Below are 72089 nucleotides of genomic sequence, written 5' to 3' on the forward strand. Positions count from 1 at the left end.
GTTCTTGTCGAGGGAGGATAGGGGAGTTGATTGGTGGTTGTAGGTGGCGGTGAAGGTGGCGTTAGGTGGTGGTTATGGGCGTGTTTTATGGGGATGTCAGGTGGGTGTTGTTGGTGTCGTGGGGATTAGGGCGTGCGTGTTTGGGTATTTGGTGGTGGTGGAGCTGGAGGTTGGTGGTTGTCGGGGTCCAGGTCAGGTGCCGCATTTCTTTGGTGTCGGGCTTGGGTGGTGGTGTGGTGGTTTGTGGTGTCGGGTTTGGTTGGTTTTATGAGGGGTGTCGGTCACGGGTTCTAAACCATGTAGTGGGTAGTGTTTGTTTTTGTGACGGGTTTTTAATTAATTATTTTTGGGAGATTCGGGTTATAATTGAATCGGGTTTTTAGTTATCATAAATCTTTAATAATTATAATAAATAATTAATTTGAATAATTAAATAAAAGGGGTAAATAAATAAATAAATAAAGTTAGTAATTACAATTGTTGTGATTGTTATTATTATATAGGTGACGGAAATTGTGAAGAATTATAGACGGATTGGATTTACTTTATTTATTTGGATTGCGTAATTGGAGTGCTTGCTTTCCAGGTAGGATAATCTACTCAACTATATCTGTTTCCGTGTTTAATACATGAATGTTATTGGAAGGATGATTGGTTTACGATTGCTTGTTTAATTAAGTCAATGGAGTGATTGATATTGTTAGTTATTGGAGTTGTGTATATTTTATACGATTATATTGTGGAATGGTTTATGAGAATTGGACTGCCCCAGGCTTAGTCTCTGGTGGATAATGTGAGTGGTAATTGGACTGCCCCAGGCCTAGTCTCTGGTGGATAACGTGTGTGAATAATTGGAAGGCCCCAGGCTTAGTCTCTGGTGGATAACGTGTGTGAGTATTTGGACTGCCCCAGGCTTAGTCTCTGGTGGATAACGTGGACAGTTGATGTCGAGATATGAGATGTGAACAGTTGAGGTTGGAATTTGGCATGTTGTCAGTTGTGAGATTATTATAGATTGGTTGTCTTAATATATTTTATCCTACTCAACCATTGGTTGACGTGTTTGCTTCTGTGTCAAAATAAAATTGATGCCTGCTTTAATTGATGGCATCCTGTGATGAACCATTTAATATTTCTGGTTAAATGGGGAGCGATTTAAATAGCGAGGTTTTGAGTTAGGCGACATGGGAGCATTGGGAAGAGAGCTCGACTTGGACCATAGTTGAAGTCTAGATCACATAGAACAATTTATATCACTTTATTTATTTCCGCTGCGAGTTGTAAATATTTTATATTAAGTTTTAGTTGATTAAATTTGTAATAAACATGTAATCGTTAAAGTTTTAATTTAAAGTACTTTGGTTTGTTGTACTTTGTTATTCACTACCTCGGGAAACCGAGATGGTAACGCTCTCATTTACTTGGGAATGTCTAGCTAAAGGCTCCCGAATAAATTGGGGTGTTACACTACAACATGAAGATGATCAACATAGTGCAGACCACCAGTCGTTCTACCAGCGCTAAGAACCAGGAGCTGAAGGAAACGGTTGCAGATCTGGCACAGCAGCGAGTTGATCTGAAGGAGCGTGTGGTGGAGTGAAGATCGAGCTTCTTTGTCACCAAGAAGAAGTTGAAGGAGGAGAGCGATCGGTGGCTCGAACCCAAGCGGTGTGCGGCAGACTTTTTCGACTCTCGAAGCGATCGAGGAGAATATCGAGCCGATCTCCCGGCCACCAACGTTGTTGCATATGCCACCGGGCGGGAAAGATCGCGGAATGCGTCGCACTCGAGGAGGCTCCTACCAAAGGCCATAGAGGAAGAGGAGAAGCGGTGGAGATGCTTTACCCCACCCAACCCGATTTGAGCGTGCGATGCCCGAGGTTGGTGAGGTGAATTCTCTGCGTTGGCCGAGCGAGCAGGCTTGGGGTGATCTTTGGAATGTCCTAGGATCTTTGACTTGTGAAGCTCGGCAAGCTATGGCGGCCGAGGATATGCAAGTCGGTGCGAGACACGAAATGAGTGGTTAGCGAGGCGGAGGAGGTACGAGAGGTGGAGGTCATTAATGTGACCGACAATTAAGTTTTATGTTTTGATAAACTTTTTGGCGGCCCGGCCCGGAGGTGGCAGACTTTGTAAGTTTTTAAACTTGTTTTTGTGCTTGCTCGCCTTGGTGGCGGTTTAAACTTGGGGCGTATTTTGGCCATATTTTGAAATGCCCCTTGTCATAGTTTGGCAAGGTTTTAGTTTACATATCGTGTGTTTGTTGTTTATTCTCCCTGTTTTTAGGAAGTTCATGTCTTTGTCGGTGATCCTTGTGATTTAGGCGAGTCTTGTCACCCGAGAAGGCTAACATTCGACTCATTAGGCTGTCGTGTCACCGATAGGCGATTTAGGCGTATGCCGCAATGTAAGGAGGAGTGGCGTGTCAACCTGTGGGCCGATGACCACCTGCCAGCACTGAAAAGACCGATCCAGACAAGCTAGTTGTCGTGTCACCCTTTGGTTGATTTAGGTGTATGCCGCAGATTTGTGGACTACTTAACCTTGTTCATGACGCAAGGTGTGTTCGTCTCGTTTTATGCCGGCAGTGGCGTCATTGAGGCAAATTTATCGTCATTCTAGGACCAAATGGAGACGACTGCAGGATTCTCGGTAGCGCGAGATATCCCTACGTTCCATGTTCGTTTTTGCATGCATCTTTGGGGCCCCGATTAAGTGCGATTAGTGCGAGCTACGTCCAGGGGGTGGTATCGGGGGTAGCCGGATAAGCGTATTCAAATTTGTCACCAGGCTCCCTTTCGTATGTTCCACGATCACTTTGGTGAGGGTGCTCCTTGTGGAGAAAGTAGGTTAGGCATGTTGGAGTGCCATGTGCCTTGTCACCCGCGTTGGCGGTTGGGATCTGCTAGACATCCTTTCAAAGTACCATAGATACCAGAATTCAAAGTGATGTACTTAGAGAAGCCTAAAAATAGAAAAATCTATCAGAATGGTGTGAAGTACCTGTCGCCATCTCATGGGGTACCAGAGCAATTGTGGTCCCAGGACGCTGCCAGACCACACCATCCAATAGTAATTTAAAGTTAAAAAAAACAACTAAAGACACCAGAAATAAGAGTGAAACTGGCAGTATGCCTACTACCGAATTTTTTTTTATTTATTTTATCTTTAAAAATGATTTGGCTTCTCATAGTACACTATTCTGAAAACTAGAGTCTACTTATTATTAAAAGTAATATCTCTTCAGGTGAAGTATGTTCCATGGGCGTTGAATGATTTGACCCTCCATAGTCATCAGTCTGTATGCACCATGGCCAGCAACTCTTTCTACCTGGTATGGTCCTTCTTATTTGTAAGCGAATTTGCCTACTTTTCGATTCTTGGTGTTCTGGAACACCTCTCGGAGAACCAGGTCTCCTACCTCCAGGAGCCTGATTTTTACGTTCTTGTTATAACTCCGGCCACTTTTTGTTTGTAGGCGACGGATGGATTTTTGCGCTTGCTCGCAACTCGTCAAGTGTGGCCAGGCTTGGTCATCTCTCGCATTGTTCGGCTCCCTCGTCATATTTTCATACCCGTGAGTGGGAACTAGAACTTCTGATGGAATGACCGCTTCCGCGCCAAACACCAGGCTGAAGGGTGTTTGACTGTTGCTATCTTTGGTGTTGTTTCTCGACCGACCACAATAGTAGTGGCAATTCATCCGCCCACTTTCCTCCTAACTCCTATAACCTCCTTCTCGATTGTCCATAATGATTTTATTCTTTGGATTGACTTGTCCATTGGACTTTGGAGTCCTTGGTGCCGACTTTTTAAGGTGATGTTCCACCCGGCACAAAGTATCCTTCGAGATCGTTTGAGATGAATTGTGAGCCATTGTCACATATGATTTCGGATGGGATACCAAATTTGCGAGATGATGTTTCGTTTTATGAATGAGATGACTGTTTGTCCTTTACTTCCGTGAATGCTTCGCTCTATCCACTTGGAGAAGTAATCTGTCATTGCTAGCATCCAGGTTCTGTTTCCAGTGGCCCGTGGTAGAGGGCCTACTATGTCCATGCCCCATGCCATGAATGGCCAGGGAGAAATAATAGGTGCGAGGTTCTCTGGCCGGTGAATCATTGGTCGAGCGCCGGCAAAGCGTCACATTTTTCTGCGTACCTGCTGCATCCGCCTTCATTGTAGGCCAATAGTATCCCCTGTCTCGAGGGCTTTATTTGCGGACTCTGCTCCCGCATGGTTTCCACATTCGCCACTTTGTGGAGAGCATGCAACACGATCTCGCTTCTTCCTTGTCCAGTGCACCGTAGGTAGGGACCGCTAGCGATTTTCGTATAGTGTATCATCAATGAGTATGAACCCGGAAGCCTTTATTTTAAAAGCTCTCACTTCCTTCTTATCGTCTGGTAGCTTGTTATGGCGCGGCCGATCTAGGTAAGGTGTGCGCGATCGTCTTTGGGTCGGCTACTTGGTCGCGGCGCCACTGTTTGGCCGAGAGCTCTCACCTTCCTCTCAGAATCGCTGGATTTTCTTTTTGCTTTGTGGATCCTCTAGTTCACCTCTGTCTATTTCTTCGCCTTCGGATAGAAGGTTCCAAAGATATGTGCTATTGGAATCCGGATAGCTCGTTGGTCCGAATGTTGCCCCCAAGGTTGCTAGGGCGTCCGCTTCCACGTTCGGGTCTCGGGAACTGTTTAAGCTTGCAAGTTTCGAATTTTTGTTTTAATTCCTTTGTTACTTTCAGGTATGCAATCATCTTGAATCTCGGCTATAAACTCATCATTCACGTGGTTGACTATTAACAAAGAGTCACTGGATATGAGCAGTGTCGACCCTAGCTCCGAGAGATAGCTTAATTACCAATATCAAGGCTTCGTATTCCGTTTCATTGTTGGTTGCCTTGAATTCACATCTTACGACTTGTGTTATCGGATCTCCCCATGGTGATCGCAGAATTAATCCTACACACCGCCCCCTTTGGTTGGAGGCTCGTCGATATGCATCCGCGGCACCTCTGTCCGCTTACTTCCTTCTAAAGTGAGGATCTCGGTATCTGCGGATTCGGATGGTGGATCAAGTCCGACACGAAGTCGGCCGATGTCTGTGATTTAATTCTTTTTCTAGGGTCGTATTGGATGTCGTATCCATTGAGGTGTCTTGACCATTTAGACATTCTTCCCGATAGTTCGAGCTTCCTCATGAAAGCTTTTAGCGGGTAGTTTGTCACAACATGTATGATGTGTGACTCAAAATAGGGACGCAATTTGCGAGATGCCACTACCAATGCTAGTACTAACTTTTCAAGGGATGTGTACCTGGTCTCTGCCCAAAAAGTAGAGACTTGCTCACGTAGTATCGGCTTTTGTTCCTTTTCTTGCTCTCGACCAGACAAAGACTCACTCGCTACTTCGTGACGGCTAGGTATAGGAATAATGGTTCTCCCGGCTTTGGTTTTTGACGGTGGAAATTTCTTTGAGATAGTGCTTCGTGTCTCGAAGGCTTGCTCGTGTTCAGCGGTCCACTCAAACTTCCGGCTTTTCCTTAGCACGTCGTAAAATAGCCTCGCATTTGTCCGAAGATCTTGAAATGAACTGTTCAGGGTCGCTACCTTTCCAGCTAATCTCTCGAACATCTTTAGGCTTCTCGGGTGATTCGGTGTAAGATAGCTTTGATCCGCTCGATTTGGCTTCTATTCCTCTTTGAGTCACAATATAGCCCAAGAACTTGCCAGAAGATACCCCGAAGGTGCATTTAGATGGGTTTAGTTTCATCTTGTATTCCCGAGGGTGTCTTTGAATGTTTCGCTAGATGCCGCATATGATCTTTGGCTTTTTCTCGACTTCACCACCATGTCATCAATGTACACCTCCATGGTTCTTCCTATTTTCTCTTTGAACATGCGGTTAACTTGACCTTTGATACGTGGAGCTGCGTTCTTTAGGCCGAATGGCATGACGTTGTAGCAATATATTCCTCTCTCGGACATAAATGATGTCTTCTCCTAATCTGCAGGATCCATCTTGATCTGATTGTATCCACTCCATACGTCCAGAAATGTTAGCATCTCGTGTCCAGCTGTTGCGTCTACCATTGCATCAATATGAGGCAGCGGGAATGGATCTTTGGGACACGCTTTGTTGAGATCAGTGAAGTCCACACATACTCTCCACTTTCCATTCTTTTTAGGCACCACCACTACATTAGACAACCATTCTGGGTATTTCACTTCTCTTATCTTCTTTCTTTGCAGTCGATGTCTACTTCCTGGTTGATTACCTTATTTCTCTCTGCTGCAAACTTTCTCCTTCTCTGCTGGATGGGTTTACACTTTGGGTCCACGCTAAGCTTGTGTGTTATGATGGATGGATCTATGCCTACCATATCATCGTGTGACCATGCAAAGCAATCCATGTTATCTTGTAAGAATTTGACTAGTCAGCCGTCGTAAGCTCCTCGTACATCCCGCTCCAATGAGCACGGTTCTCTCTGGGTGCAACTTATCCAGTTAACTGGTCCGGCTCTTCTTTGGGGGCTCGATGTATTCGTCCGGATAGGCCGCTTCGTAATTGCTATGCGGGGGGGGCAGTGCCCTTGAGTGCCTTCATGTAGCAACCTCTAGCTTCCTCATGGTCTCCTCTTATCGTTTCTACTCCCCATGGGGTGGGAAACTTTACGCACTGGTGATATGTTGAAGGGACTGCTTTCATCTGGTGCAGCCATGGTCTTCCTAGGATGACGTTGTAAGTGGAGGGGCCATCTATAACCAGGTACCTGACTTGCTTGTTGACTCCTCCCACATAGGTTTGGATGACTATCTCACCTAGCGAGTTGGTTGTTTCCCCGCTGAAGCCTACTAGCGGAATAGTCTTCTTCTGTAAATCCCATGTTTTCTATGGTTTTCAGTATGATTAAGTTGACCGAGCTTCCTGTATCTACCAAGACCTTTCTTACTGTGCAGTTGGCCATTGACAAGGTAATAATAAGTGCATCATGGTGTTCTCTTTCATCGTATGTATCTCCCTCATCGAAGCTGACTGTTGGCAGATCACTGTGAGATATTCTGCAAGAATTGGCTGGTCTGTCTCCTTTGGTCTCGGTGGCATGCCTTTTAGCTGCTGAGTATGTCAGGCCGCTTAAGTTTGAGCCGCATGTTATCACGTTTATAATTTTAGTGCATGTGGGTGGGTCTGTCGGCTTGGCGGAGCCTACCTGATCCTGCTGCTTGCCCCCACGTGGTAACAGGTGGCTCAGCTTTCCTTGTTCGTACAGGCGCTTGATCTCTCTTCTCAATGTATAGCAGTCCTCAGTATTGTGCCCAATATCACGGTGAAATTCGCACTTCTTCTTGCTATCCTTTCTCCAGGCTTGCTCTCCTACTGGTGGGTTAGGCCACCTGACTCCGTCTCCCATCTCTCTAAGTGCCTTCAAGATTCCTCCGATACCTGTAGTGAACCCATATTCTGCCAAGGTGGGGAGTAGTTGGTTTTCCTCGATTCTGTTGACTCCCCTCCCATATGGCCTGTATCTCTCGTCCTTCTTGTTGGTGGTTTGCTTTCTTCCTGATTTCTCCACGGCTGAAGTAGTAGAAATACTTGGCGTGCTCTGAGTGGCTCGGCTAGGATATCTTCCTCCGATCGATCGCGGCTTTCTTCTCCGCATCGCTTCGAAACTATGGCAAGGATGCATAGTCACCGCTTGTATAGATCGAGTCATGGTGGAGGCCTCTTCTCAAGGCTTCTACCGCTTTGTTGAGATATCACACTCGTCATCGCTACCTTCTCATTGTTAAACCGGTATTGTATTCTCCAATGCTCTATCCCGCCCCCGGACGATTTCGTACGGGTCCCCGCGTGCTTCGTGGCTTTTTCGCCGCTTGCGAATGTTGAGTAAATGCGTTTACCAATTCAAAGCAAATGTGGATATCGACATTTTGGCAAAGTGCTTACAAACCATCGAAGTCTTTGGTCTGTTAGGGTGGACCGAATCCTTTGCACATGCAGGCTTTCTTAACTTGTCCTATGGTCATTTACCGTCATCATTTTTTGTCTATACTTGGCTGATATGATCAAAGGGGTCTCTTTGTCTTGTCGAAGAGAGGCATATTTGGGTTTGTGAACCCCTTTGGCATGGCTGTGACGGATATGGTGTCCACGAATGGCGAGTCGGCATAACTGTCTAGAGCTGCTTTCTCGAGTGGGGGTGGTAGCCCTGGAATCCTACTTAGCATCTCCTTTAGTTCCAAGTACTGCTGATGATGTGTGCATTTTACATAGTCTTTATAGGCCATTTATGCACACATTTCTATGCTATTTTAGTAGTAATTTGCTACGAATATGCCCCGAATAGTCTACTTTGGGTTCTCTTGTCATATTTGCGGTATGAGCGTAGAAAGGAGTAAATCAAGCCTAAAACATGTCCCTAGGCATGCATTTAGGAGATGAGTTGAATTGGAGCTTGGGAACTATTGATTTGAGATGCGCGCGGAAGTAAAGAAGCTAGGCGAGCAAAACAAGAACTCCAAATTACGAGTGCTTAATTCAAAGAGTCATATCTCGAGTTCTACAACTGATATTCAGGTGATTCGAATTGGAGATGAAAGCTTATCCTCTTAGCTTTCCAACGCCATAAAAATCGCTTTATTCGGACAAGTAACGAAGAAATGGCAGCCGTTTGAAGTTCAGTGCGCGAAGCAGGAATTACGCGCTGAGAAGTCCTCGATCGAGAGGAATTGTTCTCGATCGAGAGGAATGCTAAGAAATATCACTCGATCGAGAGCCTTAAATGCTCGATCGAGCAACAATCTTTGACGGGCTTGGCCTGTTTTGTTATTTAGGTTTAGCAAGTCATTATTTTGTTATAAAATAGGCTTGCACGCCAAACACATGAGATACATCAGACGGGACTGGAGCTCTTCTCCAGTTTCGGCACCTCTTCCTTATTTTGTTCCGGATCTTAAATTCTGCTTTTATTCTTAATCTTTAATCGGTAATTCTATTCCTTTAATTCTTCCCTTAAGCTTTATTCATTAATTATGCATTGCTAATTCTCTTGCTAGGATATTAGGGGAACCGTAATTATGTTAGATTAGTAATCGATCTATTATGATAATGCTCATATGATCCATGTTGTTTTTGTTACAATTATTTGTTATAGTCTTTCTGAGTCGACGCAATTAGATTATAAATCGTAATAACCCTCGACCTAGATCGAAAGATTGGAAAGGGTGAGACTCGTAGCGATACATTAGGGCGTGGTAGTGAGGGCGAAAGCTAAGCTAATTGTGCTTTAGGGCGAATTAAGGACCAAAAGGTGACGTTCGTTACCCCTTAGATCTATTTGCTTGACCTTAAACTTAGATTACTAGACTAATTAATCGCGGTGAACCGATTGTCCTAGCTATCCGTTTCCCTTGCTTTTCTCTCATCCCTTACCTTGCTGTAGTTTAGACTTTAAAATCGAATCAACTCAATTTGTGACATTAATAAACGAACTGTTAAAACAGATATCTTGCCTCCCTGAGGATCGACTCTTATTACTACCTTTTAGTAATTTGGTTTTATAAATATTATTTTTTATACTAAAACGACGGTATCAAATTTTGGCGCCGTTGCCGGGGAGGCAATTGCCCTATTTGTTTTTTTTGTTTCGTTTATTTCCCCTCCGTCTCAGGGAATTTTATTTCCTGAGACAGTTCTTATCTTCCTTGCTAGTGTTGTTTGATAGGTCCTACAGGTCCTATGGCGATGCTTCAGGAGGTATTTTGTGAGAGATGCGGTACTGTGGGACACGATGCAGTTCACTGCCTTGCAGATCGTGACCAAGTTTATGCTTATCGACAGTATAAACAAAGTCACTATGTTTCGTCCCCACCTCGCAGTTATGCACCACCGCATCCGTACTATCAACAAGGCTTCCGAGAGCCCTCCTATTCTTTTTCACCACCGCAACAACCAACCCCTCCTGCTGTCAACAACGAAGAGTTTGACGAGTTGAAATCGCTATTAGCGTCACTCACTCTTCAATCGCAACAAATGGAACAATCGAGGAATGCCTCAATTGAAAGTCTTACGCACCAGGTCGCTCAGGTAACAGTCGAGACGGATTTTGATGTGTACAACTCGGACTTCGAGGACGATTACTTTATTGCGACATTTGACAAGGAAATCCCAGCAGAAAATTTGGTCGATCGAGCTGTTACCATTGCTCGATCGAGTGGATTTGGTGAAGAATAGTCTCGATCGAGTGATTTAGTTGCTCGATCGAGCACAATAGCTACAGGCACCATTGAGTTAGCATCCGACTCTGTCCAAATTGGCGATGAGAAGGTGAACGAAGACCATACCGCTTCAATGAAAGGTAGTATCACTCCTTTTGTTGACATTAGTACGACTACTTTTCATCCTTCCGTCAATTCATATCGCCTTTGAATTGACGCTCCGCCCCGACTCGGGAGCAATTTGGAAGAAAATCGCTATATTTCTTCTTATGCAGGTCTAACGAGTTGTGACCCGGGAAAGGGATCGAAAGATTCTATCCCGCCTAGGAAGAAAGCACGACAAAGAGCTGATAGAGTCGTGATGGATGCTATGATAGGCCGCTGCCTTGCTGCTGCTATACTATGGAGGACGGTAGTGAAGCTGTCGATGGCTGAAATAACTGCTTTCAGTCAAAAGCCACGAGGAGGGGCGATGTATTTCGTTATTCGTTAAGCCGGGTTTGCAACCCCGTGCAATTTGTAATAAATTATATACTTAAAACCATTTCTGTTTTTGTTAGGCATTTCTAAGACAATGTTTTGCATGAAACATTTATTTGGTATTTGGATATATTTTTGTGTTTAGTTTTGCAGGTGGCTGATAAAGGATTTGGTCGAGTAGTTTACTACTCGATCGAGGGGAAATTGGAAAGTCAAAGCCTCGATCGAAAGGCCATTCTGGTCGATCGAGGAAGCAGACCTTAGTGAAGGCTCGATCGAGTAACTTTGTTACTCGATCGAGAGGATTATGGAGAAAGAACATCTCGATCGAGAAGATAGGGGAGTTTTCAACTTTTCTTATTTCTTTTCACCTTATTTCCTCCTCTTGTTACTTCCCAATTTCGTGCACCCCTCCCCCTTAATTTTCTATCTGTTTATATTAGCCCAGAAAATACCAAATAGGACTACGGACCTGTTTGTTGCCGTAGCCACCTCTTCTTTGTGCTTTTGTCTCATGCACGCATCGAGTAGTACACGGCTACTCGTCCCCTTAGTTTGATCTTTGGTTTGGGGAAGCCGTCCCGTGAGTACCGCCTTCCCTTGTTTTTCCATCTCATTTTATGTATTTTAGGAACATGTATTAGGTTTGCGTACCCATATCCCTTTTTTGTCTTGTTGGTTGGTTTGTGAAGACAATGAGGACATTGTCTGTTTTGGTTTGGGGAGGGTATATGCATCCTTTTGAGTCTGCATTTGCATTCGTTTTGCATTCATATTTCTTGCATTTCCGTATGCATTGCACTTAATTTCGAAAAATTATTTAACCCATAAAAACTTAAAAATTTCACATAAATTCAAAAAAAAATCACGTTTAATTTTGCATTTAGGTTGAGTCGGAATGGAACATTTCTATGTTGGAATTGCTTTAGCTTAAGCCTTGCAAATTTCTCACGTCTTTTAGTAATTTTCAAAGCATCTTCTCGAATTTCGTTTCAAAATATGTTGAACAATTAGACTCGACTTGAAATTTTGGCAAGCTACTTATAATTTCTGAGATATAGAGCCTATAACTGGTGGCATTCATGACCGGTTAATTTAGGAATGAGAGTAGTACTCCCATCATTTCATGTTTTGCATGTGTATGAGTTTTGATTGCTTTTTGCCTATACGCATTGGTTTGTGGTCGGTATTGCATGTTTTGAGAACTATTGCATCTCCCCTTTCTCGTTTTGCCCCATTAACTCCACATTAAGCCATATCGCGATTTGCCCTTAACTACATCCCATACTTAGCCTACCATTGTGCCGAGCTAGGTAGTAGTAGAGGAAATTGTTGTATTTGTACCGTTTATGGCTCGTTTTGTTTTGTTGGAGTGAGTATTAATGAGAAATGTTGAGAGTCAAGTTGAAGTTGGTGCTCGATCGAGAGCTTATATGGTCGATCGAGCCATTGATGGTCCTAAAAGTCCTCGATCGACAAGTCCATGTGGTCGATCGAGTGGATTGGAGTTGGAACCTCTCGATTGAGTGGCATCATTCCTCGATCGAGAGGGTTCGTCCTGTGTCAGCCACCAAAAAGGAAAAAAAATGAATGAAAAAAAAAAGAATGAATGAAAAAGAAAAAAAAGAGAGTTAATAAAAATTACTTTTTATCTAATAATTTGGCTGAGATGATATACACCTCATATGCTTATTGTTATGATTTGGAGGTGTCCATTTTGGATTATGTGTTGGGATTTGCCTAAATATTAGAGGCAATGATTTATTTTTCGAGTTAGAAGAACGGGATGCAGTTTCTAATGGTTTGTTAGGTACTAGCTTGGCTTTTTACCCCACATTTCCATACTTGTTTTGCCCCTTCTTTCCCACTTAGCCTCACATATCCATATCTTGCAATAGTTCGGCATGTAATAGTCCTTGATGGTGGTTATGCGTATGTACGGTAGCTAGAATCATTATTCATGCTAGTTAAGCATACATGAACATGTTGGTCGTAGTCTAGGTGAGCGGCTATATTTTCTTTCTCTCTTACATATAATGCTTGCCTTGTGCTTAATTGAGAGAGAGTGACCCGGGAGAGTCCAATTTTGAAAGTCTTGTAAGGTCAAAAGTTCAACTATTTATGAGATATGTATAAATTCGTTTGCTTTGTTATTGCGCTATTAGTAGTTGACTCTTTTGCATTAAATCGGTTTGAGTAAACGGTTTCAGCTTGTCCTAGTTTTTGTTCCTTTCCATTTAGCTCATTAGTTAGTTGCATTTAGCTTGCTTGAGGACAAGCAAATGTTTGGTTTGGGGAAGTTTGATGTGTGCATTTTACATAGTCTTTATAGGCCATTTATGCACATATTTCTATGCTATTTTAGTAGTAATTTGCTACGAATATGCCCCGAATAGTCTACTTTGGGTTCTCTTGTCATATTTGCAGGTATGAGCCAGAAAGGAGTAAATCAAGCCTAAAACATGTCCCTAGGCATGCATTTAGGAGATGAGTTGAATTGGAGCTTGGGAACTATTGATTTGAGATGCGCGCGGAAGTAAAGAAGCTAGGCGAGCAAAACAAGAACTCCAAATTACGAGTGCTTAATTCAAAGAGCCATATCTCGAGTTCTACAACTGATATTCAGGTGATTCGAATTGGAGATGAAAGCTTATCCTCTTAGCTTTCCAACGCCATAAAAATCGCTTGATTCGGACAAGTAACGAAGAAATGGCAGCCGTTTGAAGTTCAGTGCGCGAAGCAGGAATTACGCGCTGAGAAGTCCTCGATCGAGATGAATTGTTCTCGATCGAGAGGAATGCTAAGGAATATCACTCGATCGAGAGCCTTAAGTTCTCGATCGAGCAACAATCTTTGACGGGCTTGGCCTGTTTTGTTATTTAGGTTTAGCAAGTCATTATTTTGTTATAAAATAGGCTTGCACGCCAAACACATGAGATACATCAGACGGGACTGGAGCTCTTCTCTAGTTTCGGCACCTCTTCCTTATTTTGTTCCGGATCTTAAATTCTGCTTCTATTCTTAATCTTTAATCGGTAATTCTATTCCTTTAATTCTTCCCTTATGCTTTATTCATTAATTATGCATTGCTAATTCTCTTGCTAGGATATTAGGGGAACCTTAATTATGTTAGATTAGTAATCGATCTATTATGATAATGCTCATATGATCCATGTTGTTTTCGTTACAATTAATTGTTATAGTCTTTCTAAGTCGACGCAATTAGATTATAAATCGTAGTAAACCTCGACCTAGATCGAAAGATTGGAAAGGGTGAGACTCGTAGCGATACATTAGGGCGTGGTAGTGAGGGCGAAAGCTAAGCTATTTGTGCTTTAGGGCGAATTAAGGACCGAAAGGTGACGTTCGTTACCCCTTAGATCTATTTGCTTGACCTTAAACTTATATTACTAGACTAATTAATCGCGGTGAACCGATTGTCCTAGCTATCCCTTTCCCTTGCTTTTCTCTCATCCCTTACCTTGCTGTAGTTTAGACTTTAAAATCGAATCAACCCAATTTGTGACATTAATAAACGAACTGTTAAAACAGATATCTTGCCTCCCTGCGGATCGACCCTTATTACTACCTTTTAGTAATTTGGTTTTATAAATATTATTTTTGATACTAAAACGACGGTATCAGCTGATTAGTTATATTGGCTAAATCTGGGGTCCTCCTGTCAGCTGTCTGCATATTTCCTCCTAATCCGGTTTCTTGAAGGTTATGATAAGCTCCGACAGCCAGGGGGTTGCGGTAACAATTGTCCCCTGCTGCCAGTTCACTTGCTGGTTTGACTCGGATCCGCTACGTGTGTCGATCGATTCTTTGCAGAATCGCGCTAACGGGGAGGCCACCTATTTGTATCCCTACGCAGCTGGCTGGCTGCCAGCTATCTGGCGTGAGGTATCCTAACCCTCGTGGGGTTATCCTTCCATCTGATGGTGTCTTAGCCAAATCCAATCTTGTAATTATTTCAGCTGGTATCTGCCTGCCGCCTGCCACTCCTTGCGTCAGATCTACCAAAGGAAATCTTCCTTCACCTGTCTTGTTTGCCGGAGTCTTTGGATCGCCGTCAGGAGATCAATTTGTGCCTGAGCTCTGTCTCTCCTTCTTACCTCAAAGATCTCGCTCTCCTTTGATCTTCTCTCATGTTTTCCATAGCTTTGAATATTTTCCACGCCGGCGAGCAGAATCTGCGTGGGGATCAAGGCGGCGGAGTGACGCCTAAGCTTGATGTTCCTTTGTCCGATGCGGTCTGGCCGAGACAACAGGGGTCCCGGGAGGAAGAGAGGCTTTTGTTGTCGGTATGATTCTTGGGGTATGTCCGGAGCTGCGTGGCCACCGTCGATGTTGGACTTTGGGTAGACGATGGTGGTGGCGATGGTCGCCGCTCCCGACATGGCTTCGTATACTTGCTTTTCCATTGTATATTCAGAATATCAACGATTGACGACCACAATGCCCCACGGTGGGCGCCAAACTGTTTAGGTCTTTTTTTTACCTAAGTCGATTTAGGGTCAATGTAGTCTATATTCGTTGGTTGATTGTATGATGATTTACATGTCAATAAGTAAACGGGAAATAAAGTGCGCAATGTAAATTGACACGTAAGATTTTGGTGACGCGGAAAACCCAATGTGGGAACAACCGCGGGAGGGACGGTACCCTGCCAAGCATTGCACTATATGAATAGGAGGATGATTACAATGATAACGTTTATACTAATCTTGCGGGCGTTAGGTATCAGGCCTGCAAGATCTCGTATGGAGTATATTTGTGAATGGTATGCCATGATGTGGATGTCTTGAATATAATCTTGAATGAATATATGGATGAGTGAATGAATACCCTTCTTGATTTCCTTCCTTTGCTATTTATAGGGTGAGAACCCTAGATATGTCCTACCTTGAATATGGAAATGGAATATTACTTCTATAAGGACTTCTTTCCAAATCCGAATTCCCTTACCAATTCTCCCCGATCTCCCTAACTTCTCCCTGACTTCTCCCTAACTTCTCCCTGACACCCTTTTCCTTAACGCGGGCACCTCCCACGGTGGGCTCTTGATCCTTCTCAAGCCCATCTCCCCTTTTCCTGACCGCGGGCTCCCATCCTCCTTCCTTCTTCTTTATAATCTTTACTTTACTAAGTGGGCTTTCTTTATTACGCTATTTTTAGCCCAAACACAAAGCATATTTAATATCCTAATCTATAAGTGATATATACGAGAGGATAAGTGTTTAGAAAAAATTATTGGATTTTTGTGCAATGAGTTACACAAAAATTATATTCTAAACACATACGGATGGTTGGAGAACCATCTTGGCTATAATTTTTGAGGAGTAAATCTGAGTAATATACAACGGAAATTATATTGTCAACTGATCATCATTTATCAGTAACGATTGGCTCACTAGAGTTTGACGTTACTGTCGTTTGACGGTGGTGATTGGTTGATCCCTTGAGTACACTTGCAACTATGAGATATACAAGAAGGATGAATCCCACACACTATGAGAATAGTGGTAGCTATCCTAAGGCTAGATAGCCTATGTCTAGATTGGATCTAGACACAAACTCAAAAGGTTTTATAATACAAGATTATAGATAACGAAGGGAAATAGTATATAATGAGGTTAAGTAAGGTGCAAGATGTTGCTAAGACTTGTTAACCAAGGCCTTCTCATAGGCATAATATGATAAGTAATGCCATTTCAATTGAATTGAAATATACATTTATTTACAAAATTAAATATGGATTATAGATTATATAGTAATTGATATTGTATTAATTTTACATATGTGATAATACATTCATCGTTTGAGTTTTATTTTAACCTCTTTTATTACTTTGTTATATCCAAATAGGCTGTGAACACAACGTTGAACCCTATTAAAGTGAACTGGATTAACATAGTATTGGCCCCTAGTCACTTATATGTGGTGACGTCTCCAAGTGACTAGAGTGTGAGTCGATTGATGGCAAGTTCAAGTGCCATAAGGTCATAAGAGATGACTAGTCGATCGCATAGGCAGACTGTATGGGACACTCTGTTGGGCAGTGACCGCTTATAGAGTTCTTGTAATTCATATAGCCTGGTCGTGGCGAGAGCTGCTATAGTATTCTTTTTTAGTCGATTCTTTGACTAGAGACTGTTCGCCCAAGCTGGCACAATTTCTTATTTTACTTTGATTTTTGCTCTACGGCTCCCAAATATGGAGTGCAAATGGGCATCTTTTGGGTCATGATGAGCCGTGGTATTCAAAGGGAACAATGCGATATGAATTGTCCACCCTCTGGTCAGGGTTATCTATATCTCAGGGCCACTCAAGGAGTAGTGAACTGGAATTGCGTCGCCACGCTCGGAAGGTATCTACGACAGATAATTTTGGTCAAACAGTTACTCTCTAGATCGAGGAAACCACTCTAGATATGATCAAATGCATGTACGACCTACAAGACCCCTTGCATTGAGTGGGAGATAAAATAGGACAAGAGTATTGGTGACGCACACTTGCCTCGGACAAGTGGGAGATTGTTGGAGTATGTGTCCTCAACAATAGTACGATCACATATTATATCTCATAATAAGAATACAAAAGGGATGATTCAATTTATTTTCAAATGATCAACATTAATCGGTAACGATTGGCTGACTAGAGTTTGTCGTTACTGTCGTTTGACGGTGGTGATCAGTTGATCCCTTAAGGTCACACCTATAGGACAATTTCCTTAATCGGTAAGTTAATTAATTGTATGTCGATACAGATTAATTAAATCCTTAAATTAACTAAATGTGACCCATTTTATATACATGTAATTGTGAATTACTTGTTAATTTATTAAATGTATTTTTATTTGATATATAATGATATTTAATTTGCTAAATATGCATTAATATGTCTAATGACATGTTACTTGTCACATGTCATACCAAATTACAATTGACAAATGACAAAGATAATATGGATGTCCATTTTAAGGGTAAGACTGGTTTTTAAGTGTGATTAGTGGGGATTAATTTTGTTCTTATTTTATGCTTATGGACATAATGATGACACTAATAGCATGCTTAACCCTAGGGTCCTACTCTAGTATTTTGGGTAAGACAAAAAGCAAAAAGGAAAAGCATTTTTCCCTCCCCGTGCTTCTCAAAAACCGGTCACCACCTCCCATATGAGGATATGTGATGTTCTCATTTTTATTCTTATCTTATCTTTATCTCTCACTCTTCCTCTCTCATAAAAATAGTTTTTATGTTCAAATTTTGTTCTAGAAATATAATAAAACTCAAGATTACTATTGTAGTAATAATATAAGTATTTTATTTGATATTTAAAGTAACTCGTAATATTATCTAGTTAATGATATTATTAGTGTTATGAGATAGTCTTGGATGCAACTAAGAGGAGAGTTCAAGAACAAGATTAGGAAGGTGTCCTACCTTGTGCCCAAAAATTCGGTCCACCAATTATAAGAGTAAAACTATTTTTTCCCTTATTTCATTTATTTGCATATTGCATGTAACTAGATCTATTATTCTAAATTAGTGAGTAATTTAGAAACTAAGTAGAGGAGTCTAATTAGGGGTTTATGAACCTAACAATTGCTCTGATACCAATTATTAGGTTCATAAACCCTCTTATTTGACATTTCTAATAAAGATCTAATTTACTTATTAATTAGATGTTGTGGATCTAGTTACATGCAAACATATGAAAGAAAAAGTTAAAGGAGAAAACGATTTTTCCTTACATTATAATGAAACGGAAATGGGCACAAGGTTGAACTCCTTCCAACCTTGTTGAGCTATGAGTAATAGGATGATCCACCAAAGTTTCAAAGTAGAAACTCTCCTATCAATTGCACCCAAGATTTTACCCAAATAATTTCTAGTAATATTAACTAGATATTACAAGAAATATTAATCCCTTAATATCAATTTTATTACTACTTTAGTAATTAGGAAATAATATTAATGTGGTTGTGTGTTTTAGAGAGAGAGACATGCAAAATTAGAACAAGAAAAAGGAGCTATAAATTGCTCTTTTAAGAGCCCCAAAACTAGCACCCTAGAGGCGATAGTGGGCTATTACTTTTTCTTATTTTATTTGCATGCAAAGTGTAGGTATGATTACATTAGGGTAGGTTGTGTCATAAGCATGCAATTAGGAAAATGATTACATGCAACAAGTTGATTAAATAAAAGACAAAAATAAAATATTGTCCAACAACATTGTAACTTTGGCCAAAATAAGATAAAATGGACCATTTTGATTTTTTAATATTTGTCACACAAACATAAGAATCATTTAATTGTTTATCTTACATAAATATACATTAGTTTGATCATATAACAATTAAATAAACTAATAATTAATATACACTTAACTCTTAAGTGATAATTATGTCATTATATGAAAATATAATGAGTATTATAATATCCAATTTAATTAATTTACAACCCTTGTAAAATATAATCAACAAATAACCTCTACCTCTAAAAATACAATACCTCGATTAATTTAATGAATTAACGCTTAATCATTAAATTAAATCTTATTTAATCACATTACAATATGATATAAAATTTCATTAGTCAATCATCCCATAATTGAATAATAAACTTGCGTTGACTCGAGTTCTAAACTCGACCTCAACAAACTCCCACAAATAAATAAATAAATAAATAAATAAATATATAAAAATATATATATATATATATATATATATATATATATATATATATATATATATATATATATCAAATATACATCTATAAATAAAAGGGATTGATCAACCCGTATCAAATACATTTGATCAGAAATAATTTGGGTTCCATCCTATAGGTGTGACCTAAAGGGATCAACTGATCACCACCGTCAAACGACAGTAACGTCAAACTCTAGTCAGCCAATCGTTACTGATAAATGTTGATCAGTTGACTATATAATGTATCATCCCTTACGTATTCTTATCATGAGATTTAAATACGTGATCGCACTATTGTTGAGGACACATACTCCAACAATCTCGCACTTGTCCGAGACAAGTGTGCGTCACCATTTCTCTTGTCCTATTACTATCTCCCACTCAATGCAAGGTGTCTCGCAGGTTGTACTTGCATGTGATCATATCTAGAGTGGTTTCCTTGATCTGGAGAGTAACTGTTTGACCTGAATTATCTGTCGTAGATACCTTCCGAGCGTGGCCACGCATTTCCAGTTCACTACTCCTCGAGTGTCCCTAAGATTTAAATAACCCTGACAAGGGGGTGGACAATTCATATCGCATTATTCCCTTCGAATAGCCACAGCTCATCATGACCCAAAAGATGCCCATATGCACTCCATATTCGGAAGTCGTGGAGCAAAAATCAAAGTCAATCAGAAACTGTGCCACCTTGGAAGAATAGTCTCTAGTTAAAGAATCGACTCAAAAAGAATACTATAGTAGCTCCCGCCATGACCAGGCTAAATAAAAATTACCAGAACTCTATAAGCGGTCACTGCCCGACAGAGTGTCCCATACAGTCTGCCTATGTGATCGACTAGTCATCTCTTATGACCCTATGGCACTTGAACTTACCATAAATCCACTCACACTCTAGTCACTAGGAGACGTCACCTCATATAAGTGACTAGGGGCTAATACTATGTTATTCCAGTTCACTTTAATAGGGTTCAATGTTGTCCTTACAACCTATTTGGATATAACAAAGTATTAAAAGAGTTTAAAATAAAACTCAAACGACAAATGCGATTATCACATATGAACAATCAATACAATATTATTGTTCTATATCTTATAATCTTAAGAATATAAAATCCCTGTTACTTCATGGTAGTTTGATCAAACCTGCAATAAAAGCTTGGTTAGAGGATATACAATATAATCCACTCATCCCAACTTCATAAATTCAAATTTTCTTCTTTCGATGTAACTTCTTAATTACATGAATTTTCTAAGTACATGTCTAGACTTAAATCTAGGCTTGGTCTCCTTTGCTTGAAGGATGCTCCCACTATTATCAAATAACATGTGATGTGATCCATGTTCCGATACATTCCATCTTATGGTTACCACAAAGTACTCAGACTTTGTTTGTCGATTTCATAATGACTGGCTTTTCAAGGTTGTTCTCGCTATTCACACATCTGACAATTGACAACAAGATCAGCCTAAGAAACTCGAGATTTTGTAACCCTCTATACAAAACTCCATGATCAATCATAAGAACGAATCCGTATTCTATCTAAAGAATTCAAGGATGTATCTAGCGGCTATCCATTGACTCTCACATGGATTGACTTGTCTTGCTTAATACATACAATTTATCAGTGCTTACGCATATCTTAGGACATTAGGTCAATCCAATGGCGTAAACATTGGGAATCGATTTCATTCGTTCAACAATTTCAGATTCAGTGGCCAACTGTAAATCGTTCAAAGTAATCCCACAACCCATTGGAATAGAATCCCTCTTGGATTTATCCATGCTGAAATGACGAAGGATCTTATCAACATAAGACGAAAAATCTTTTCACCACAAGACTTTTGACTTAATGCCAATATCCCTTTTAGGACTATCTCCATAGATCCGGACATCAAATATGCGATGTGCCTCACATAAATATTTCATCTGGAAATAATTTCCCAACGTTACGGAGGTAAACATCGGTACATCATTCCCAATGAGTAATATGTGAAGACAGTTTTTGCTCTCACTCAACTTCATGTATAGACATGGTTTTTCGACAAATCGAGTGAAACCATTCTCTATTATCACATGAACTCAAAATAAGCTCCCACTAAACTTCATGTATAATTATGGTTCTTTTGAAAAATTCAAATGCAACCATTTTCAATTATCACATGAACGGGAAGGATGATTTTTACAATCTCTTAATGCTAAACTTAAAACCACATATGGATCCCTTAAGCTTACTTAGAATGTTAGAATTCACAGACTTAAAGCTAAGATCAGTGTCACACACTCATCCTCTTCCAAATATCTATTCAGAAGAGCGGTTTAATATCACTTGCCATGTTTTATCAAAAATGAAATGCGGCAATTACTAACATGATTTGATTCGATTAACATCACCATGTTAATCAATGCTATTCTATACTTGAAGGCTTTACTTCAAAGAGACCAATATCTTAAATTAATTATCCTTAGCTTTGCGTATGGATTCTATCACGGATTGTAAAACCATGAGTTCTTTGCAACAAATTACGATTCGGTTCACTAGCAACAATTCACTCAATGGATAATAGTTCTATTACTTTCAAAAATCAACTCTATTTATAACATGTGTATGACATTTAGAACATTTTCTTATGTCATTATACTACAAAACAAGTTTGTAGCGAATTTTCTCCCACTCTATCTTTTTAGAAATACACTTATTTTCCAAGAAGATAGCTTTAAGAACTATAAACAATTTGTTCTTTTTAATACAAAAGAGCATTAGTCACATGTTATCCTTGAGATATCTATTAAGATATGTTGCCATTTTAGAGACTAATCCCTTCCATGTGTTGTATGGAGTCTCGTTTGTGATTCATATTGCGCGTTTTCACTTTAAACAGTTACTAACATGGAGTAACATCCCAAATATGAGTTTAAATAACTCATTTCAACTTTCAATCGATCGATCTTACATTACATAAGAAATGTCATGTTGCCATGAATCTTTTAATTGGGAATCAAATTCACAACTTAGGTCTTTACCATATTGAATAAATCATCATCTTTCAATACTATCGATTGAGTTGAGTTGATTTATGTTATAGATATTAATAGAGAAAGAGGAAACATGTCTTAGAACTTAAAATGCCATAAACCGAAATGACTTGGGTTGAAAGCCAAGTCATTTAAAACCAAATACAATACTTGTTCGGAGATGTAAAATAAAGAAATTTCCATGTCTAACATGGAAACAAAATAAAGTTCTTAGACAATGTCTAAACATAAGACTATTATGAAGACATATTCAAAATGAAATGCCAAGCCAAGTCCATAGGTCTCCATCTATGCGGCGGCTACTCTAGCTCCCTTTAGAGATCCTCCTCATGCTTTCTTAGCTTTTCCTTTCTTCTCATGCCATAAATTCAATAAGAAGGGTGAGAAACACAACTAGTATCTTAATACAAAGTTGAGTTGGAAAATTAATATCAATATGATAAACTTTTGGAAGAAATATTACCTACTAGAGTCACATGTCCAGCTTTAATGTCTTCCAAATATTTGGGATAATTGCTCTTCCAATGGTCTATGCCATTACAATAATGGCACTTGTCATAAGGTTTGACTCCCCTTTTGGGTTTGGAAGAGCTATTCTCAATAGCTTTCTCCTTACCTTTGTAGGAAGTGGGCTTCTTACCCTTGTTAGCACTTTCCCTAAACTTTCCCTTACTCTTTGCCTTGATGTTGAGCACATCCTTGCTAGTGCTTGCATCAAGCCCTATGTCCCTTTCGGCTTGCACAAGCATTTTGGCAACTCATGGAGATCAGTTTTCAAGTTTTGCATGTTGTAGTTTACTCTAAACTGAACATAACCCTTGATTCGACTTAAGGAGTGAAGCACTCGGTCAATCACGAGTTGCTCGGGGATCTCAACCCCTTGCAACTTGAGGGTCTCAACATACTCAATCATTTTAAGCACATGAGGACTCACTTTTTGTCCTTCTTTGATATTGAGGTCAAAGAATTGGGAAGTCGCTTCATATTGAATAATCCTAGGAGCTCGTGAAAACATGGTCACAAGTCTAGTATATATCTCATAGGCGGTGCTCATCTTTATGGCACTCATTTGAAGATCAGGTTCCATGGAGAAAATCAAGACATTCTTGACCGCGGCGGATTCTTTTTGGCAGGTCTCATTGGCCTCCCTAACCGGGGGTGTTGACCTAGCAATAGGAGTAGCGGGAGAAGCCTCGGTAAGGTATTTGAGCTTGTCATCACCTTTCGTGGCTAAGCGAAGTTGCGCATCCCAATCGGCGAAATTCGAACTATTCTTTTCGAGTTTACAACGATCCATAAAGGATCGAAGCCATGAACGGTGGTGCGGATGAGCTAGTAGATGCCATTGTGATATTTCAATTGACTACAAAATATGAGATGAAGGAAAAATTAACATTTATCGTAAATTAGGCTTGTTAATATTTTAGACAAGTTTTAGCATTTATATAATGACCTCCACCCAATTTTATAAACGATTCCAAGACCGAAATTCATACTAGCTCAATTGTGGGACAACGGTCCCTCTACAACCTTTACAAATACAATTTGGTGGGTTAACTCATTTAACCGATTCTACACTTAGAACTCTTGGTCGATGAATTTACACTAAGTTCGTGTTTAGTCCGAACCTATTGAGACAACAGTCCCTCTAATACTTTCGTTGAGAACAACCAAATTTCAAAGTGTAATAACATCTTATTACCCCACTTACCCAGCGTTAAAAGACAGCACCCCGGTATAATATTTCAACACCGTATTGTACCCCTAATGAAATTGGGATTCATGAGTTCCTACTATTTGGTAAGGCTAAGTCTCAATTTTTATAAAATGTGAATTGTTAATTTATTATCTATCTCTTTTAAGTGAATTAAATTAGTGATCTATCGATAATTATAATTGACAAGGCCGATTATTCGATATAAAAGATATGCATGTGATGTTATGGCGATTTGGCATGCATGCAAACATATAAGGAAAGAAAATGTAAAGAAAAACAATTTCCTAGTATGGCCTTCCTAAAATAGAAAATCTAATAATTTATTACATATTCGGAAACCAACTCCTTTGGTCCCTTGAACTTCATGTGACACGTCTCCCAAGGAAACACCGTCTTGATCGTAACTCCTTTCTGAATGGCTCCGTCTTTAGGAAACTCGGGAATATTCAAATTATCGATTTGGCATGGACTAGCTATGTGAGCAATTTTTATTGAATTCCTACTATTTGGTAAGGCTAAGTCTCAATTTTATAAAATGTAAAGGTCTTGTCAATTTATTATCTATCTCTTTTAAGTGAACTAAATTAGTGATCTATCGATAATTATAGTTGACAAGGTCGATAAAACGATATAAAAAGATATGCATGTGATGTTATGGTGATTTGGCATGCCTGCAAACATATAAACCAATTGATGGCATATTTTTATATAAGTCACCTCATATACGTAAAATGATTTGTGAGCAATTTTTATTGAATTTTTGTGATCTTGGTCATATTCCAGAATATACAAAATTTTGATTTCGAATTTTTCCAAATTTTTATGATTTATTGGGAATTATTTCTTAATTATTTTTTTTTGGTGAAGAATTATTTCTTAATTGTTAAGTCTAATAAAATTATAATGAGCAATAATGTTATACAAAGTTAGATTATTGTCAAATCTTAGTGTGGACAAATATTTGAGTCCTAAGACAGTTAAGGTAATGAACTTGGGCTTAAATTTGATTTAAGTATTATTTGTGATTTTAATAAGTTAAAAGTCACGCATTTCCATAAAACCAAAACGACATACGATATAATCTAGTAAGGTGATTTGGCACATTCATTTTTCCATGTTGAATACATATATAATGCTGCATTTTTTTAATAGATGTATGTCATTTAATTTTTGTGATTTTGAATCATGTAATTTGTCTTAGTATGGCCTTAGTTTTTAATTGGTATTACCCGTAATGTAAGGGAATATCGATTTGGTTGTAATTTTATTATGATCTCGCATCACCGTTTTGTAATTTAATAGATTATTTTTTGTAGTTCCGGAGTTTTCTAAAGACGGAGCCATTCAGAAAGGAGTTCCGATCAAGACAGTGTTTCGTTGGGAGGCGTGTCAAATGAAGTTCAAGGGACCAAAGGAGTTGGTTTCCAAATATGTAACAGATTATTAGATTTTCTATTTTAGGAAGGGTCATACTAGGAAATTGCTTTTCTTTACATGTTCTATTTTATATGTTTGCATGCATGCCAAATCGCCATAACATCACATGCATATCTTTTTATATCGAGTTCTCGGCCTTGTCAATTATAATTATCAATAGATCACTAATTTAGTTCACTTAAAAGAGATAGATAATATATTGACAAGACCTTCACATTTCTAAAAATTGAGACTTAGCCTTACCAAATAGTAGGAACTCATGAATCCCAATTTCATTAGGGGTACAATACGGTATTGAAATATTATACCGGGGTGCTTTCTTTTAACGTTGGGTAAGTGGGGTAATAAGATGTTATTACATTTCGAAATTTGATTGATCTCAACGAAAGTATTAGAGAGACCGTTGTACCAATAGGTTCGGGCTAAAGATGAACTTAATGTAATTTCATCGACTGAGAGTTCTAAGTGAAGAATTGGTTAAACGAGTTAACCCACCAAATTGTATTAGTGAAGGTTGTAGAGGGACCGTTGTCCCACCATCGAGCTAGTATGAATTTGGGTCTTGGAATCGTTTATATAATTGGATGGAGGTCATTATATAAATGCTAAAACCATCTAAAAGTTTTCATATATTACGAGGAATGTTAGTTTTCCCACTATTTCGTTGTTTAAATTTGTTCTTTATCTTGGCTTCTAGACACATACGATGTCATTTCGATTTTAACTTATGTCTCCATTAAACCACTATAGCCAAAGACAAAAAGAATCTCCTTTCTAAAAAGCCTCAATTGAAACATTTAAATAGGGCATGGACTAGCTCCATAGGAATCGTTCTATTCCATAGAACTCCATAGGAGTTGTCCTATGTCATATAAGATTAGCATATTAAATTCCTAACATACCTATGTATGATTTCTTGTGAAGAAGTATGAATAGAAGTAATGATTAGTCAAAATAGGTTTTGATAATATCTTCTATGCATCCACGGTTCAAAAGTCTTATTGCTCAACCTGAACACTTGTCATCAAGCACTTAAGTTGTTAAGAACATGACAATGTTAAATTGGTAAATTAATTTTTTAGAAATTTTAATTAACCAAATACCACAATAGAGTTAACCCTTGTGAAGGATTAACTAGGAATTTAAATGAAGATAAGTCTTCATCAAGTAGAAATTCTTGAAGTCAGTGGGAGCAATAAGAAGTAAGTACCTATCTTAATTGTTAAGGATAGAACTAGGCTCGAAAGAGAAAGTGTTAAGACACTAAAATAGAGACAAACCCCAACTAAGTAAATATGAAGGAAGTTAGTCGTGTGACTCCAACATATTCCTTCCTAAATATCTATGACATTGACATTGAATTCTTGCTAATTACCACATCATGAGTATTTGATACAAATTTGTGGATTTCATCATAATATTTGGCATTATCGTGTGACGACTAGCAAGAATATTGTAGTGTACTCATTTTAGTTTTGTGTTTAGAAATGTACCTCAATAATTGTTATGATGTACAATAAGTCTAAATAAGAATATAATTCAAGTTTTTGTATAAAACGCAAAGGGTTTCTCTATTGTGCATTTAAAACAAGCGTTGTGCCCTTACATACCACGATTAAGTTTATGGTGAGACCATGCAAATCAAGGTAATTATATTCAAACTAGAAATAAATATCACATATACAAGACTCAAGTTGGTGACCCCAATCATTTCTCAATTCTCGATTGAAAATCGCATTTAGAAAGTAATTTTGACTAGTCTCCCAAACCATTTGATTGGGAATCTTTTAGTGTGTGCGAATCTTGTATTCAAAGAAAGATAATTCATGACTTTTTTTCCTTGAAAAGATTATGAATAGAGCAAGATATTCGCCCTACTTACACTTTGAAGTGTATGGTCGAATACAATTTCAATCAGAAAAGGTTATTACATCTTCATCTCTTTTACCAACGAACTAGGTAGATACTTGATATCCACTTAATGAGGTAAGAAGAGATATTCTTTGAATAAGTTCAATGAATGTTTAAAAAGTATCAAAACCTAGAGATTATAAAACCAAAGTATTAGTACTTTGTTAAAATAGGGAACAATAAAGTAAAGACTTTTATCTGCACCAAAAAGAGTGTGATATGGTATCACAGTTCACTTTCATTACGATATGATTGAATCTTTACAATATAGTTCTAGGTAGTTTCTGTTATAAAATTTGTCTGGCATTTAAATTTTCCACTAAAACATAACATGGTTAAAGTAATCATCTACTTTTCATATGAGATATGGTTAGACATGGTACCTAAATTGTAGCTTGTTTCGATATTAAACATGTGCTCTCTCTTCCTACATGATCACGAAAACAAAGGGTTTGTGGCTCGTGATGTTGTCTATTAAAGAAAACAAGATTATTTATTAAAGACAGAGTGGGAGAAAATGTTCAAAGCCACAAACTGATCATAAGACGTAGGAAAATGTTCTTTCTTGGTCAAAATAAGTAAATATTTCTTCGAAACCTAAGTGTACAGTTGTCATGTTATTTTTGAAAGTAACAAACCTGTAACTTATTAAGATGCTTTATCTAGTTTAAACTCCACAAAAGTCCGAACAGAACATAAACATTAAGATGTTTCCATGACTTGGTTGATTTGTGGTACGAGGTTTACACCAATTGCAACGCTTCGTTAAATTCGGATTTTATATATTATTTGACTGTTGGATTTTAAAATCATCTTGCATGAGTTTTTTAAATCACAACTATCCTAAGGTAGGATACGAACTTAAGAAGATATCTTAAGTAGAAGTCAAGGAGTTGAATGGTATGTTTCAGTCATGTAATAAACCTTTCGATTTGTTGAGTAGTTTTGTTTATACACGAAGTTTAGTGGGAGTAGGGTGGTATTATTAGTCTTATATGTGAATGACATATTGATCACTGTGAGTGATGAAAGACTTAGGAGAAGAATAATACATCTCTAAGATATCCAGTTCGATGGATATTAGCATAAAGTTAATATTCTTATGTTAATAAGAATCTTGACAAGTTCAAAAGTATTAAACATGTAGAAATTGAATCCATTTTCTTCCGCTGCAGGATTAATTTATTACACTAAGATGTATCACTATTCTTATAATTCGTATACTTAGAGTATGACGAGAAATTTGAAATCGAATCTTTGTGAAAGTCAATATATAGCCATATAGTGTATCCATTAGTAATTCGTATACATATTATTCATTGAGAATGATGGACCAATGCTCTCCTCCGTGAAGTAGGGATTTGGAGACTAGGAAGAGATGCAAAGCATCTTTAATATCCGTATCTATAAGTGATATATACGAGAGGATAAGTGTTTAGAAATAATTATTGGATTTATGTGCAATGAGTTGCACAAAAACCATATACTAAACACATAAGGATGGTTTGGCTATAATTTTTGAGGAGTAAATCTGAGTAATATACAATTGAAATTATATTGTCAACTGACCATCATTTATCAGTAACGATTGGCTCACTAGAGTTTGACGTTATTGTCGTTTGATGGTGGTGATCGATTCATCCCTTGAGTACACTTGCAACTATGAGATATGCGAGAATGAAGAATCCCACACACTGTGAGGATAGTGGGAGCTATCCTAAGGCAAGATAGGCTATGTCTAGATTGGATCTAGACACGTACTCAAAGAGTTTTATAATACAAGATTATAGATAATGAAGGGAAATAGTATATAATGAGGTTAAGTAAGGTGCAAGATGTTGCTAAGACTTGTTAACCAAGGCCTTCTCATAGGCTTAACATGATAAGTCATACCATTTCAATTGAATGGAAATGTACGATTATATACAAAATTAAATTTGTATTATAGATTATGTAGTAATTGATATTGTATTAATTTTACATATGTGATAATACATTCATCGTTTGAGTTTTATTTCCGTTCACCATGGTAGTCTATCGACTCAGCTACAAATAGCCTATACAATCTACTGTGAGAAGGATACAGGAAAGGTCCTTCCGGTCCACTTTTTATCCTAGATTTCCGCTAACTTAACTTCCGTCCTCATTAGGGTAGTCTATTGTTCATAGCAGGTTTGTTCATTCCAATCTTCCGATCCAGGAACGAAATTAACCAGATTAATGTAATTTAGAAGCATGCATTCGACTAAATTGGTGATACAATTATATTGCTATGGGGATAGATTCTCACAAGTAAACCGTCTAGTCTATTCGCTACATAGTCACAATCCTACCATAGATCCCCTAATCCCGACATGAAAGAGTTTAGTTACTCATATTACTAATGTTGTCAATATTAATAACAATGAATGCACTAGTAATAGAAAGCATGATGAAATAATAATGATTAAGCATAAAACAAATTAGGGCAGAAATTAATTAAGAGAAGAACAAGTAATTAAAGTAACAAATAATGAGATTAAGATTAAAAGGAGAAGAGGGATTACAATCTCAAGCAATTCCGGCGTAGAGAACAAACCAAAATCCAAGCAAGAGATCAAGAGAGAAAAGTTACAGTGAAGAGAGATTAAGAGAGAAAAGTTGATTAAGAGAAGTATTAAAAGGTAAAAGAAGAAGTCCCTATTAACCTAGTTACGACTCCCTTATATAGGGAAGTGAAAATTAACAAAACTAAACCTATCATAGGATAAAAATCTTGAGTATAATAGCTAAATACTCGATCGAGGATTTTTATATCACTCGATCGAGTAAATCCAAGCTAAAACGTCTCGATCGAGTACTTTAGGTACTCGATCGAACACTTATTAAATAGGCACTACTCGATCGAGTAGAAAAAGGAGTCGATCGAACACAATTGTACTCGATCGACTACTTTCCAGCGCACAATTCCTGCTTCGCGCACTGAACTTCAGACGGCTGCCATTTCTTCGTTACTTGGGAAAACAGGGCGTTTCCAAGGGCGTTGGAAAGCTAAGAGGACAAACTTTAATATCCAGTTGAAATAACCTGAAAATATGTTGTATAACTCGAGATATGTCATTTCAAATTAGGCACTAGTAATTTGAAGTTCTTCCTTTGCTCGCCTAGCTAACTTACTTCTTTGCACATCTCAAAATAGTAGTCTTAAGGCTCTGACTCAACTAATCTCCTAAACGCATGCATAAGGACAGGTATTAAGCTTGATTATGCTCCTATTTGGTTCATTCATGCAAATAAGACAAGAGAAATCAAAGTAGACAATTCGGGGGACATTTGTAGCTAAACACTACACAAAATGCATAGAAATGCGTGCAAATGAAGTACGAAATACCTATATAAAATGCACGCATCAAATATCCCCAAACCAAACCTTTGCTTGGCCCTAAGCAAATTAAATGCAAACTTATAGAACGGAAAAGAAAACTCAAAGGTAGCTACAAATTGTCCACTTAAACCAATTTAATGCAACAAACTAACACTTATAGCAAAAATGTCAAATGCAAACGAGTTGTAGGATGTTTATAATAAAGCTGAACTATAGACCTTGCAAGACCATCAAAATCGGACTCTCACGGGTCACTATTCTCTCATGAAGCAAAGGATGAAAGTATATGTGTAAGAGAAGAAGAGAAAAACAGTCACTCACCTAAACTGCGACCTACATAACATGCATGCAACAAAAATGATAGATGATTCTAGTACCATACATACATTCCAACCAACAATGTCTGTCACAGCCGAGGGCTTACAAAAGATATGGGAAAGTGAGGCTAGAGGCGAGAATAGGCAAAATAAATTATGGAAATGTGGAGGTAAAACGTCAAGCTAGCACCTAAACAGAACCATATAAAACCATCCGAATCTCAACTGTCTAGAAAACAAAGCTCAAGTGCCCTTCATTGGCACTCATTTCAGTACCCAATACAAAAAGATATGAATAAAACAGAGGATTAAGACCGCCACAAGATAGAAATAAGCGCATACGATCTTCTATTTCTCAAACTAACTCAACATCTTTTTTTCATTTTTTTTTTCTTTTCTTTCCCCTGTTCACGTTTTTTTTCTTTTTTTTCAAATTTTTTTTTTCTTTTTTTTTATTCCTTTTTCACGTCTCTTCTTTTCCTCATTCTTTCTTTTTCTACCAACTCCGCACAATGAAAATGAGCCAAACTCACAACGATGAATAATATACCACAATAGTCACACTAAACTAGCTTGACTGGCAGGCTAAATTTTGGGTGTAGCTAATGGGTCAGAAAGGCTATATTTGGCTAAAGTGGAGCTAAATAGGTGAAAATGAAAGAAAGGGAAATTGTAAGCACCTCCCTGCATGTGACACCAACCACAAACCCGAATGAATGCAATTGACAAGAAATCGAATTTCATAAATGTGCAAAAATGATAAACATGTTATGCAAGGAGTACTACTCTCAATTCCTATGTAAACTGGTCATCAATGTCACCAGTTTATACGGCTCTAAATCTTAGAAATTATAAGTAGCTTGCCAAAATTTTCAGGTCAAGTCTATTCGTTCAGCTTAATTTTAACATTAACTCGTAGATATGGAAAATGACAAAGCTAAAAAGATAATTAGTTTAATGCAAGGTTTAAGCAAAAAGACAATTGCAGTGCAATTTCATCATTGAAATCTACTGTTCCGACTCAACCTACATGCTAAAATAAACGTGAATTTTTTTTTTTTTCGAATTTTTTGTTTTTTAAGTGATTTTTGAGTTTTATGAAAATAACAACAATGCATACCGAAATTAAACGTGATAACAGAAATGCAATAAAAACATAAATGCAGACACAGATATGGATGCATAACCTCCCCAAACCAAATCGTACAATGCCCTCATTGTACCCAAAAATAAGGAAAGGAAATGCAAACTAAAAAGGAGAGAGTGGAGATGCGGAAAACTCACAAGAATACGCAAAGAAGGGACCTCCCCAAACCAGCCAGCAACATGGGAGGTCACAAACAGCTTCACAGTGGCGTCACAGGAAGCGAATCAAAACGGAAGTCCTCGATCAAAAGGACACAATGATCGATCGAGTGAACTGGGCATCTAAGTAGTTCGATCGAGGAAATAGGGCTCTTGATCGAAAGACCCTCTTTTGAAGGCACTCGATCGAGGAGAAGATATGTTCGATCGAGTTAAATCTGCAGCAAAAGGGTAAGATCGAGTATAAAAAATACTCGATCGAACCATCCACGTTAGAATCCTGCAAAGATGCAATAAACAGCCCGCGAAACTAACAAAACAAGCTAAATGTTCCAGTCTATGGTTTAAAAACAAATTATTACACACGCAACAGAAACTTAAAAGCAAATCAACTAAAAATTTAAACTCCGGGTTGCCTCCCGGACAGCGCTAGTTTCAGACAGGTCCCAGCTCGACCTTATTTTCTTTCAGTCTGCTACTCCGATTGAGCCCACTCAAAACAGCTCAAAGCACGCAGCAATCGATCAAATAACTGCGCATGTGCTACACAGAAATGTAAGTAGCACCATAAAATAGCAATAGCATAGGAAATTAAAATGAAATAGCATTTAAGTCTAACAAATTTCCTATGACAGCTCCTAAATAATCCACAAAATTATTCCTCCCTCCAGCTAAGGGCGGAATATAGAAGCTTAAATTAGCCGCGAGTGGAAAATAAGAGAGCTCAGGAGCATTTGACTCAAAAATAACGCGAGTATAATCCAGATGCACTGACCGGTTTATATTGTGAGGTGGAGGAATCTGGTCTTCTAAAGGAGAAGGTGGGTATTCATCCCAAATGCAAGGGACGGTAAAGTCAATTGGGTCAATTGGGTCCTCAACAATAGGTTCATCCATAATATCGTCATAACTATCCCATTTAACCTCAAGACTGTTAAAAATTTTCTCCTCACTCTCCTTAGGGCCGGACTCGTCAGTAGGGAAGTTCTCAAAGAGACCTTCCCAGTCGTCCTCACTATCTGTGCAAGAATCATAGAGGGGTTTTAAATTATCCTTATAAAATGGATTATCAACCACGCTAATGGTCTCCTCTATTTTCTGTCAGTATTTCCTAAAACGGTTTCTAATGTCTCACCCACCCCCTCATCTGAGTCAACATGAAGAGAGAAATTGGGTTTAAGAGTTTCAGTAGCAAACCATTCAAAAAATTCTAATACCTCTTTTACGGGATTCCTTCGAAATCCCACTTACTATTAGCCTCGAGGTATGCTCGCGTAGGGGCATTAATTACCCGGATGATAGACTGGCATATTTGGAGACCCGAAAGCATTCCTTGTCTTAGTTCGAGCCACTCCTCCCACATGTCTATATAAGAACCAAAACTTTCGTTCTCTCTCTGCGGAAAGTCAAGAACGAAAGACATGAGAACGGTCTCAAGGAATCGAGGTTCCTTGAGACAAGAAATAGACTAAATAAAAACAGATAAAACTACGCTGCCTCCCCGGCAACGGCGCCAAAATTTGATACGGTCGTTTCTGTACCAAAAATAAATACCTAAATATACTAACAGAAGCTAGTGATAAGTAGGGTCGATCTCCACAGGGAGGCAAGGTATCTATCTGTAAGTGCGTCTATCTAAGTCACAATGGGGGTTTTGAATTTGGTTTTCCAAACTACTAAAGGTTTAAGGGTAAGAGAAATAAAGTAAGAGTAGTAAAGCGAGAAAAAGTGATAAAAGTAATCAGATAAAAGAGGTATGTCAGGATTTCGGTTCACCATGATAGTCTATCGACTCAGCTATAAATAGCCTAGACAATCTACTGTGAGAAGGATACAGGAAAGGTCCTTCCGGTCTACTTTCTATCCTAGATTTCCGCTAACTTAACTTCCGTCCTCATTAGGGTAGTCTACTGTTCATAGCTGGTCTGTTCATTCCAATCTTCCGATCCAGGAACGAAATTAACCTGATTAATGTAATTTAGAAGCATGCATTCGACTAAATTGGTGATACAATTATATTGCTATGGGGACAGATTCTCACAAGTAAACTGTCTAGTCTATTCGCTACATCGTCACAATCCTACCATAGATCCCCTAATCCCGACATGAAAGAGTTTAGTTACTCATATTACTAATGTTGTCAATGTTAATAACAATGAATGAACTAATAATAGAAAGCATGATGAAATAATAATGATTAAGCATAAAACAAATTAGGGTAGAAATTAATTAAGAGAAGAACAAGTAATTAAAGTAACAAATAATGAGATTAAGTTTAAAAGGAGAAGGGGGATTACAATCTCAAGCAATTCCGGCGTAGAGAACAAACCAAAATCAAAGCAAGAGATCAAGAGAGAAAAGTTACAGTGAAGAGAGATTAAGAGAGAAAAGTTGATTAAGAGAAGTATTAAAAGGTAAAAGAAGAAGTCCCTATTAACCTAGTTACGACTCCCTTATAAAGGGAAGTGAAAATTAACAAAACTAAATCTATCACGGGATAAAAATCCCGAGTATAATAGCTAAATACTCGATCGAGGACTTTTATATCACTCGATCGAGCAAATCCAAGCTAAAACCTGTCGATCGAGTACTTTAAGTACTCGATCGAATACTTATTAAATAGGCACTACTCGATCGAGTATAAAAAGGAGTCGATCGAACACAATTGTACTCGATCGACTACTTTCCAGCGCACAATTCCTGCTTCGCGCACTAAATTTCAAACGGCTGCCATTTCTTCGTTACTTGGGAAAACAGGGCGTTTCCGGTGGCGTTGGAAAGCTAAGAGGACATAATTTAATCTCCAATTGAAATAACCTGAAAATATATTGTATAACTCGAGATATGTCTCTTCAAATTAGGCACTAGTAATTTGAAGTTCTTCCTTTGCTCGCCTAGCTAACTTACTTCTTTGCGCATCTCAAAATAGTAGTCTTAAGGCTCCGACTCAACTAATCTCTTAAATGCATGCATAAGGACAGGTATTAAGATTGATTATGCTCCTATTTGGTTCATTCCTGCAAATAAGACAAGAGAAACCAAAGTAGACAATTCGGGGGACATTTGTAGCTAAACACTACACAAAATGCATAGAAATGCGTGCAAATGAAGTACGAAATACCTATATAAAATGCACGCATCAATGAGCTGTGGTATTTGAAGGGAATAATGCTATAGGAATTGTCCACCCCCTTGTCAGGGTTATATAAATCTCAGGGCCACTCGAGGAGTAGTGAACTGAAAATGCGTGGCCACGCTCGGAAGGTATCTACAGCAGATAATTCCGATCAAACAGTTACTCTCCAGATCGAGGAAACCACTCTAGATATGATGAAATGAAAGTATGACCTGCAAGACACCTTGCATTGAGTGGGAGATGTAAATAGACAAGAGAATTGGTGACGCACACTTGTCTCGGACAAGTGGGAGATTGTTGGAGTATGTGTCCTCAACAATAGTGTGATCACATATTAAATCTCATAACAAAAATACAAAAGGGATGATTCAATATATTGTCAACTGAACAACTTTAATCGGTAACAATTCGCTGACACCCCCATACTCCAAGTGCCTTACCAGGACCACTTAAGGCATGGGAATGCTACGATCTCGGTTACCCGAGGCAAGGTATATCAAATAGACAATAAAGAAACATACTTTATTAAATATGTTTAACGTGATACACGTCCAAAACCAAAACTGATAAAGTAAAATACAAATGTTCCTCAAAACTGCCAAACCAACAAAAACAATGTGAAAGAATGTTTTGACATAGCGGAAGATTTTTAAACAGCTCGTGGTGGCTCAACCTAGCTATCCCATGCTCATCAACTCATACCTACTCAATAACTGCTCACCATCCCCGAATGGATCACCACAATTTTTAAAACATTTAAACGGGGTCAGTACTGATTACACAAAATGACACAGTTGTAACAAAAGCAATACAACAATTCAATCCATTCCAACCAAACCAATCTCCATCATATCACCACACACCTGACTACACACTAAAGTGTGTAGTCCTGCTAGAATACTCATCGCAACAAGTATTCTACACCGCTAGTGGGGGACCACAACCGTTCCCACCTAAGCCGCGCTCATCTCATCCGAGCGATAAACCCAAGTTCATAAATGTGCACATCCCTTCTGTGGCGGGTTCCACAGAAGGCGAATCAAGGGCTTGAAGCCACTCCCGTAAGTGACTACACTCAGCCGAGGACGCACCTCGGAAACCACAAACAGTTATACAACCAACAATACAATAAACTGTTATCCAATTCAATACTGACACAACAACAACAATAACCAATTATCACAATGCCATGTAAACAATACTGAGTAGGGAAACCCTACCTGGAATAGCAATCACACGAGACCGTCATAACAGCTAATCAAAAACGTTCCTCTACGAATCCTCCTCCTATAACACATATACATAAAATTACCACCAAAACAATACAATACACCCAAAACCCCCAAAACTACCCAATCAGGGTTTTAACCAAACTTATCAAAATATTTTAAAAATCATACAAGAAGCTTACCCTCGACACGACGAACACAACAGCGTAAAGGACAAGATAACCCGATGATCCTAGCCTTGGGATTTGTTAACAATGCGAAGAAAATGAACTACGTAACTCCTCTTCTCTTTGAAAGGTTTTAGAAAGGTTAAAAGTGATTAAGAATAGTGACGGAAGCCTTTTTATATTAATCTCGCATTATTAAAAAAACCCCGCTAAAACAACCCGTAAGACACACTTACTCGATCGAGTAAGTGACTTACTCGATCGAGTGCCTCTTACTCGATCGAGTGTCACACGTAATCGATCGAGTACCCATCAAGTCAGCTACTGTTTTGCGTAAAAAGATACTTACTCGACAGAGTAAGCCCTACTCGATAGAGTACCCACAGACATAGAAAACCATAGTATTACAGTCTTCCCTCCTTAAAAAGAACTTCGTCTCCGAAGTTAAACCCCTAGACAAAAACAAAACACACTATCTCAACTCCGACACAACAACATAACCAAAACTCAACACAAAACTCAAAACAAAACTCCCAACCAACACTCAAACCGACTCAAAGCAACTACTAGTTGTACTAAAACTAACATAAAACATACAAAAACCTTATGCGACCATCTCCTACCCCCCCCCCCCCCAAAGAAACATGGTTACGTCCCCGTAACCACACATACCTGATAAAAAAGAGACGGATATCTCTCCCTAATAGCCTCTTTCCCCTCCCAAGTAGCTTCCTCTACCTCATGGTTAGACCAAAGAATCTTAAGCAACACTGTTTCCCCATGCCTAGTTTTCCGAACCTTGCGATCAAGAATCTGTTTTGGCACCTCAAGATACGACAAAGACTCATCCAACTCTATGTTCTCCACCTCTAACACAAGTGAAGGATCGCTCACATACTTCCGCAACTGAGACACATGAAACACATCAAGCACCCTACCCAAAGCTGCTGGCAACGCTAACCGGCATGCAACCTTACCCACACGATCCAAAATCTCGTATGGTCCGATAAACTTCTGGCTCGGCTTCCCTTTCTTAACAAACCGTATGAACCCACGCATAGGAGACACTTTCAACATAACCTTGTCCCCGACCTGAAACTCTATGTCACGACGGTGTAAATCTGCATAGCTCTTTTGTCGATCCAGGGCCGCTTTCATCATTTGTCTGATCAGCTTAACCTGTTCTACCATCTCCTGTACCATCTATGGTCCTAAAACCACTGCCTCAACTCTATCATCCCAACAAATCGGACTCCTACACCTCCTTACATACAAAGCCTCAAATGGTGCCATCCCAATACTCGTGGGATAGATGTTGTTATGAGAAAACTCAATGAGGTCCAATCTATCCTCCCAGCTACCACCAAAATCCATCACACAAGCTCGCAGCATATCCTCTAAAGTCTTGTTGGTCCTCTCTGTCTGGCCATCTGTCGTAGGATGAAACGCAGTACTCATCTTCAAAGTAGATCCTATCAACTCCTGCAACTCTTTCCAAAACCGTGATATGAACCTCACATCTCTATCTGACACTATATCCTTAGGCACCCTATGTAAACGAAACACATGCCTCCTATAAGCCAAAGCTAACTGTATCTTGGTCCAATTATCTTTCATCGGCACAAAGTGAGCTAATTTGGTCAAACGATCAACTATTACCCATATCATATTGTTACCTTGTTGACCCCTTGGCAAACCCACTATAAAATCCATAGAGATAGACTCCCATTTCCACTCAAGTACCTCAAGAGACTGAATCTTACCTTGTGATCGTCGCTGCTCTCCCTTAACCCTCTGACATGTCAAACAACGTGCCACAAACACAGCTGTTTCCTTCTTCATCCCAGGCCACCAGAAAGTCTTCTTCAAATCTATATATAATTGTCACCACCTGGATGTACCGAATATGGTATGCAATGAGCCTCTGTCATGATCATATTTTTCAACTCCTCATCACTAGGAATATACCATCTCCCATCGAATCTCACACTGCCATCTGTATGAATAGAGAACCGAGATACCGTCCCTTTCTCTACTCCAGCTCTCTACTCCTCAATCTTAGGATCCAAGACCTGTTTCCTGCAAATGTCATCAAAAAGATCTGGCTCCACTGTCAAGTCCCCTATAGCATCCCCTTTCAGTATCATATGTATCCCCATCTTCCCCACCTCATCTCTCAACCTCATCAAAGACATAATTGTGCATAGAGAATGCACACTCTCCATGCTCAGCGCATCTGCAACCATGTTCGGTTTCCCTTCATGGTATATAATATCCATGTCATAATTCCCTATCAGCTTCATCCACCTCCTCTGTCTCATGTTCAGCTCCTTTTGAGTGAAGATTTACTTGAGACTCTTGTGATCTAAAAACACCTTAAAGGTCGCCCCATAAAGATAGTTCCTTCAAATATTAAGAGCAAACACAACTGCACGCAACTCCAGATCATGTGTCGGGTAGTTCTCTTCATAAGCCTTCAATTGCCTAGAAACATAGGCAATCACTTTCCCGTTCTGCATCAGCACATATCCCAAACCATTCTTTGAAGTATCTGTATATACCTCAAAGTTCTCACATCCTTCAGGTAATACTAAGACTGGAGCTGTGGTCAAACGCTCCTTTAATGTTTGGAAGGCCGTCTCACAACATTCATCCCAACGAAACTTGTTATCCTTCCTCATTAACGATGTCATAGGTCTGGCTATCTTGGAAAAGTCTTTCACAAATCGACGATAGTACCCTGCCAAAGCCAAGAAACTCCTGATCTCTGCCACATTCTTCGGTGCTTCCCACCGAGTAACTGCCTCTATCTTTGCCGGATCCACAGCTACACCCTTCTTTGAAATCACATGCCCCAGAAAGGCAACCTCCTCGAGCCAAAACTCACACTTAGACAACTTTACATATAGCTGATTGTCTCGCTAAGTCTGCAACACTAACCTCAAATGCTCCTCATGCTCCTCCTTAGTCTTAGAATAGACTAAGATATTATAGATAAAGACCACAACAAACCGATCCAAAAACTGAGTGAAAACCCGGTTCATCAAATCCATAAACACTGCAGGTGCATTAGATAACCCAAACGGCATCACAACATACTCATAGTGACCATATCTCGATGTAAAAGTTGTCTTTAGTATGTCCTCATCCCGAATCTTTACCTGATGATAACCCAACCTCAAATCGATCTTAGAAAAGACCGCTGCCCTGTTCAACTGATCAAACAAATCATCTATCCTTGGCAAAGGATACTTGTTCTTCACTGTAACCCTGTTCAGCTCTCTGTAATCGATGCATAGCTTCAAACTCCCATCCTGAACTAGTGCTCCCCACGGTGATACACTAGGTCTAATGTACCCCTTGTCAATCAAATCATCCAGTTGTTTCTTCAGCTCCTCCAACTACTTAGGACCCATGTGGTACGGGGACTTAGAAATTGGTCCTGTCCCTGGTTTCAACTTCACACTGAAATCTATCTCCCTCTTTGGTGGTAACCCTGGTATCTCCTCCGGAGAGACATCTGGAAACTCTCCCACCACCGGTATCTGATCAACTGTTGAACTCACCATATTATGGTCTCTCACATGGCCTAAGATCAACGGACACCCCTTCCTCAGATAAGACTTCAAGGTCACTGCTGCAATTAACTTGACTTTGTGTTTGACAACAAACCCACGATAAGACACACTAACTCCCTTAGGACCTCTCAAAGAGACTCTCTTTTGGTGACAGTCTATTATAGCCTTGTACTTACCCAACCAGTCCATACCAACTATCATCTCAAAACCATCCAAAGAAAACTCTAACAAGTCCACTGGTAGGTCAACCTACCCAACTATCATAGATACACCCTTATACAACCTCCCAGAATACTCATCGCAACAAGTATTCCACACCGCCAGTGGGGGACCCAGCCGTTCCCACCTAAGCCGTGCTCATCTCATCCGAGAGATAAACCCAAGTTCCTAAATGTGAACATCCCTTCTATGGTGGGTTCCACAAAAGGCGAATCAAGGGCGTGGAGCCACTCCCGCAAGTGACTCCACTCAGCCAAGGACGCACCTCGCAAACCACAGACAGTTATACAACCAACAATACAATCAACCACTATCCAATTCAATACCGACACAACAACAACAACAACCAATTATCACAATGCCATGTAAACAATACTGAGTAGGGAAACCCTACCTGGAATAGCAATCACACGAGACCGTCACAACAACTAATAAAAAACGTTCCTCTACGAATCCTCCTCCTATAACACATATACATACAATTACCACCAAAACAATACAATACACCCAAAACCCCCAAAACTACCCAATTAGGGTTTTAACCAAACTTATAAAAACATTATAAAAATCATACAAGAAACTTACCCTGGACACGATGATCACAACGGCGTAAAGGACAAGATAACCCGACGATCCTAGCATTGGGATTTGTTAACAATGCGAAGAAAATGAACTACGTAACTCCTTTTCTCTTTGAAAGGTTTTAGAAAGGTTAAAAGTGATTAAGAATAGTGACGGAAGCCCTTTTATATTAATCTCGCATTATTAACAAAACCCGGCTAAAACAACCCGTAAGACACACTTACTCGATCGAGTCTCCCTTACTAGATCGAGTGTCACACGCACTCGATCGAGTACCCATCAGGTCAGCTACTGTTTTGCGTAAAAAGATACTTACTCGACAGAGTAAGCCCTACTCGATAGAGTACCCACAGACATAGAAAACCGTACTATTACACGATTGTCTGACTAGAGTTTAACGTTACTGTCGTTTGACGGTGGTGATCAGTTGATCCCTTAAGGTCACACCTATAGGACAATTCCCTTAACTGATAACTTAAATAGTTTTATGTCGATACAGATTAATTAAATCCTTAAATTGAACAAATTTTTATCAATGAGTGAGTGTTATATGTCTTGTTGTAATGTGATTAAATAAGATTCAATTTACTAATTAATATGTTATGTTACTAAAATTGATTAATGTTTATGAAACATTTGAGATAAGAGTAATTATTTAATCATAATTGCAAAATATTGTAGATTATATTAACTAGATTTAATGTGACACGTTTTATATACATGTAATTGTGAATTACTTGTTAATTTGTTAAATGTAATTTTATTTGATATGTAATGATATTTAATTTGTTAAATATTCATTCATATGTCTAATGACATGTTATTTGTCACATGCCACACCATATTACAAATGAAAAAATTACAAAGATAAAATGTAGTCCATTTTACGTAGGGTGGACTGGTTTTAGGGGTGTTTATGGGTGTTTAGGGTTTCTCTTTATCTTAGCACAAGATGCTTTAAAAATAATGATGGCTCCAAAACCTAGACCTAGCCTACCTATGTTTTGAGAAGACAAAAAGGAGAAGGCATGCTCACCCTTTTCTAAGCCCAAAAACCGGCTCCCCCCTCCCTTTAAGAGAATAAGAAGTTCTCTTATTATTAGTCTAATGCTCATCTTTATCTCTCACACTTCCTCTCTCGTAAAAATGGTTTTTATGTTCAAATTTTGTACTAAAAATCTAATAAAACTCAAGATTACTATTGTAGTAATAATATAAGTATTAGATTTGATATTTAAGGTAACTAGTAATATTATCTAGTTAATGATATTAGTAGTGTTATGGGATAGTCTTGGGTGCAACTAAGAGGAGAGTTCCAAATATGGAATTTTGGTTATTGGAGGATCATCATAATGTTATTAAGCTTAAGAACAAGGTTAGGAAGGTGTCCTACCTTGTGCCCAAAAATTCGGTCCACCAATTATAAGGGTAAAATCATTTTTCTCCTTATTTCATTTATTTACATATTGCATGTAACTAGATCTATTATTCTAAAGTAGTGAGTAATTTAGAAACTAATTAAAGGAGTCTAATTAGGGGTTTATGAACCTAACAATCGATGATTCAATATATATAGTCAACTGATCAACATTAATCGGTAACGATTGGCTGACTAGAGTTTGACGTTACTGTCGTTTGACGGTGGTGATCAGTTGATCCCTTAAGGTCAAACTTATAGGACAATTCCCTTAACTGATAAGTTAATTGATTGTATGTCGATACAGATTAATTAATTCCTTAAATTGAGCAAATTTCATTTGTGAGTGAGAATCATATATCTTATTGTAATGTGATTAAATAAGATTCTATTTAGTAATTTATATGTTACATTACTAAAATTGATCAATCTTTATGAAACATTTGAGATAAGAGTAATTAGTTAGTTATAATTATAAAATGTTGTAGATTATATTAACTAGATTTAATGTGACCCATTTTATATATATGTAATTGTTAATTACTTGTTAATTTGTTAAATGTAATTTATTTAATATATTATGATATTTAATTAGTTAAATATGTATTTATATTACTAATGACATGTTACATTTCACATGTCACAGCATATTACAAATGACAACTTACATAAAATAAAATGGAGTCCATTTTAAGTGTGGGAGCCGGTTTTAGTAGGTAGTTTTTGGTGTATGTGGTTGATTATTTTATATGGAAAAGCATAATCATCACACTTGACCTACACCTAAACACAGCCTATTTTTTTGGTAAGACAAAAAGCAAAAAGAAAAAGCTTTATCCCTTACCCATGGACCCTAAAAACCGGCACCCCATCCCCTTTTATGATGAGATGAGTTCTCATTTTGATACATGAAAAACTCTTATGCTCTTATTCTCTCCTTCTCTCATAAATAGTTTATTCATAAAATATGTTCAAAATCTAATATTATCACTAGAATACTAGATGTAGTATTTATATTAATAATAGATTTAATAATTTAAGGATTAGTTAGTAATTATATTAGTGTTAAGGGTAAGTCTTTGGTGCAACTAAGAGGAGAGTTTCTAATTTGGAACTTTGGTTTTTGGAGGATCATCCTAATGTTATTAAGCTCAAGAATAAGGTAAGGAAGGTGTCCTACCTTGTGCCCAATATCCCCCCCCCCCCTCTCCCTCATGTGTAAGGGAAATTGTTTTTCTCTTTATTTCATTTATTTACATATTGCATGCACTAGATCTATTATTCTAAATTAGTGAGTAATTTAGAAACTAATTAGAGGAGTCTAATTAGAGGTTAAAGAATCTAACAATTGGTATAAGAGCTTTGTTGATGCATGCAAATCGTTTTTTGAGTTTTTTACGAGTTATTAGATGACTAAAACAAAAACCAAAAAATTTGTGTTTATATAGTATATGCACGAAATTTTTCCATACATGTATACATTCTGGTCCTAATATATTTTAGGTTATTTTAGATGATTTATGGAATTTTATTGCTCACTTTTATAATTTATTGGATAATAATAACATTTTAGTGACTAAAATGGTTATTTAATAACTAAAAATAGTTATATGATGTTTCTGGCCACGAAATTTTTATATGATCTCACATGCATATTTTACTTATTGTATGTAAAATTTGAAGTTAATGTGATTAATTGTGCATGATTTATGATTTTAATGGGTAAAATAGAATAAATCGAGATTATATAAGCTAAAAATTAGCTAAAACGAAATTTATGGCATAAAATGTTTTCCCCTGAGTTTCACACATAATTAGAACATTGATGTGAAAAAGAAAAATTAATTTTGTTAATTTTGTGTGTTTATTGATTTTTATGTGATAAAATCAATAAAAGGCAACTTTATTAGTCATAAAAATTAAATTCGAAATTTTTGGTTATATTTATATTTTCCAAGGATCTAGAAATTATTATAGTATGTTCAAAATTTTGATTTTAAATTTTTTCATAATTTTTTGTGATTAATTTGGAATTAAGTTGTAAAAATTATAATTTATGCTATTTATCCATGAAATAAACAAAAAATGCTTTGTGAGAAATTTTTATCGAATTTTTGGGATCTTGGTCATATTCTAGAATATACAAAAATTTTGATTTCAAATTTTTCCAAATTTTTATGATTTATATGTAATTATTTCTTAATTGTTAAGATTAATGAGATTATAATGAGCAATAATGTAAAACCAAGTTATATTATTGTCAAATCTTAGTGTAGACTAATATTTGAGTCCTAAGACAGTTAGGGTAATTAACATGGGCTTAAATTTGATTAAAGTATTATTTTGGGGATTTTAATGAGTTAAAAGTCACACATTTCCATAAAACCAAAGCGATATACGATATAATCTAGTAAGGCGATTTGGCACATTCTTTTTTGCATGTTGAATACACATATTATGCTACATATTTTTATAGATGTATGTCATTTAAATTTATGTAATTTTGAATCATGTAATTTGTCTTATTTTGGCCTTAGTTTTTAATCAGTATTACCCGTAATGTAAGGGAATATCGATTTGGTTGTAATTTTAATATGATTTCGCATCACCGTTTTGTAATTTAATAGATTTAAATTTTTATTACAAATGTATAATAGGATATGCTATGTATTTTATTGTTATTTTGTAATTCCGAAGTTTCCTAAAGACGGAGCCATTCGGAAAGGAGTTCCGATCAAGACGGTGTTTCCTTGGGAGGCTGTCACATGAAGTTCAAGGGACCAAAGGAGTTAGTTTCCAAATATGTAATAGATTATTAGATTTTCTATTTTAGGAAAGTCCATACTAGGAAATTGTTTTTTTTACATGTTCTGTTTTATATGTTTGCATGCATGCCAAATCGCCATAACATCACATGCATATCTTTTTATATCGAGTTCTCGACCTTGTCAATTATAATTATTGATAGATCACTAATTTAGTTCACTTAAAAGAGATAGATAATAAATTGACAAGACCTTCACATTTCTAAAAATTGAGACTTAGCCTTACCAAATAGTAAGAACTCATGAATCCCAATTTCATTAAAGGTACAATACGGTATTGAAATATTATACCGGGGTGCTTTCTTTTAACGTTGGGTAAATGGGGTAATAAAATGTTACTATACTTCGAAATTTGGTTGATCTCAACGAAAATATTAGAGGGACCGTTGTCCCAATAGGTTCGGGCTAAAGATGAAGTTAATGTAATTTCATCGACCGAGAGTTCTAAGTGTAGAATCGGTTAAATGGGTTAACCCACCAAATTGTATTAGTAAAGGTTGTAGAGGGACCGTTGTCCCACAATCGAGCTAGTATGAATTTGGGTCTTGGAATCGTTTATATACTTGGGTGGAGTTCATTATATAAATGCTAAAACTTGCTAAAAGTTTTCATATATTACGATGAATGTTAGTTTTCCCACTATTTCGTTGGTTAAATTTGTTCTATATCTTTGCTCTTAGATATATACGATGTCATTTCGATTTTAACTTATGTCTCTATTAAACCACTATAGCCAAAGACAAATAGAATCTCCTTTCTAAAAGTCTCAATTGAACCGTTTAAGTAAGGCATGGACTAGCTCCATAGGAATCGTTCTATTCTATAGAACTCCATAAGAGTTGTCCTATGTCATATAAGATTAGCATCTAAAATTCCAAACATGCCTATGTATGATTTCTTGTGAAAAAGTATGAATAGAAATAATGATTAGTCAAAATATGTTTTGATAATATCTTCTATGCATCCACGGTTCAAAAGTCTTATTGCTGAACCTAAACACTTGTCATCAAGTACTTAAGTTGTTATGAACATGACAATGTTAAATTGGTAAATTAATTTGTTTGAAATTTTAATTAACCAAATACCACAATAGATTTAACCCTTGTGAAAGATTAACTAGGAATTTAAATGAAGATAAGTCTTCATCAAGTAGAAATTCTTGAAGTCAGTGGGAGCAATAAGAAGTAAGTACCTATCTTAATTATTAAGGATAGAACTAGGGTTCTTATTGCTAAGGATAGAACTAGGCTCGAAAGAGAAAGTGTTAGATACTAAAATAGAGACAAATCCCAAATAAGTAAAGATGAAGGAAGTTGGTCGTGTGACTCCAACATATTCCTTCCTGATATCTATGACAATGACATTGCAGTCTTGCTAATTACCACATCATGAGTATTTGATACAAATTTGTGGTTTTCATCATAATATTTGGCATTATCGTGTGACGACTAGCAAGAATGTTGTAGTGTAGTCATTTTAGTTTTGTATTTAGAAATGTACCTCAATAATTGTTATGATGTACAATAAGTCTAAATAAGAATATAATTCAAGTTTTTTTATAAAACGCAAAGGATTTCTCTATTGTGCAATTAAAACAAGTGTTGTGCCCTTACATACCACGATCAAGTTTATCGTAAGACCATACAAATAAAGGTAATTATATTCAAACTAAAAATAAATGTCATATATACAAGATTCAAGTCGGTGACCCCAATCATTTCTCAATTCTCGATTGAAAATCGCATTTAGAAACTAGTTTTGACTAGTCTTCCAAACCATTTGATTGGGAATCTTTTGATGTGTGCGAATCTTGTATTCAAAGCAAGATAATTCATAACTTTTTCTTGAAAAGGATTATGAATAGAGCAAGATATTCGCCCTATTTACACTTTGAAGTGTATGGTCGAATACAATTTCAATCAGAAAAGGTTATTACTTCTTCATCTCTTTTGCCAACGAACTAGGTAGATACTTGGTATCCACTTAATGAGGTAAGAAGTGAAATTCTTTGAATAAGTTCAATGAATGTTTAAAAAGTATCAAAACCTAGAGATTATAAAACCAAATTATTAGTACTTTGTTAAAATAAGGAACAATAAAGTGAAGACTTTTATCTGCACCAAAAAGAGTGTGATATGGTATCACAAGTTCACTTTCATTACAATATGATTGAATCTTTACAATATAGTTAGATGTAGTTTCTGTTATAAAATTTGTCTTGCATTTAAATTTTCCACTAAAGAAAAACATGGTTAAAGCAATCATCTACTTTTCATATGAGATATGGTTAGGCATGGTACCTAAATTGTAGCTTGTTTCGAGAGTAAACATGTGCTCTGTCTTTCTACATGATCACGAGAACAAAGGGTTTGTGGCTCGTGATGCTGTCTATTAAAGAAAAGAGGATTATTTCTTAAAGACAGTGTGGAAAAAAATGTACTGTTCAAGAGCCACAAACTGATCATAAGACGTAAGAAAATGTTCTTTCTTGGTCAAAATCAGTAAATGTTTCTTCGAAACCTAAGTGTACAGGAGTCATGTTATTTTTTTGAAAGTAACAAACCTGTAACTTATTAAGATGCTTTATCAAGTTTCAACTCCACAAAAGTCCGAACTGAACATAAACATTAAGATGTTTCCATGACTTGGTTGATTGGTGGTAAGAGGTTTACCCCAATTGCAACGCTTCGTTAAATTCGGATTTTATATATTGTTTGACTATTAGATTTTAAAATCATCATGCATGAGTTTTGTAAATCGCAACTATCCTAAGGTAGGATACGAACTTAAGAAGAAATCTTAAGTAGAAGTCAAGGAGTGGAATGGTACGTTTCAGTCATGTAATAAACTTTTCTCGATTTGTCGAGTAGTTTTGTTTATACATGAAGTTTAGTGGGAGTAGGGTGGTATTATTAGTCTTATATGTGAATGACATATTGATCACTATGAGTGATGAAAGACATAGAAGAAGAATAATACATCCCTAAGATATCTAGTTCGATGGATATTAGCATAAAGTTAATATTTTTATGTTAATAAGAATCTTGACAAGTTCAAAAGTATTGAACATGAAGAAATTGAATCCATTTACTTCCGCTGCTGGATTAATTTATTATGCTAAGATCTATCTCGTTCTTATACTTCGTATACTTGGAGTATGACGAGAAATTAAAATCGAATCGTTGTGAAATCAATATATAGCCATATAGTCTATCCATTAGTACTCAAGAAGCACTAATGATAAGTCTTCTATGTCTCATATGTAGATAACATATTATTCATTGAGAATGATGGACCAATGCTCTCCTCCGTGAAGGAGGTATTAGGAGACTAGGAAGAGATGCAAAGGATCTTTAATATCCGAATCTATAAGTGATATATACGAGAGGATAAGTGTTTAGAAATAATTATTGGATTTATGCTTAAGAGTTACACAAAAACCATATTCTAAACACATAAGGATGGTTGGAGAACCATCTTGGCTATATTTTTTGAGGAGTAAAATCTGAGTAATGTACAACGGAAATTATATTGTCAACTGATCATCATTTATCAGTAACGATTGACTCACTAGAGTTTGACGTTACTGTCGTTTGACGGTGGTGATCAGTTGATTCCTTGAGTACACTTGCAACTATGAGATATGCAAGAAGGATGAATTCTTCACACTTTGAGGATAGTGGGAGCTATCCTAAAGCAAGATAGCCTTGCCTATGTCTAGATTGGTTCTAGACACGTACTCACTCAAAAAGTTTTATAATACAAGATTATAGATAATGAAGGGAAATAGTATATAATGAGGTTAAGTAAGGTGCAAGATGTTGCTAAGACTTGTTAACCAAGGATTTCTCATAGGCTTAACATGATAAGTCATACCATTTCAATTGAATTGAAATGTACGATTATATACAAAATTATATATGGATTATAGATTATGTAGTAATTGATATTGTATTAATTTTACATATGTCATAATACATTCATCGTTTGAGTTTTGTTTTAAACTCTTTTATTACTTCGTTATATCCAAATAGGTTGTAAGGACAACGTTGAACCCTATTAAACTGAACTGGATTAACATAGTATTGGCCCCTAGTCAGTTGTATGAGGTGACGTCTTCTAGTGACTAGAGTGTGAGTCGATTGATGGCAAATTCAAGTGCCATAGGGTCATAAGAGATGACTAGTCGATCACATAGGCAGACTGTATGGGACACTCTGTCAGGCAGTAACCGCTTATAGAGTTCTTGTAATTCATATAGCCTGGTCGTGAAGAGAGCTACTATAGTATTCTTTTTGAGTCGATTATTTGACTAGCGACAGTTCGCCCAATGTGGCACAGTTTCTGATTGACTTTGATTTTTGCTCCACGACTTCCGAATATGGAGAGCAAAAGGGCATCTTTTGGGTCATGATGAGCTGTGGTATTCGAAGGGAATAGTGCGATAGGAATTGTCCATCCCCTTGTCAGGGATATATAAATCTCAGGGCCACTCGAGGAGTAGTGAACTGAAAATGCGTAGCCACGCTCGGAAGGTATCTACGGCAGATAATTCTGGTAAAACAGTTACTCTCCAGATTGTGGAACCCACTTTAGATATGATCAAATACAAGTACGACCTACAAGACACGTTGCATTGAGTGGGAGATGTAATAGGACAAGAGATTTGGTGACGCACACTTGTCCCAGATAAGTGAGAGATTGTTGGAGTATTTGTCCTCAACAATACTGCGATCACATATTAAATCTCATAATAAGAATACAAAAAGGGATGATTCAATATATAGAGTCAACTGATCAACATTAATCGGTAACGTTTGGCTAACTAGAGTTTGACGTTGCTGTTGTTTGATGGTGGTGATCAGTTGATCCCTTAAGGTCATACCTATTGGACAATTCCCTTAACTGATAAGTTAATTGATCGCATGTCGATACAGATTAATTAATTCCTTAAATTGAAAAAATTTCTTTTTTTTTTGGTGGAAATGTAAGTAATATTAAGAACTTTCCCAAATAAGGAAATCAAGCACCAATTACAACCTACCAGTTTAAGACCACCTTACAATCAGGATTAACTAAGCTAAACACTCTTACATTAATCCTCTCAGAGTGCACCATTCTCTATCATAATGCGACATTTGATAGTATTGATATCTCAGTAACGCCAATCTACCATCTTCTAGGACTGTTTTAACAATAACCTTTAGATGTATCACCTGCTGCTCCACACGGCATACATTACGAGCATACCATATATGATAATGCATAGCTACAACCAATGAGCATAAAAACTTTCTCAGGAAACCAGAGCAATGTCTGAGCTTTAACATCTGTTCAGTAGAACCAAAACCATTGCCCAACACACCAATCCAAGACTGCATCCTGTCATAGCACCTGCGAGTATAATTGCAGTTCCTGAACAAATGAGTATGATCCTCGTCCTGCACTCCACACAAGTAACAGGTCCTCTGATCAGTAATACCTATTTTATGTAACCTATCCAGAGTAAGAAGCCTTCCATGCTTGATGAGCCAGGCATTAAAAACGTGTTTGGGAGTGTTAAGTCTACTCCAAACACTGTTAAACCATGGAACTTTAGGGTAATTATCCTGCCTCAACCACATATATCCATCTTCAATGGTATAATGTCCATCCTGATGCTACCACTGTCCATTACTATACCCTGATGCAAGCTTATCCTTCACCATACACACCTGCCGCCATGCCCAAGAACTATTAGCATTTGGCTGATAATCAAACCAGTCTCTTCCTTTTAGATACACCTTATCAATCCACGTAATCCAGAGGAGATCCTTTTTAGAAGCTATCCACCAAAATAACTTCCCAACGGCTGCAATATTCCATATCCTACTATCAATGACACCCAATCCACCAGCCTTAGTAGGGAGACACACAATCTTCCAAGATACAAGAGGTGCCTTTGAGTAACTGTCAGACCCTTCCCACAGAAAGTTCCTGCACAATGCCTGTATCCTATCCATCACACCTGCTGGAAGCACAAAGATTTGTGCCCAGTAGTTATGCAAGGTGGGTAGGACAGACTTGACCAAAATTAGCCTGCCAGTATAAGATATTTTCCTCTTATTCCACCCCTTAATTCTATTGACCATCTTCTCCACCAATAAGAAACAATCAAGCTTAGAAAGTTTTCTATGAGAGATGTGAACCCCAAGATACTTAAAAGGTAATTTACCTTTTGTGAAACCAGTCCTGCTCAGAATTTCTGCCTCTACCTCAGAAGGAACACCATTAAACACTATATCAGTCTTGTCAGTGTTGATATGTAATCCACTAGCTCGAGTAAAACAGTCAAAAGTTTCAACCAAGGTGCATACTGACTTCAGATTCCCCTTGCAAAATAGTAAAAGGTCATCCGCAAACATTAAGTGGGAAAGCTTGAGCCCCTTGCAAAGGGGGTGATAAGAGAAATTTGGCCCATTGCAAACTACCATAAGCATTCTACTCAAGTATTCCATACATAAGATAAAGAGCAAAGGGGATAGTGGATCACCTTGCCTTAGCCCTCTCCCACCTTTGAAAAAACCATAAGTGTTGCCATTAAGTGCAATAGTAAAGGTTGTAGTAGTTATGCATTGCATCACCAGATGAATGAAATGTGGGGGAAAGTTAAGAGCCCTCAGCATTTGATGCACAAAATTCCATTCAATGGAATCATATGCCTTCCTCAAGTCCACTTTAAGCATGTATCTAGGAGATACACTAGCCCTCTTGTACAGCCTAATCAAGTCTTGGCTGATAAGAATATTCCCCATAATGCTTCTTCCTTTAACGAACGCAGCCTAGACTGGATTGATTAACATAGGAAGAACATGCCCCAATCTCACACAAAGTCTCTTAGAAATAACCTTATACACAGTATTACAACACGTAATTGGTCTAAAATCCTTGACTGAAGTAGGATTCTTGACCTTAGGAATTAAAACCATATTTGTGTTATTCAACTGCTTCAGTAGATGTCCTTCTTGGAAGAAATTAATAATAGCATCACTGATATCATTACCCATAATTTCCCAGCATGCTTTGAAAAAACAGCTCGAATATCCATCAGGGCCCGGACTCTTATCAACAGGGATGCCAAAAATTATACTCTTAATCTCCTCTTTTGTTGGAATACTATTGAGAACATTCCATTCATCAGCCTGGACACATCTACCCATTCTCACAATATTCTGATATAATGCTGCAGTACTACCCTGAGTCCCCAGCAAATCTTTATAGTAATTCCCAAAGGCTAGCATAATGCCCTCTGGTGACTGGTGAATCTGACCCTGAACATCATGAATCTGAACCACCTTATTCTGAACCTGCCTCTGCCCGATAGCTTTGTGAAAGATTGCAGTATTATCATCCCCATTCTGAGCCCAACTTCATTTTGCCTTTTGTCTCAAAAAGGCAATTTTGGCTTTGTTCAACATCTGGTAACTATTCCTGATATTATACTCATCATCCATTAAAGATTTGTTAGTTGGATCAACTTGAAGCTTCTTTTGAGAATCTAGCAGGATCTCATGAGCAATATCAGCATTCTTCTCAACATCAGAAAACAAGTCATGGTTCAGTGCTTTAAGTTGAGACTTCATCAGCTTCAGCTTCTTAGTCACCCTGTACATCAGAGAACCATCCTCATTTTGCCATCATAACTTCCTGTCTTTCTCTCGCAAATACCCAGTAAACCATCTACGCACTTTGCATAAAATAAGTTCCTGCAAAAATTATCAAAGGCGCGCAAGTTTTCCAAACCAAGAAATTGCAAATTTAAAGAAAATAAAGAAAACAAAAACAAGAAAACTTAAAATGCAAATTTAATGAAAAAAAAACAAAATAAAAATCCTAAATTACAAAAAATTACAACCTGGGTTGCCTCCCAGTTAGCGCTGGTTTAAGAGGTCCCGCACGACCTTTTTACCTCACTTTTCATCATCTGATAGCGGGTCGAAGTACAAAACCTCGACTTTCCCAACATATGCATCTGATCCATGATAGTGCTTCACATATTGGCCATTAACCTTGAACCTTTCTCTAGCAGAGGTCTCCAATTCAACTGATCCGAACATTGTGACAATTTGTGGACCGTATAGGGGCGGTCCACCTGGATTTCAGCTTACCAGGAAATAGACGGATACGAGCATTAAAAAGAAGTACCTTATCGCCAATATGGAACTCGCGCTTGATGATTCTCTTGTCGTGTCAGCGCTTTGCTTTCTTCTTGTAGATCCTTGCATTGTCATAGGCCAGCAGCCTAAATTCCTCTAGCTCATTCAGCTGTGTCATGCATTTCTCACGAGAGAGAGGTTAGGATCCAAATTCAAATCACAAATAGCCCACCAAGACTTACGCTCTAACTCAACAGGTAAATGACATGTCTTACCATAAATCAATCGGTATGGTGACATCCCGATTGGCGTTTAAAACAGATTCTATAAGCCCATAAGACATCATCCAACTTAAGACTCCAATCTTTCCGTGATTTAGAAACAACTTTAGCTAAGACTTCTTTCAATTCTCTGTTAGAAACCTCTCGACCACTAGTTTGGGGATGATACCCCAAACCTCTACGATGTTGGACACCGAATTTAGTCAATAAAGCACTAAGTTGTTTCTCTTTAAAATGCATTCCCCCATCGCTAATGACAACCCGAGGGACACCAAAACGAGGGAAAATGATCTTTTTAAACAGTTTAATCACGGCCTTTGCATCGCAATGGGGAGTAGCAATAGCTTCCACCCATTTGGATACATAATCTGACTACGAGGATATATTTATTACCTTGACTACTCGGAAAAGGTCCTTGATAATCAATGCCCCCGGACATCGAAAATCTCAACCTCAAGAATGCCTACCGTGGCATCTCATGTCTTTTGGAAATATTCCCGATCTTTGACAAGCATCGCACTCAAAGAACAAAATTGCGACAACGCATGCAAAGTTGGCCAATAGAAACCAGATTGGAGTACCTTAGCTGCGGTCCTGGACAGACCGTGATGACCACCATAAGCAGAAGAGTGGCAAGCCTCTAGGATATCCTTCACCTCCCACTGAGCTACGCATCTCCGGATGAGACCGTCGGCGCATTCCTTGAAAACATAAGGATCATCCCAAAAATATTGTCTAGCATCATAGGCAAACCGCTTCTTCTCACGCCATGAAAGCTCGGGTGGTATCCTACTGTCACAAAGCAAAGTTAGCAAAATCAGCAAACCACGGAGGTGGATAAGACCCAGAAGTAGTAATAGCTAACAAACTCTCATCGGGAAAAGAATCATTAATAGGCAACGAATCCTCCCTTTCGTCATTTGTAGACGAGATAAGTGGTCAGCTACCACATTCTCTGCTCCTTTCTTGTCTTTGATCTCCAAATCAAACTCCTGCAAAAGGAGTATCCACCTCAAAAGCCTCGGCTTCGCATCTTTCTTAATAAAGAGAGTTTTCAACGCTGCATGGTCAGTGTAAACAATAACCTTAGAACCTAACAAATAAGACCGAAATTTGTCTAAGGCAAAAACAACAGCTAGAAACTCTTTCTCAGTGGTAAAATAATTGACTTGAGCCTCATCCAGAGTTCGGCTCGCATAGTATATGGCATTCAAAGCTTTATTCTTTCATTGTCCCGAACTTCACCGATCGCATAATCGCCGGCATCACACATGATCTCAAATGGGAGGTCCCAATCGGTAATTTGAATGATTGCGCAGTAAACTAGGGCCTCCTTTAACCTGTTAAAAGCGACATGGCACTCATCAGTAAATTCAAAGACAGCATCCTTAAGGAGCAATTGTGTAAGTGGTTTAGCAATTTTTGAAAAATCCTTAATGAAACGCCGGTAAAAACCAGCGTGACCAAGGAAACTCCTTACTCCTTTAACATTCACGGAAGGAGGCAATTGCTCAATCACCTGCACCTTTGCCTTATCAACATGTATACCTTTATCAGAAATCAGATGCCCTAACACAACTCCCTCATTGACCATAAACTGACACTTTTCCCAGTTTAAAACAAGATTAACATCTATACAACGCTGCATGACTTTATCGAGGTTAGCTAAACAGCGATCAAAGTCACTACCATAAACTGAGAAATCATCCATGAATACTTCCATAATATTCTCTATATAATCAGAAAAAATCCCCATCATGCACCTCTGAAAGGTAGCAGGGGCGTTACACAATCCGAAAGGCATTCTACGATATGCAAAAACACCCTGTGGACAGGTAAAAGTAGTCTTACTACGATCGTCCAGGATGAATAGGGATCGAAAGAACCCTGAATATCCGTCTAGAAAACAGAAAAATTTGTTAGAAGCAAGTCTTTCAGTCATTTGGTCAACAAAAGGGAGGGGGAAATTGTCTTTCTTGGTGGCGGCATTCAACTGTCTATAATCAATGCACATCCGCCACCCTGTCACTACTTGAGTTGGTATTAATTCATTTTTATCATTTTTAACCACGGTAGTCCCTCCTTTCTTCGGGACTACCTGAACTGGGCTAACCCACTTGGAGTTGCCAACTGTATAAATAATACCTGCATCGAGTAGTTTCATCACCTCAGCCATAACAACTTCCTGCATCTTCGGGTTCAACTTGCGTTGACCCTGTCTGTAAGGCTTGTGGCCTTCTTCCAACTCTATCCTGTGCATACAAACATCAGGGCTGATGCCCTTAATGTCATCCAAAGAGTAACCCAAAGCCTTCCTATTTTTCTTAAGCACACACATCAAAGCAGACAGCTGGTCATCATTAAGCTTAGAGCTAACAATAGCTGGGTACTGCTCCGTATCATCTAGAAAAACATACTTAAGATTAGGAGGAAGTGGCTTACGCTCTGGTACCTTTACCTCTACAGCATAGACAGAATCAGCTTCAATGGTGTAGCAAGTGTTGACCAAGTTTTCATTGGCCAAGCTTAAAAGCTTCTCATCTTCTTCCTCATTGAGCTCGTAGATCTCCATCGAGGCCACCAAAGCATTTGGCTACTCTGCATTCTCCACTGTATTACCTGCACACTCATCTAAACGGGTTAGATCAGCTAAGGGATCCTTGGCTAAGGATTCCCTCCAATTACAAGTAACAACCCTGTCAACAATATCAATGGAATAACACGTATCATCGTCAGCAATCGCCTTGTGAGCAAGACTGAACTCAATGGTATCATCCCCTACCTCTAAGGTGATGGTTCCGCGTTTAACATCTATTACAGCCCCGGCTGTATGTAAAAACGGTCTGCCTAATATAATAGGTATCAGACTGTCCTCTGCAATGTCCAAAACAACGAAATCGACAGGAATAAAAAACTTACCCACTCGAACGGGTACATCCTCTAGAACACCTATAGGTCTCTGAGTCGATCTATTTGCCATTTGAACGGTAATATCAGTCACCTTAAGTCTACCAATATTTAACCTTTCGCAAACAGAATACGGCATGACACTGACACTGGCCCCTAAGTCACAAAGGGCCTTTCCAATTACGTGGTTACCTATAGTGCAAGGAATTGAGAAAATACCCGGGTCCTTTAATTTAGGTGGCACATTAACTTGTGAAAGAGCATTACATTCCTCCACAAACGCAACATTACCATCATCACGAAAATTTCTCTTACGATTCAAAATATCTTTCATAAATTTAGCGTAAGAGGTTACCTGGGTAATTAAATCAGTGAAAGGAACCGTTACCTCAAGATTTTGGACCATCTCCAGAAACTTACCAAACTTACGCTCCAGCTTAGTAGCCTCCAAACGCTCCGGATACGGGACTGCAACACTGGCCGTAGGATCAGTAACCTTCGGCTTTCGTAGGTTTAAAACCCCCGTCAAATCATCAATGAGTGACGAATCATGCAGACTAGTTGACGGATTTGCATCCTGCTCTGGAGTATCAGTCGATCGACTGATATGAGTGGTCGATCGACCAAGTAAGCTGGGCGTGAACAGTTCTTGTCCAGAATTGACTTTGTCAGATGTTTCAGTCGATCGACTGAGGGTATTGGTCGATCGACTGGATGTGCTGGGTGTGAATAGTTTCTGACCAGAAACTATTTTATCGACGACAACTTGATCGATCGACCGAGAATGTTGGTCGATCGACCGGAAATCGGCATTGACTCGTTTTTGCACCAGAATTTAAACGAGCTTCTTCATCATTTCCCGAGTCTTCCTTTGGCTTGTCGGGACTTTCATAAGAAAGGCCACTTCTGAGATTGATGGCATTGATCGTCTAAACCGGCCCTTCACATTTGCTTGAAGAATTAGCAGCTTGCTTAGCCTCCATATTCTCCAATTGTTTCACAAAATTCCTTGAGGACTCAATCCCCGCTGCTTCCATATTTGCCACTTGAACCATGAGGAGTTGGACCATCTCTCTCAACTTCTTGATCTCATGTGAGTTTTGAACGGGTATTTCAACTTTCTCCTTGGAAGTTTCAGAAATCTCGAGCTTCTCGAGACGAGTAGAAATGGAAGTTATAAGTGTCACAACAGCAGTCATTTCTTCACTTTGCTTTCGTGACTTTCCACGTGAACTTCCAAACTCAGCTCTATGGACTGCCATCTCCTCAATAGTGTTCCAACCTTTGCTTTGACCGGTATTATTTTGGAACCTACCATTAGCAGCTGCATCCAAGATGACCTTGTAATCATCATATAAAGCATTGTAAAATAGGTTACAAAGATACCATTGCTGGAAACCATGATGAGAGACAGCTCGGACCAAACTTTTGAAACGTCCCCATGCTTCACAAAAATCTTCGTCGGCTCCTTGCTGAAAACTCGTGATTTTACCCTTCAAGGCATCAGTCTTTGAAAGTGGGAAGTACTTCTTGTAGAAGGCTAATGCTAAAGATGTCCAATCCATGACTCCAACTGCTACCCTATCGAGGTAGCGGTACCAATCTCGTGCCGAATCCTTCAAGGAGTACAAGAACATAAACCCCTTTACTTCATCTTGAGTTACCCCAGCCGGTATAGGTATGGAACAGCAATAGTCTGTGAAAGTTTCCATATGCTTCAAGGGGTCTTCATCTGGTAGACCCGCGAACTGATTTCGTTCCACTAAATCAATATAAGAGAAACAAAATTCGAAATTACCGGTAGTAGGGGTAGGTAACTGGCGCCCCTTTGGAAGGTGGTGCTCCTTTGGCTGAAAATTATCGTATAACTGTGCAAAAGCAAAACTAGAAGCAAAGGTAAGCAACGGCCTCAAGGAACCAAAGTTCCTTGAGACAAGAAAAATAAACTAAAATAAGGCAAACAAAATTACACCGTCTCCCCGGTAACGGCGCCAAAATTTGATACCGTCGTTTAGTACCAAAATTAAATTTATAATTCCAAACTAAAACTATAGCTAGTGATAGTAAGGGTCGAACCACAGAGAGACAAGGTTGATTTTGTTTGCTATTTTTTAGTCTATAAAAGTAACAATTAATTAGGGGGGTTTTGAATTTGGTTGATTATCTGGCTAATTGCTAAAATGAATATTCTCAACAAGATAAAAAAGGAATCGGGAACTTCGGTTCAACATGGCAAAAATCAGGTCAGTAAGGTAACAGAGGTCTTATAATACGGTCTTAGGGAAAATAAGCTAGGCTTTCGATCAAAGCTCAAATAACCTCACGGTCTATTAATTCCCTAGAATTTATCAACGCTTTCGCTCAAGAGAAATTCCAAATCTAACGATAATTCAAATTACCAATCTTTCAATCTAGCAAAGAAATTCATCAAAAGATAACAAGACCAATACGGAAGAACTCATACTACACAACAATCCTAATTTAATACCATGGCTCACCTTGTTCCCAATCAAAGGAATTACCTACTCATAATTATAACTACACTAATTGCAAAATTAATGGTAAAGAACAAATTCGACATAATTGAATCAAACTAAACCAAAAGAAAAGAACTCGATTGCTGAAATTAAATTGATGAAAATAAGAATCAAATTAACAAGGAAATAAGGAAGAGAAAGAATTGCATAAAAAACTTACTAATTGAATTCAAGAACAAAGTATTGAAAATCCAAGGTTTCCGTCTCCAAGCTAGATCTAAAACTCAGTTTTTCCAGAATGAAAAGCATAACCTAAAAGTTGCTGCGTTCTACTGATAAAAAGATACCGAAAGTTAATTACAAGTTGGGCTTTTAAAAGTCTAACACGAAGAGAAACGTGTCGGCTCGAAAATCGGTCGATCGCCGGTCAAGACGTCGATCGATGAATATGCGAACAAGAGCATCGATGAGCTTGGTGGTCGATGGGACCACGCAACCTAGTCGATCGACTGAAAATGCTGTGCAGTGGCTCTCTTGTTCCTTCCAATCAACTCTTCACTCCTTTGCACGCATCCCAAGGTGAGTGAATACGACTCTCCTTCTTCTTGGCTTCCTTAAACTTGCCTCCGGAGGACGAATTAGGCTTGATTTAGCTTACTTCCACTCGTTCCTGCAATAAATCATAGAAAATGCAAAGTAAACCGTTTCGGGAGAAATAGTAGCCTTAAGCTAACAATTATGCATAGAAACACGTGCCAAAACCACAGATAAAGTGTATAGAAAATGCATGTATCACTGCCTTTGAATATAAAACAACCCCAAACACTCCCGCATCAAACCGCTTAAATATTACTGCCAGACCGGATACTCGGTCGAGTATAGGGCATACTCGGCCGAGTATCCTCTACTCGGTCGAGTATTCATCATACTCGGCCGAGTATTCCTCGGCAGAACCCAAACAAACTACACCCTTGACACTACTCGGTCGAGTAGGCTCTACTCGGTCGAGTATTTAGCTTATGAAAATCCGTAGTGTTACAGATGTGGTCACTCTTCTCTCATGAAGCAAAGGGTGAATTATTATGTAAAAGAGAGAAAGAGAAATAGTCACTCACCTAAACTGCGACCTACATAGCACGCATGCAAAAAAAATGATAGACGATTTGAGCACTAACGTACACATTCCAACCGACAATGTCCGTCACAGCCGAGGGCTTACAAATAGTATAGGAAAGTGAGGTTCAGGTGAGAAAAGGCAAAACAGATTATGGAAATGTGGAGGTAAAAGCACCAAGGTAGTTCCTAATAGGACCATATAAAACCGTCCGAATCTCAACTGACTGAAAACATAAACACAAGTGCCCTTCATTTGGCACACAACTCACCATCCAAATACACTATCACCTCAAAAAAAAAATATACGAATAAGAACAAGGAGTGAGATGGTCACAAACTTCCCTTTTTTAAGACCGTCTTAATGCATCAAACAAATCAAATAATTTTTTTTTAATTTTTTTTCTTCACTGATCATACGTGAATCACTTTTTCAAATTTTTATTATTTTTCTTCTTTCACGTTTTTCTTTCTTTTTCTTTTCAATTTCTTTTTTTTTTCTCCCTTCCTTCATTTTCACCAACTCCAATCAATGTATACGGGCCAAACTAGCAGACGGAAAAACATACCACAAAAGATATACTAAACTAGCTTGACTAGGCAGGCTCAGTTTTGGATGTAGCTAATGGGTCAAAAAGGCTAATTTTGGCTTAAGTGGAGCTAAATGGGTGAAAAATGTAAGAAAAGGGAAAATTTGCAAGCACCTCCCTGCATGTGACACCAACCACAAACCCGAATGCTTGCATTTGACAAGAAATCGAACGTCATAACAGTGCAAAAATGATGAACATGCTATGTAAGGAGTACTACTCTCAATTCCTATGTAAACCGGTCATGAATGTCACCAGTCATAATGCTCTAAATCTCAGAAATTGTAAGTAGGCTGCCAATTTATCAGGTCAATGAAAGTGCAAGGCTCAAGTAAAATGACAAGCTAAAGTGCAATATCATCACGGAAATCAACCGTTCTGACTCAACGTATATGCAAAAATAAACGTGAATATTTTATTAATATTTTTGAAATTTTGTATTTTTTTTGTATTTCATGAAAAAAATAAATATAAAGCAAGCTGAAAATAGAAACGTGAATGCAAAACAAATGCAAATGCAGACTCAGGATGCATTACCCTCCCCAAACCAAAACGGACAACGCCCTCGTTGTCCTCTAGCATACACCAGCAGATATATACGGGGAACGGGAATATACAACCAATAAATGAATGAAAACAATAAAATAAAAAGGAGACAAAAGAAAAGAAAAGAGCGAGAATATACATAAAAAACACGAACTTCCCCAAACCAGCCTGAAAACTGGGGAAGTGAGTAGACCAGTAGCTACTCGTCAGCCTCCTCTGTCACGTCCTCCATCGTCACCATGAAGTCTGGGTCCTCGTCCTGCTCTCTTTTCCTCCTATGCTTAGCTTGAGCTCTCGCTGCCGCCGTTGCTGAGTCCTCCTCCTCACTAGCTGACTCAGGGTACCCCTCAGCTGGGTACCAGTAGAGGGACGGGTGTGGCCAACCCTCTGGAATGGGACGGGGTCGCCTCATGTGATACGCATTCAGAGGGAACAAAGTAAGAACTATGTCCCTCTCTATACGAGCCCGTCTCTCTGCAATCTCAAGCAACAAACCGTCACGGCACCCTTGGTCCATGACCGCAGACGCCTCAAAGCGTGGAGGAGAAACATAATTAGACGGAAGAACCTGTTGTGCCTGGTTGAGCGTAGGAGTAGGAGTAGGAGTAGGAGTAGGGATCGGGGTAGGAGTGGCCGTGGAAGTCTGGCCACCCGTAGGAGGTGTGGATCCCTCTCCGGTCTCAGGTCGACGCCGCTTCCTAGAACCGGGCAAGGTAGTAGGTGGTCGGAGCGGTAGGTGGTACATGGGTAGCGATGGTGGTAAAATGTCCCATGCGACAGTGGGCAACGGGACGAGACGAGGAAGGGTGGTGCAATGGAAGGTCGACGGACAAGGAACCACTAATCTTCCAAGTCCAGTAGTCAGAAGTCAGCCAAGTCATGGATAACATGGATGCTCGGTCCAGGAACCTATCTCCCGGTATGTACGGTAAGTCACGAGGTAACACAGGGAGGAGAGAACGAGCAAGGAAGGTGGCTATGCCACCACAGATAATGGTGCCCGTGGTCTTCTACCCCTGAGACTGGAAGTACTGGGCGGTCAAGTAAGCAATGTTGAGGGCAAAGGGGCCCTCGCTGTCAATGTCCAAGTACCCGCCCAGAATAGAAAGCTCGGTGTTAGTCATGTTGTTTGGCTCCTTACGGCCAAAAATAGTACTTCCCATCAGTCGCAGGAAGTAACGGGCAGGGGGAAGGTGGACCTGAACGAGACGTCGCACCTCGTAGGTAGTCTGTGCCAAAGTCCGCCAAAGCTGACGGAGGACCTTCCTGGGGGCGGCAGTGGTGCCCGTAAAGGAAAGGCCAAGTCTAGTACCAAAGTCCTCCAAAGTCAAAGAAAAAGTTCGGTTGAACAACCGGAAAGACACAGAAGCACAAGTAGGGTCAGCCTCGTGTGCCCCGGAAGAGAAGGTAAAGGAGCTGAAAAACTCAAGGGTCAGCTCCCTGAAGGTGTAGGCACTCATGGTCACAAGTCCAGCCATCCCCGTACCCCTCAAAATCTGACACACCGGCTCGTAGATACCAAGCCTCTCAAGTGACGAACGACACAAAAAGCGATTCGGGAGAAAGTCACAGTGTACTAAAGCATAAAATCTAGTGCGATGAATACCGTCAACAAAAATTACCTGGGGGTAGTTGGGGTGCGAGTCGAGGGAGTCGTCCCCTCGGATGGTAACACGGCCAACAGAACGACCAGCAGCAGGTGTAGCTCTTGCATGACCTCGGCCTCTAGAACCTGAAGTAGAAGCCCGTCCTCCGACGGGACGAGGAACTAGAGCCGCCCGGTAAGCAGCTATGACTGCGGGTGACCACACAGTAGGGGGGGTCATCGTACCTGAAGTACTAGCTGTAGCTACAACAGAAGAAGCAGCAGAGACCAACACAGAGGAAGAAGGGCTAGCAGCAGTGCTAGTGGCAGTGGTTGTGACGGAGGTGGAGGCTGAGATGGAGCTAGCAGAAGTAACGACATTACCAGCCGATGTAACAAGGAACACGGGAGCAGTAGCAGTGGTACTACCGGAAGTGGAGACGGTGGTGACAGCAGGGACCACCGTCTCAGTCAAGGACGGACTAACATACGAACTGGAAGAGGGCATTGAGCTACTGTCCATCCTAATCAAGTAAGTAAGGGGAAACGATAATCAATTAACAATAAACAGCAGAAATTCCCCAAAATCAGTCGAAATTGTCGACTGAACAAAAACCCTAATTCCATTTTTTACCCCAAAAATTCGAAGCACGCATGTAAACAGCAATGAGGTAAAGGGAAAACAATCATCAAATTAAGCAATTTAAACAGGAAACCCCAATTTCAGTCGAAAATTTCGACTAGTATAAACCCTAATTCATCATTACCCTAATTGATTAAAGCAATTAAACAACAAGAGGGTAGAATGGATGCTTACTTGATGATTGAAACCTACAATAGAAGCATATAGTCGACAAAAACGATGCAAAGAAGGCGATTTTTTCGAAACAAAAACCACAAACCCTAATACCCGCAATTGACCGCAAAAATCAGCGAAAATCAAAGCGGAATTATGGGGGAAATGACGATTAAATAGCAATGAATAGATTGTAGGTGTTTGATTTGGTAAAGGGTGATAAAAATGGAGGATTTGGGAGGTTTTTGGTCGCACAAATGAAGAACAAATGACTTATGAAAATAATTAAGGAAAAGGAGGGAGTTTAGAAGGCACTTCATGCGTGTGAAAAACCTTTTCACTCGATCGTGTGATTTGAAATCACTCGATCGAGGAGTTTCAGCTTCACTTTACTCGATCGAGTAGAAATATACTCGATCGAGAACTCCCTTATTCATCCAATTCGAGCGAGCAGCTGCAAAGCCTTCGATCGACCCCTTTTCCTGCAATATCCTCTCGATCAAGTACAAAAAGTACTCGATCGAGTGCTTTTACTCGTATAAGTCCTTAAGATGCGTTAAAACATCCCCAAACCTACATATTAACAATCGCAAACATATCCCAATATACCAAATCACAAAAAAATAGCAGTCTATAGTCTTCCTAATTATGCTAAAAATTGCTAAATTCTAATTGTCCTAAAAAAACGTAATAAAGAAATTCAACGGAAATTTAAAATTTGTTTTTAAAAATTGTTACACGGGGCATTCCCCGCTCATTTCTCAAGACAATTTAGTAGCCCCTCGGAGGGCTTCTGACTAGTGGACGTCCCTTCGGCATCATTAACCGTCCTCTTCATTCTCCACGAGATTGAGTTTGAACCAGTAGGAGGAGAATAATTGACGTCCACGTACGCACGAAATTTTCTCGTTATTTTTTCTTTCCCACCAGCATTGACATTGTCACCCCCAATTTGATTGATCTTAATTGCACAATGACCCTTGACAGCTCCTGCATCTTTTTCATCTGTACCTACAGCAAGGGAAACAGACGAATTCTCCTCCTTTTTGCTCTCAGTCTGAGGCGGAGGGGTCACAATAGCAGCACAAAATTCCAAATTTTCATCTGGAGTGTCAATATAAGGGTCAGTAGAGGAAAGGGCATTTCAAGGTTGAGCTTGCATGGGAGCCCTACGAGTCTGAGACTGATGGAAAATTAATTCCTCGTCTCTTACCTGAAATGTTAGTGTTTTCCCCCCGACATCTATCACCGCACGAGCAGTGAATAAAAATGGTCTCCCTAAAATAATAGGGGTGTGAGTGTCCTCGGTTATGTCAAGCACCACAAAGTCAACGGGAATAAAGAATCTCCCGATTTTAACAGGTATGTCCTCTATGACACCTAACGGCCATGATATACTATGGTCGGCTATCTGTAAAGTCATGTTCGTGCAATTAAATTTAATCAAGCCAAGTCTCTTAGCAAGAGACAAAGGCAAGACGCTCACGCTAGCACCAAGATCGCATAGCACGTTATCAATCAAATGGGTACCTATGTGACAAGGAATTGAGAAACTACCCGAGTCTGACTGTTTAGGAGGTAACTTATTTTGAACTAGGGCAGTCCCTACATCGGTCAAAGCTACCGTCTCATGACCATTAATATGCCGCTTACGTTATAAAATTTATTTCATAAATTTTAAATAAGAGGTTACCTGTGTCAGCAATTCGACGAATGGAACAGTGACTTGTAAGATTTTCAGGAGCTCGGCGAATTTACCGAACTGCTGATTGGCCTTCGTGTTCTTTAATCGCCTCGGGAAGGGCACGGTAATAGGTATCTCGAGCCCTTTGTTTCTTTCTTCCAACGTATCAGCTGGATCAAGCTCCTCATCACTCGATCGAGACTTTTTGCCTATTGATCGAGTCCTTCCTGGTGAGATATCACTCGATCGAGCACTAGAAGGCTCTTGATCGAGGACTCCAATATCAGCAATGTTCGATCGAGCAAAAATACCACTTGATTTAACAGATCCCTCAGCAATATCACTCGATCGAGCTCTTTGCGCTTCTAAATCGACCTCTTCTTTATCCTGTTCACTCGATCGAGTAATATTTCTACTCGATCGAGTCCTTTCAGCTTCAATTTAACTCGATCGACCCCCAAAAACAAGTCGATCGAGTATCTTCTTCGTGGTCAGCTCGTTTTCAGCAACAGTAAACTGTTCATCAGCATCGTTAGCCTTCCTCGGGGTCTGATATACTCATGTCATCAGATAATTTTGGTCCTTCATAAGAACGACCGCTCCTCAAATTAATCAAATTCACCGTCTCATGTGGATTCTTCTTAGATTGAGATGGCAAATGACCCTATTTCCTCGTGGACTGGTCCGCGGCTAACTAAGCAACTTGGGTTTCAAGCGACTTGATGGATGCTTCTTTCTGTTGGTCACTTAATTGCCATTGCTTTGTCAATGACTGCAACATCGACTTAAGCTCACCTAGATCACTTACCCCACCTGAAGATGATGCACCTTGATTGGGAGGAGGAAAGGAAGGAGGCTTTTGAAAGCCTTGTTGAGCCTTATGGGGTGGGATATATGGCTGCTGCTGCGGTGGAGGAGTGGGATTGAGCACATTTTGACTTGTCCACCTCAAATTGGGATGGATAGCCCTTTGGTTGTTATAATAAGAACCCCCTCCTTGCCTGTATTGTTAAAAAGCAAGGACATGTTCTTTCTCCGTGAGACAGTCAATAGCAGTATGACCGTCATCACCTCCACATCTCTCACAAATGACAGTTTCCTGTCTGGTCAGCAAATGAACCGTCTGTGGCTCCCCAACATTTTGCAGCTCAAATTTATCAAACCTAGCATTCATGGCTTCCAGCTGAGCCACAACTGCCTTGTCAACTGAATGGACTGTTCAAATACCGTCTCGTGGGTTCCCATATTCAGCACAATGGGTCGCCATCTCCTCTATAATGGCCCATCCGTTGTCATCATCCGTATTCTTTTGAAATCTTCCATTTGGATGAGGCGTCAATTATAGCTCTGTGGTCATCGTACAACCCATTGTAGAACTGATTGGACAGAAACCACGGATCAAAACCATGGTGAGGAAGAGACCTCACCAACCTCTTTAACCGACACCAAGCTTCATAGAAAGTCTCATCAGGTGCCTGCTGAGGAGGGAAGTATCTTTTATAGAAGGCAAGCGCAAGAGTTTCCCAGTTGGTGATACCAGCAGCTGCACGATCCAAATCGGTCAACCACTCACGGGCTGAGTCAGGCAAAGAGAAAGGATTACATTGATTGGAGTTGGTTAAAATGAAGGAAGGGAGGAAAAAAAAGAAGTTGAAAAGAAAAAGAAAGAAAAATGTGAAAAAATAAAAAGAAAAAAAATAAAAAATAAATTGAAAAAGTGATTCACGTATGATTAGTGAAGAAAAAAGGATTGAAAAAAATTATTTGATTTGTTTGATTCATTAAGGTGGTCTTAGAAAAGGGAAGTTTGTGACCGTCTCACTCCTTGTTCTTATTCGTATATTTTTTTTAGGAGATAGTGTATTTGGATGGTGAGTTGTGTGCCAAATGAAGGGCACTTGTGTTTATTTTTTCAGTCAGTTGAGATTCGGACGGTCTTATATGGCCCTGTTAGGAACTAGCTTGGCGCTTTTACCTCCACATTTCCATAATCTGTTTTGCTTTTTCTCACCTGAACCTCACTTTCCTATACTATTTTTAAGCCCTCGGCTGTGACGGACATTGTCGGTTGGAATGTGTGCGTTAGTGCTCGAATCCTCTATCATTTTTGTTACATGCATGCTATAAAGTTCGCAGTTTAGGTGAGTGATTGTTTCTCTTTCTCTCTTTTACATAATAATTCACCCTTTACTTCATGAGAGAAGAGTGACCACGTCAGAGTCCGATTTTTTTGGTCTTGCAAGGTCGATAGGTCAGCTTTATTTCTGAACATCTTATAACTCGTTTACGTATTGACTGTTGTAGCTGTAACTGTTGATTTTTATTGCATTAAATTGGTTCAAGTAGACAAGTTATAGCTAGCTCTGAGTTATCATTCCCGTTCCATTAGTTTGCATTTAGTTTACTCCAGGACGAGTAAAGGTTCGGTTTGGGGAGATTTGATACATGCATTTTATATAGTCTTTTTAGCCTACTTTTGCACGTATTTCTATGTACTTTTGTATCGTTTTATATTGCATTATGCCCCGAAATGGCTACTTTGGTTCGTTTGGTCTGTTTTATAGGAATGAACCTGAAAGTAGGGGAATCGTACCCTCTTCATCCTGTTTTGCATGCATTTTTTTTTGGGAAAATGTAAGCATTTCATTGATCGCACAAACAATCTATTACAACCTACACATTTTCACATATAAAAGCTAGTAACAAAATACAGTGGTCCTAGTACAAGAGTTCTATATTTTGAAACCAAACCTCATCCCTTCTATTCAGGATATGAGGTAACAGCTGTTTAACCCGTGAGTGGGTAACATGACATATTTCTCTAAGCAAGACTTCAGGCCGCTTCAAGCAACCTTCAACTCTCACCTGATTGCATTGTCACCAGATGTGGTAGTAGCCTGCCATGAAAAGAGCCAAGGTAATGCCTTTCCTCAGAGGAGTCCACTTCTTGCCACAAATCCAATGCAACACATCAACATTCGGGCTGGATTTCCTCAGCTGGAGCTTATCAGATAACCCATCAAGGATTTTCCTACTACAAACACATCTTCTAAACAAGTGTTCATGTGTTTCCTGTCAATTACCACAGAGAAGGCAATGAAAATCAGGACTAATTCCCAAGTTCCACAGTTTCATCTTCAGTTGTAGAGCCTCCCTATACACCAACCAGCATGTAAACTGGTGTTTAGGGACACACCAACCATTCCATACAATCTTCTTCCAGTAAACAGGTGGATGCTTAAGTCGTAGCCAGTCATAAGCCTTCGTAACAGAGTACCCATTGTCTATCCAGTCACCAGCTTTAAAACCATCAAGCAGTTTGTCTTTTGCTTTACAAACAGCTTTCCAGTTCCAGCTAGTGTCACCCTTAGGAGCATAGCTCGTCCAGTCAGCATTCTTTAAGTAAATGTGGTTAACCCATTGCACCCAAAGACTCTCAGGTCTGCAGTAGATCCACCATACTAATTTACCTATTGCAACAACATTCCACTGGATGCTACTTCTTATGCCCAGCCCCCCTTCTGTTTTAGGAGAACATATAGAGTCCCAGCCAACCAGAGGAGTCCTAAGATATTCAACATTCCCATCCCATAAGTAATTCCTGCATATAGCATTGATTCTAACCAATACTCCTTTTGTAATGATAATGATATTTGCCCAGTACGAGTAGAGTGAAGTCAGTACAGTATTGACTAGAACCAGTCTACCCGTATAGGATAGTTTCTTTGCACTAAATCCTCTGATTCGTTATACCCCCTTATCAATCAGTACATGGCAGTCCTTCTTCCTGATTTTCCCAGCAGTAATAGAGATGCCCAAGTATTTAAAGGGGAGCTTCCCTTCAATGAACCCAGACACTCTTAGAATATCATCTTTAATATCAGTTGCTACACCATTGAAATATGCATTTGATTTTTGTTCATTCATATGTAGGCCAGAAGCTGCAGAGAAATTGGCAAAGGATTTGAGTAGAATCATTATGGAAGTAGGATCACCTCTGCAAAACATGAGCAAGTCATCCGCAAACATGAGGTGAGTGAGCTGCATTTTACCACACAGATGGTGATACCTAAAGTTCTTAGTTTCAGTGACATAGCTCAGTATTCTTGATAAGTATTCCATTGCCACAGTAAATAGCAAAGGAGATAAGGGGTCACCCTGTCACAAACCTTTCTCCCCTTTAAAGTAGCCAAAGTTTACACCATTAAGCACTAAGGAGTAGGAGGCACTAGTCACACATTCCATTAAGAGTACAGTAAAATGAGGTGGGAAATTTAGGACATTCAGCATTTGCTTCAGGAAATCCCAATTGACAGAATCATAGGCCTTCCCGAGGTCCACCTTCAGTATGCACCTAGGAGAGACATATTGCCTATTATAAAGCCTGACTATGTCTTGACACACAAGTATGTTCTCAATAATATTCCTGCCCTTAATGAACCCTCCTTGGGTAGGACTAATGATGGAGGGAAGAACGGCGGCAAGCCTTGTACAGATTATCTTTGAGATAGTTTTATAAATCACATTGCTACATGCTATTAGTCTGAATTGGGTCACACTTGTGGGTAATTGACATTTAGGGATTAAGGTAATCAATGTGTGATTGAGCTGTTTCAGGATCCTACCAGACCTGAAAACATCCTGGATTGCAGTAGTCACCTCATCACCCACAATATCCCAAGAGTCCTTGAATAAGTCACTTGAGTACCCATCTGGGCCAGGTGCTTTGTGGTTTGGTATGGAAAAAAGGGCCTTCTTAATTTCCTCATTTGTGACAGGGGCTAGCAAAACATCCCAGTGTTCCTTTGTGCATAGGGGTCCTCTCTGTACAGTCTCAATATAGAGTGGGGCAGTCTGATCAGCAGTACCCAACAGTTGGGAGTAGAATTCAAGAAAAGCATCCTGAATTTGGGAGCTCTCAGTGCAATCCTCACCCCTTTGATTCTTTATATGCAGCACCTTATTCCTAGCTTGCCTTTCTTTGATTACACTATGGAAGTATCTTGTATTAGTGTCCCCATCTTTCATCCACACGGCTTTAGATTTTTGCAAGAGGAAACTATCACTGGCTTTTTTAAGCTCTCTGTAGGTCTTGGCAGCATCTAGCTCCTTTTGGATCAAATCAGGGTTAAGGGGGTCATTCTTTACCTGCATTTGGATATAGTCGAGGTATAGTCAAGCTCTTACTGAGTTGTTTTCAACATCATAAAAAAGAGCCCTATTCAGACTCTTCAGAGGTTGCTTGAGAAGCTTAAGTTTCCTGACTAAGGCAAACATTTTGGTGCCAGCTACTGGAGTGTCCCACACTGTTTTTACACAAGGCAGGAAATCATCAGCATCACTCCACATGTTGTAATACTTAAAGCTCCTGTGCCCATTAGTTTGCCCATTGGAGTTTTGTATAGTGCAGGGTGTATGATCAAAAGTGCCTTCATTATGGAAATGGGCATAAGCATCCTTATTCACACTTAACCACTCCTGGTTGACAAGGACTCTGTCCAGCCTGGAGTAGACTCTAGTGGCAGCCTCCTGTTTTTTAGTCCATGTAAAGAATGAGCCACTGGCAGGACAGTCCAGAACACCACATACATCAACACAGGCTTGGAAATAATCAATTTCCTCTTCACTGGTTTGTCCCCCAAGCCTTTCAGTAGGTGAAAGCACACAATTGAAGTCACCACACAAAATCCATGGCTCATGAATATTTTTAGCAAATTCAGTGAGTCTATTCCGCATAGGCTTCCTCTTATTCAATTCATTGTGGGCATAAACCATACTACAGAAGAAGGAAGAACCTGCGCTTATTTCCAACACTTTCATATGAATAAATTGAGCAGCATATTCTAAGAACTAAATAGAGAAAATATTTGGATTCCACAAAACCCAAACTCTCCCTCCCTTGTGATACTGAGTGTTGGTAGATACACACCATCCATCACACATATTCATTCTAACACTATTTAGAGATGAAGGTTTGACCTTCGTCTCAAGGAGACCAAACAGCCATATCTGATGATAATGAATAAACCATTTAACATGTTTTTGCTTAGATAGACTGTTAAGCCCCCTAATATTCCAAAATCTAATTTTATACATTACCCCTTTGGGGTAAGTCCCAATACCAACCTTAGGGGTAGAGTTGTTTAAGGCATCAAGGAAGGTATATTGGGCAAACTTAGTACTGTTTTTCTCTGCATCAGTCGGCTCATGCCTACTTAGTTTAATCACTGGCCTAACAGGAGTAGCAACCCTATAAGCACCAGTTCTTGACCAAGAGACCTGAAACTGGTTGGGCTTTTGCATGCATTTTGAGGAGACG

The 72089-nt window shown here is 38.9% G+C and overlaps 2 protein-coding genes across 2 annotated transcripts; both read right to left on the reverse strand.

The window, feature by feature from the left end:
* Nucleotides 1-23173: 23173 nt before the first annotated feature.
* Nucleotides 23174-23749, reverse strand: LOC141629649 (uncharacterized). Its single transcript, XM_074442623.1, has one exon. The coding sequence runs from the start codon at nt 23747-23749 to the stop codon at nt 23174-23176; it is 576 nt and encodes a 191-aa protein (XP_074298724.1).
* Nucleotides 23750-50746: 26997 nt separating this feature from the next.
* On the reverse strand, nt 50747-51280 carry LOC141629650 (uncharacterized). Its single transcript, XM_074442624.1, has one exon. It carries the CDS (start codon nt 51278-51280, stop codon nt 50747-50749), a length of 534 nt encoding a protein of 177 aa, XP_074298725.1.
* Between the last annotated feature and the right edge of the window lie 20809 nt (nt 51281-72089).

Source organism: Silene latifolia, chromosome Y, assembly GCF_048544455.1.
Source record: "Silene latifolia isolate original U9 population chromosome Y, ASM4854445v1, whole genome shotgun sequence".
Taxonomy (NCBI): domain Eukaryota; kingdom Viridiplantae; phylum Streptophyta; class Magnoliopsida; order Caryophyllales; family Caryophyllaceae; genus Silene; species Silene latifolia.

Bases quoted from the DNA above. Each gene is read 5' to 3' on its own strand.
- LOC141629649 (XM_074442623.1), bottom strand. From the start codon at position 23,749: ATGGATCGTTGTAAACTCGAAAAGAATAGTTCGAATTTCGCCGATTGG.
- LOC141629650 (XM_074442624.1), bottom strand. From the start codon at position 51,280: ATGTGGTTGAGGCAGGATAATTACCCTAAAGTTCCATGGTTTAACAGT.